Source organism: Panthera uncia, chromosome B1 (assembly GCF_023721935.1).
Source record: "Panthera uncia isolate 11264 chromosome B1, Puncia_PCG_1.0, whole genome shotgun sequence".
NCBI classification, from domain to species: Eukaryota; Metazoa; Chordata; class Mammalia; order Carnivora; family Felidae; genus Panthera; species Panthera uncia.
In genome coordinates this window covers 53,609,155-53,681,243 of record NC_064811.1, presented here as the reverse complement: position 1 = coordinate 53,681,243, position 72,089 = coordinate 53,609,155, and the positions used below count along the sequence as shown (strand labels likewise).

Sequence of the window (72,089 nt, the reverse complement as noted above, 5' to 3'; positions counted from 1 at the left end):
AGCAACTTTATTTTAAGCTGGATTGAGTATCACTAAATCTCCCCAGTTCCTATCAGCTTGAGAATTATAGTTCTTTTCTCTAGGAAATATTATATACTTAAGTTTTTTGAAGTTTAACTTTTGTGTTGTAAAGTAACCATTTTACTCTTAAAACATTAGTCAGAGTGGGGATAGAACTATAATAACTAGGTAATATTTTATAAATATATACCAAGAGGGTTTACTGTTATGGTAGTAAATCCCCAGATTAAAAACTTTTGAGCATCTGTAAGGAGTAAAATATATGTGTTAAACACTCTATTTACATGTAATATGCAACAGACTTTAAGCAACTTCTATTTAATACTCACAAGGGAATCCTTTCCTTATATATGGAAATCCATTGGACTTCAAAGTATCTACCCAAATAGATAATGTGTGATAAATACGTATTTAAAATGTCTAATTTCCTTCTCTGATGTAAGATTGAGATGAATATTCATATTTTCTTTTTTTAGGGATTTTAATACTAGTATTAGTATCTTTTTTTCTTTTTTTAAAGATTGAGATATAATTGACATACGACATTACATTAGTTTCAGGTATATGACATAATGATTTGAGGGCTTGATAAAATAGTTTCTCTTGTGGACAGGCCTCATTGAGATGAACAGAATACTTTGGGCCTATTACTTTTCCCCTCATCTGCCGGAGGTGAAGCACATTTTCTCCAGTTTTCAGTATGAGATTCTGGTGGGGATCCTGGACAAAGGTTTACGGTATTTCATTCAAACTGATGGCTTCCCACCCAGCACTCTGTCACAGCATTTATGGGGAGTGTGTCACTGGTTTTCCAAGTAGGGCCATAGGCACCTCCTTGAGCCCACTAACGAATACACTAGCTGTCTCTGCATAAGCCAGGACTCAAGTCTACAAATACACAAGGCCTTGAATACCTTTTTTATTTTTTTAATTTTTATTTATTTTTTAGAAAGAGAGAGAGAGACACAGTGTGAGTGGGGGAGGGGCAGAGAGAGAGAGGGAGACACAGAATCCGAAGCAGGCTCCAGGCTTCCAGCTGTCAGCACAGAGCGCAATGGGGGCTCAGACTCAGGGACTGTGAGATCATGACCTGAGCCCAAGTTGGCTGCTTAACTGACTGAGCCACCCAGGCGCCCCAAGGCCCTGCGTACCTTACCTGAAATAAGAGCCCAAGACCCTATCCAGTTTATGCTGAGAGCCCCGCCTCCTTGTTTTAAGATAACCTCCTGAATTTTGCTTTTTTCTGATGGTAAGTTTGCACCCCAAAGTGAAAGTAGGATGTATGTTGCATATATGGTTGCTCAATGTGTATGTTCTGTCTTTCCTGTTGAACTCATGAATAGTCATATATTCCTGACCTTTTCATCAATTTGTATGTAATGTCAATCTCTATGATTATAAAAAATCTAGAAGGCAGATTTGGGAATGCTCTCCAGCCTTCTCATTAGGCTTCCCTTCTGATAATAAAACTTTTTGCTTCAAAACCAAACAGAAACCATAATGATTTGATATTTGTATATAATGCAAAATGATTACCACAAAATATGTAGCTAACATTCATCACCATACACAGTTACAGAATTTTTTCTCATAATGAGAACTTTTAAGATCTATTCTCTTAGCAACTTTTAAATATGTAATACTTTGAAATATGCAATACAGTATTATTAATTGTAGTCACCATGCAGTGCATTACATTGCCATGATTTATTTATTTTATAACTGAAAGTTTGTACCTTTTGACTTCCTTTACCCATTTCACCTCCCAGCCCACCCTTCACCTCTGGCTATCACCATTTTGTTTTTTTATGTTCTCTGTGTCTACGAGCTTGGTGTTTTTGTTTTTGTTTTTAGATTCCACATATAAGTGAGATTATATGGTATTTTCTTTTTCTGTCTGACTTATTTCACTTAGCATAATGTCTTCAAAGTGCATTAATGTCACAAATGGCAAGATTCCATTCTTCTTTATGGCTGAATAATATTCTAGTGTGTGTGTGTGTGTGTGTGTGTGTGTGTGTGTGTGTATCTCACATTTTCTTTATTCATCTGTCAGTGGATACTTAGTTTGTTTCCATGTCTTGGCTATTATAATGCTGCAGTGGACATAAGATACATGTATCTTTTCAAGTTAGTGTTTTCTTTGAATAAATACCCAGAATTGAGATTCCTGGATCATATGGTGGTTCTGTTTTCAGGTTTTTTGAGGAAGCTGTTGACTATCTGTATGTTTTTTTGGAAAAATGTCTGTTCAGGTCCTCTGCCCATTTTTTAAATGAGATTGTGGTTTGTTGTTGTTGTTGTTGTTGTTGTTTTTTGCTATTGAGTTGTATGAGTTTCTTTATATAATTTGGATAGTCACCCTTTCTCAGATATATGATTCATAAATATTTTATCTTATTTAGTAGGTTGACTTTTCATTTTGTTGATTGTTTCCTTTGTTGTGCAGATTTATGGATTTATTTATGTATTAATTAATTCATTCATTTATTTTTAGTTTGATGTAATCCCACTTGTTTATTTTTGCTTTTGGAATCAGCTACAAAAACTCATTGCCAAGACCAATATCTTCTGAAAAACAACTTCTGTGATCCAATTGGATGCCAGTGGGTATGCAGAATTGTGCATTCAATGTTGTTTTATAGCATTTTTCCTCTTTGGTGATTTTGTTTATTTGTAGGAGATTCTCATTCATTTTTCTATCATCTAATAAGAGGACTTATCACTCTTTTATGTACTACTTATGCCTGAAGAAGTGTTACTTGATGTTGTTGTTCAAAGAGAGTATCATACAAAAGAATTCTATAGCACATGACTTCACACAAAAGCGCTGTGGTATTTAGTTTGTAAAACATAAATCCCATTTTGTTAATGCAAAGGCTATGTTCAAAGAGGAGCAAGAAGCCAGTGTGGCTTGAATAGAAGTGGGAGAGGTTGAAATATATAAGGCATTTAGGTCATGATTAGGAGTTTGAATTTTCTTTTGCATAAGTTGAGAAGAAGAAAGACGTTGGCAGATTTTAAGCAAAGGAGTGAAACTATCTGATTTTTATTTTAAAATGTTCACTTTGGCTACTGTGTAGGAAATTGCCTGAAGCACAACAAAAGTGGAAGCAAGGAGAAGCAATAAGAGGTTCCTGGAATAGCCTGAGTTATGAAGGTGGCTCTGTGGTGATATGTGCTGTACTTGTGATATTTTTTAAAGGTTGAACTCTCAGGACTTACTGATGGATTAGATGTGGGTGCATAGGCATGAGAACAAACAAGATGACTCCTAGGTTTTGAGCTTGAGGAAATATATGGAGTGTGGTACTAATTATCAATTATAAAACTAGACTAGAAACTTAATTGACTTAAATTTATTAAAACATGCAAAATATCACATTAGTCATTCAGTACCATTACCTTTAAAAGTCAGAAAGGTATATAATGTATGCAACTAATTATCCCGCATTGACATGGAAAAGTATATCGTTAGAAATTTGAAGATAAAATATCTCATGGAGTTCTAAAGGACCGCCATGCTTTCTTATAACACTTCTGTTTGTGACACAGTTGTAGTAGATTCCTGGGTAGATGGGCAATAGGATTGAGTCAAATTACATTACAGACTCTATTTCTATCCTCCACTAGCTTTATTTTCTTCTTTGTGGGATTTTTACATAATAAGGCAGGTAGGTTTCAAATAGGATTCTGTTAGGTTGAATCTTCCAGAAAGAGTCATAAAATGCTAAGTGAAGGCAACTTTCTATTGCATTTCAGTATTTCCTATCTGATATTGAACTTGACCAGAGATGGAAGCAAATTTAGAGGCATTGTCAGGGTCCTTTGCCCCGTATTCTTAGATCGATCTTATATTCAAAGAACTGAAATAGAAGCGTATAGGTCTCTAATGTTTAGTTGCAGAATGAAGTAGAGTTCTGCTCCGCTGAATTGGTAAATTTTTGTTTATGTCTTCCAATTTTACTTTTTATTGGAAGAAAGGTGGCACATAATATGGTTGGCACTATGTGTTCTCTTCTGGGCTTTCCCCAGATAATGAAGAACAACAAATAGTTTATCTGATTTTACATTGTGATAAAGATGATACACATTGCCTTGTAGTCTAAACATTGATGTTCAGAGCTGTAATCACATCTGACTGGTAGGCAGACCAGTTGTCTTTGTCTTCAATCTCTCCTGTTGTATTGCTGTGAAGTGCTGTCACAATGACTGATAGGGGGATTGAAGCTGTAAATTCAGGAGAGTGATTCTGTTATACAAACAGAAATGGTATCTTTCTTGTAGAGCAATCCTTATGCGTAAGTAGAGCGGAAACCACCCACATGTGATTGGTTTCAGCTCTGAGGGGAGACGGCTTCAGTGTATTCCAAAAGCTCTCTCTTATTCCCTTGATGATGCCCAAAATGACAAAGATGAAACTACAGTCTTTAATTCAAGCTTAAGTAGGGATGTGGATAACTTAAATAGGTAACGTGTTAAGATCAAATGGCTGCCATGCGTTTTGAGATCATGGTGAAGAATACAAATTCATCAAACACTTGGAGCTGGGGAAATGGAATTGTTATCAGAGCAAAAGGAAAAAGGCATTGAAGAAGAAAAATTGCCTATATCACAATTTTGTCTTGGATTGACCCTATAATTTTTCTCCAAGTAGTAGGTTGCCCTATGAGTTTAGCTGTCTATATGCATCTGTGATTTTCTGTCATTGCTTTCTTTTAATTGTAACAAGTATCCAATAGAAAAACCATTAGAAATCTTTCCTGTCTCATCAACTTAGTTGATTACTACTAATTTATCTGTTTCTGACATATTCTCTATTAAGGAGGAGTCTTTCTAAACATGTAAACTGTTACACCTTTGACAAAATATTTGATGAAATTGCTACCTGGCTAGTTCTGGCCATGTTTGCAAAGTTCTTGAACATTTCCATGGCAGAGTAAAAACACAGGATCACAGGATTTTAGAAAGTATATGAAATTCATTGAACTCTTTCTCCAGACTTACTCTACCACAGAGGCAGCTTGAACTGTTGAGACCAGTTGGTTGGGGGACATGTATTCTATTTTTTGCTATACAATTTCCATTTCTACATTTAACCTGTTTCATCTTATTTGAAAAATGGGAATAATATCAGCTACTCCTCAACTCAAAGCAAAGTTATAATCAAGTAGATTTTTAAAGTTTATGCAAAGGGGGCAGGGACTTTTAGAATGGCAGAATATGGATCTTGGTAGACTCTCTTCTTAAGAAACAACAATTTATTGATGAAAATGATAAAAAATTATGGCTTTAACTCCCTCTAGCTCCCAGTCTAGGGTTAAAGTTTCACTTCTGGAGGGACAGGTTGCCATTTCTCATCCCTCCCAGACAGAATTGGATGTCCCTTTTTCTACCTAGCCACTGCTCAAAGGGCAAGAGCTCCACTCCAATCTGATTCTAATAATCTTATGGAAATATAAGAGAACCTGAATAGCCAAAAAAATTTTGAAAAGGAGTATGGGAGAATTCACAGTTGATGATTTAAAAGCTTACCACAAGCCTATAGTATTCAAGACAGTGTGGTACTGGTATATGGACAGACATATAGATCAATGGTATAGCATTGAGATTCCAGAAAGAAACTCACATTTACAATCACTTGATTTTTGACCGGGGTGCTAAGACAAGTCAGTCAGGAAAGAATAATGTTTCAGCAAATAGTACTGGGAAAATGAATATCCAAATCAGAAGAATGAAGTTAGATCCCTACCTCATACTATGTCCAAAAATAGTACAAAATGGATTATAAACCTAAACATAAGAATTAATGCTTTAAAACTCTTAGAAGAAAAAAATCTTCATGATTTTGCTTTAGGCAATGTTTTCTTATAAACAACAGCAAGAATATAAGCTACAAAAGAAAAAAAAACAGGTAAATTGGATACATCAAAATTTAAAACTTTTGTGCTGAAATCAATGTATCAAAGAAGTGAAAAGATAATCCACAAAATGAGAGAAAATTTTTGCACGTCATATATCTGATAAGGCACTTGTATTTTATCTATCTATGTATCTATCTATATTATAATTCAATGATAAAAACACTCAATAACTCAATTTAAGAAAAATGACATAGAATTTGAATAGTCATTTCTTCAAAGAAGATTCATAACCAGTAAGCACTTGAAATGATGCTCAGCATCATTGATCATTACAGACCTGCAAATCAAAACTCCAGTGAGGTAATAATTCATATTCAATAGATAGATCTAATAAAAAAAGACAATTGCAAATATTAATAAGAACATGAGAAACTGGAAGTCTTTTATGTTGCTAGTTGGAATTTAAAAAGCTTGGCATTTCCTCAAAATATTAAGCACAGAGTTTTCATATGACCTAGCAGTTCTACTTTTAAGTATCTACCCAAGATAGATAAAAACATATATCTACACACACACACACACACACACCTGTACACAAAAGCTCAGAACAACATTACTCAAAATAGCCAAAAGTAGAAATAAGCCAAATGTGCATTCACTGGTGAATGGCAAAAGAAAATGTGGTAGAACCATGTAATGGAATATTACTCAGTAATAAAAAGAAATGAGGTACTGATACATGCTACAGAATAGATAAAACTTGAAAACATGCTAAGTGAAAAAGCCAGTCACAAAGACCTCATGTTGTATGATCCTATTTATATAAACTGTCCACCACTGGTAAATCTACAGGGACTGAAAATGGGTAAGTGGTTGCCGAAGGCTGGGATGGAGTGGGGAGGAGGGGAATAAGGGCAAAGGCATTTTTTGTTTTGTTTTTGAAGGAGACAAACTTGATCTAAAATTAGATTGTGATGTGGCTGCATAACCCTGTGACTACTGTAGGAAATAAATATCAAATGGTATACTTACAATGGACAAATTGTATGTTAATTATATCTCAAGAAAGCTTTTCAAACAAGTAAAAAGGTGAGCATTTAAAAACATTTATGTAAAAACACTTAAGCTTTTAAAATTGATGTACTTTTTGATAATTATGTTTTTCTTACAAGGAGAAAAGGCAAAGCCTTTGACTCCAAGAAATAATTTAAAGTTATTATACTATTTAACTTAAAGAAGTTAATTAGAACCTAACATGTTTCATCCTTTGGCATATTTCATATTTTAATGAGAAAGTAAGTTCGTGGTAAATGTATGGAAGAAAATAAATCCATTTTTATTGTATAGGAATTTTTATTTATTTAATTAATTTATTATTATTTTTAACAGTTTATTTATTTTGAGAGAGAGACAGAGATAAAGCATGAGTTGGGAGGAGCAGAGACAGAGAGAGAGAGAGAGGGAGAGGGAGAGAGAGAATCCCAAACAGGCTCTGCACTGTTAGATGTGGGGCTTGAACCCATGACCCATAAGATTATGACCTGAGCCAAAGTCAGATGCTTAACTGAGCCACTCAGGCACCCCTGTATAGGAATTTTTAAAGATGCATCTACATCTGTGCAACTTGGTAGAAAACAGATTTTTCTCTTTACCTAAGACATTTCAGTGAAAAGATTTCATAAGAAAAAATTTTTTTGACCAAGCGAGTAACTTTCATCCTATAAACAGCTTTATAATTTTCAGTACCACAGCTATGTTTTTACAAAAGCTCAAATCGACTCAATAGTTAAAAATGAAAATATAAATTATAATTCTTATATAATATGATGCTTGCTATTATTGAAATATGTTGGATTTGTAATTTCTTTAAATCTTACCCATCATTTCCATTCCAAGACCATTTGACCTATGGTTTTGTGTCAGCCACTGCGGCCAGGTAAAAGTGTCTTGAATATGAACTCAAGAGCAGGTTCTTTGCCAAGAAAGACCAAACGAAGACTTGAAAAGAGTGTATGATGTAGTTGAATACACTTTTAATAAAATCAAATAATTAAAGTAGTAGATATTAAAAATAAGAGAAAATATCACTTGAAGAAAGATGATCTGAAATAAACTCTTTAATCTGCAAATGTTTTTTTAAATAAATTTTAAAAAATTTTACTTTAAGTAGGCTCCACACTCAATGTGGGGCTCAAACTCACAACCCTGAGTCAGGCAACTCTACCAACTGAGCCAGCCAGGTGGCCCTCTGTAAATGCTTTTAATAACCACCAATTAACTCATTCTAACTTTGATGTCTTCTCAATCTGATGAGAACTCAGATTGAAATTTTGGCTATTGAAAGAAGAGTTAGTTTTAGGCCTGCTCAGACTTTCTTGTTTCCTAATTCTTTTGTGTTCTGCTGGTCAAAGTAGCCTTCAGAGTAACAGTTGGCAAACTTTTTTCTATAAAGGATCAGGTAGTAAGTTTTTTTTTTTTTCCTCTCTAAATTGCCCTTTGCTAGAAACTTAGGTGTGTCTATTAGGGAGAAAGTTGATTCCTTTGAATATGAGTCAGGAAGTTGGCCTCGTGATGATGTTCATCCAGTCAGGAAAACTACCATCACTATATAAAAACAAACTGTTTTTTGGTGTTCACCAAGAGTAAGGGGAACTCTTATATCAGGGTATTTCCTTTAGAATGTTTGTCACCCTGTTCTTCATTTTAGGTTATTAAGTGAACTTTAAAAACTTTAGCAATTATAATTTCTTACTTTTGCCCAGAATGTTTGTATTTTGTATTTATCTTTCAGGTCTTTAACAATTGATTTATACCTGGGTTGCCATATTTAGCAAATAGCAATATAGGATTATCAGTTAAATTTAAATTTTAGGTAAACAACAAATAATTTTTTGGGGTATTTTAAAGTTATTTATTTTTATTTGTTACATTAGTTTCAGGTGTAAAACTTAGTGATTTGGTGGGTTTATACATTATGCTATGCTCACCACAAGTATAACTATCATCTGTCCCATTACATTGTTATTACAATATCATTGACTGTATTCCTTATGCCCTGATTTTTATTTCTGTGACTTATTCATTTCATAACTGGAGGCCTGTATTTTCCTCTCCCTTTCACCTGTTTTGCCCAACCCCTTACCATCCTCCCCTCTGGCAACCATCACTTCTCTGTTTTATAGTTCTGATTCTGCTTTTTGTTTGTTTATTTTTTTAGATTCCATTTATGAGTGGAATCATATGGTATTTGTCTTTCTCAGTCTGACTTATTTTACTTAGTACAATACCCTCTAGGTCCAATCCATGTTGTCTGAAATGGCATAGTCTCAGCCTTTTTTATGACTGTGTAATATTCCATTGTATATATCTACCACATTTTCCTTATCCATTTGTCTATTGGTGGACACTTAGGTTGCTCCCATATCTTGACTATTGTAAATAATGCTGCAGTAAACATAAGGATACATATATCTTTCAGAGTTAGTGTTTTCATTTGCCCTGGGTAAATATTCAGTAGTAGAATTACTAGATCATGTGGTATTTCCATTTGTAATTTTTTTGAGAAATTTCCATATTGTTTTCCATAGTAGCTGTACTGATTTACATTTCCACCATCAGTGCATGAGGGTTTCTTTTCTCTACTTCCTTGACAACACTTGTTTCTTGTTTTCTTGATTTTAACCATTCTGACGGATGTGAGATGGTCTCATTGTGGTTTTTGACTTGCATTTCCCTGATGGTTAGTGATGTTGAGCATCTTTTCATGTGTCTGTTGGCCATTTGTGTGTCTTCTTTGGAAAAATGTTGACTCAGGTCCTCTGCCCATTTTTTAATCAGATTTCTTTCTTTCTTTTTTTTTTTTTTTTTTGATGTCAAGTTGTATGTATTATCTATTTAGGATATTAACTCCTTATCAGATATATCATTTGCAAGTATCTTCTCCCATTCAGTAGATTGTCTTTTTGTTTTGTTGATGTTTTTGTTTGCTGTGCAAAAGCTTTTTATTTAGATGTAGTCCTAATGGTTTATTTTTGCCTTGGGGCAAAATAGTTTTCCTTGCCTTAGGGGATGTATCTAGAAAAATGTTGCTGTGGCTGATGTCAGAGATTACCATCTGTATTCTCTCCTAGGATTTTTGTGGATTCAGGTGTCAAATTTAGGTCTTCAATCTACTCTCAGTTTATTTTTGTATATGGTGTTAAAAAGCACTTCAGTTTCATTCTTTTTTACATATAATTGTCCAGTTTTTACAGCACCATTTATTAAAAAGACTAATTTTCCCCATTGTATATTATCATCTCCTTTGTCAGAGATTAATTTGACATATATTTGTGGGTATATTTCCATGATCTCTACCCTGTTCTGTTGGTCCATGTGTCTATTTTTGTGCCATCATACCGTTTTGATAACTACAACTATACTACAACTGTATAGTATGTCTTGAAATACGGAATTGTTATACTTCCAGCTTTGTTCTTTTTTCTCAGGGTTTCTTTGACTATTTGGGATCTTCTGTGGTTCCATGCAAATTTTAGTATTTGTTCTAGTTTTGCAAAAAATGCTGTTGGTATATTGATAGCAATTGCATTGAATCTATAGATTGCTTTAGTTAATATGAATATTTTGATAATATTAATTCTTCCAATCTGTAAACATGGGACATCTTTTTATTTGTTTGTGTCATCTTCAATTTATTTCATCAGTGTTTTATAGTTTTCAGAGTAAAAGTCTTTCGCCTCTTTTGTTAAGTTTATTCTTAGGTATTTTATTACTTTTAGTGCAATTGTAAATGGTGTTTTTTAAATTTCTCTTTTTGTGACTTAGTTGTTAGCATGTAGAAACAGTACTGATTTCTGAGTTAATTTTGTATCCTGCCACTTTACTGAATTTGTTTGTTAGTTTTTTTTGTTGAATCTTTAGGATTTTCCTTGCATAGTGTCATGTCATCTACAAATAGTGATGGTTTAACTTTTTTACCAATATTGATACTTCTTGTTTCTTTTTCTTGTCTAATTGCTGTGGCTAACTAAGTTCATGCAGTGTTTGGGACATCAAGATAGAAGTCTGTTGCTCATCTGAAATTAAAATTTAACTGGGCATTCTACATTTTATATTGCAATGGTAGTTTATCTTCCATCCCAACACTTTCAAAACATTCAGAAAATAAGTTTTCAGTTACCATTATAGGGGTTTCATCATCATTATTAAAGTTTGCTCTAAATGTCCTTTCAACTACTTTTCATATATTTTACTAATGTAAAATATATCTCTTTTCATAATATATTTATTTTTCAAAATATATTTGATTTCATATTAGTTTCAGACTACTTACTGTAAACAAAGCAAATTATACATATTATTTACTGTCAAGGAGTTTAGCAACAATTTCCTATGTAGATGTTTATTTTGTTTCTTGTTTCCTAGTTTTCCAAACTACCCAATCAACCAACCAAATGCTCTCTTACTTTATATGCACCAATGTGCTACAATCTCCTTTTTATCAACTTATTTACTTTTTTTCTAGTATTTTATTTTTTCCTACCTAGGCAATGATTTGCCCCTCATACCACCTGTATCTAGACAAAAGCAAGACACATAGTTTTAAAATTTTATTACCACTTAAAAATTTTTATCAAAATAGTACCTGTACATTATTTAACAAGTAAACCTAGTAGGCTAATATTTTTTAAGAAATTTTAACATTTATTTATTTTTGAGAGACAGAGAGACAGAGCACAAGCAGAGGATGGGCAGAGAGAGAGAGAGAGAGGGAGACACAGAATCTGAAGCAGGCTCCAGGCTCCAACTGCTCAGCATAGAGCCTGATGCTGGGCTTGAACTCATGGACTGTGAAATCATGACCTGAGTCAAAGTTGGACACTTAACCGACTAAGCCACCCAGGCACTCCGAGAAGACTAGTATTTATTAATGGTCATGTGCCTTATTCTCTTCTCTCCTGGTTTCTACTACCTTTTGATAGCCATGCTCACATCTGTTTAGTTAATTATTCTGAGAAATGCCCTCTGTTTATATTGATATTTCTTGATTATTCGGTTTTACATATTATTTATTAGCCTTCTATTTCTCTCATTTATTCAATATAGTTACGTTACAATATTTGCTTATATCAACATTCAGTATTTACATTTTTATAATAACATAACCATTATTTACTGATGACTCAAAAAGTATTCTATAATTATATTTCTTGTTAATTTTTTGCTTTTCCTGGAGTTACTTTCTAATGTTGGAATTTATCTCATTTTCTATGTATTCTTTGGTAATTAATCTGCACTTTATTTATAAAGACTTCTTCTAAAGTTCTTTAAACACAGTTCATATTTTACCAGTTTCATTTTCATCTTGGAGACCTTTCCTTCTGCCTCTGTCTTCCCATTTCAGTTGGGTAGGCTGACCTCTGTTTGTTGCACAGATTCATCTTATGCACTTCCTTACCATCAACCTGAAAATTCCTTATGACTTAATGTGCTCTATTTTTTGTTTCTTGGATCATTTTGGTTTATTCCAGAAGTTTAATCTGTTTAGGTTGTATATGATATTCCTATGAGACACCTGCATGGAGCTGTGTAGTAAGCAGTTAGAGGGGGCTTAGGAGTGAGGTCTGTTCTCTAGGTAAGTATTTGTTAACCATTAACATATAATCTATGTAGATAGTAGAGGTCATTAATGTATAATGTGACCACCCAGAAAGAGTGTGTGGATTAAGAAATTTTGCATTCAGAATGAAATCTACATGTATATTGACAATTAAAGAACTGGAAGTAGAAGATGATTTTGTAAACTGGGCTGAGATAACACAGGCAGAAATATTAAAGGAAAATCAAGAAAGTGTGGGACAATTGAAGCCAAGAAAAAAAGTGGTCACCTGTATAAAAATACTGTTGGATGATGAAGTTTGTTGCATTTAACAGCACTCAAGACATGGATGAAAGTAATTTAGGTGGAATTATAAGAGATAACTTTAGTGGTTAGGTAATTATAAAGTAGGAAAGAATTGTGATCATAGTTAAATGCTAAGGAGGAGTTAGAAAAGGGAGAGTTTGGAGATACAAGGAGGAGGAGAGAAAAGCAACAGAGTAAATGACAAAGAAAAGGATGACTGATTATTAATGCTTATACTTTGTAGGTTTTTTGTTTGGGAACACGGGGGGGGGGTTCTCTTCTTATCATTTGTATGATAAAAATAAGAAAGGGTCAAGTTGAGATTTCAGGAGAATGGTGAACTTTTGTGAAGAATGAAAGAGTGAGTTAAAAAGAACATTAATATTTCTAACCAGTAAAGGAGGATCCAGTTGATGTTGGTGAGCACAAATTTATACTTGAATCAGTTTATCCAGTTATAGATATTTTCTAAGGTGAAGATACAGAGAAGACAGACATTTTTGTTAATTCAATGTAAAGTGTTTTGGGGTGGGGGCATAAGGAAGGAAAGGAAAACAAAGAAAGGACACTGAGAATATTTGCAAAATTATAAAAATTAGAATTACTAAGGACAAAAAAAAGCCCATAGGGTCAATAGTCACTATGATAAAAAGATAAAAGATAAAAGATAAAGGTCAGTATCTTAGGAGTGCTGATGAGATTAAAGAATTGGTATCATAGGAAATGATTAAGTGAATGAACTTGGAGGGTAAGAGGCTGTGTTTAGAAAGTGAGATAAATGAATACATTATCAGTGGAAACCCTGATCCAGGTGATGAAAATATGTGTGTACACTTATGGAATGTGAGGATGAAATGGTATTGAGATCACTGAAGTGGGACAGTGAAACAACTCATTGGATAAATTGGTGAATTGATGATACATATGAACACTGAAAGCATCCAGGTTGAATATAGGTCATGTAAGAGATGAAATTCCAGGGCTTGTGTCATCAAATGGCATGATTCTCAAATGAGTATGGTATATGAGGAGGAGGGAGGGGATGGTAGATTTGGGATCTCAATTCTGAGGCATTTATGGATACGTAAATGAACACACTGCTCATGAGAGAACTCAATAAGAGATGTTTTTATTCAAGAGTGTATTAGTCAGGATAGGCTAGGTTATGCTGCTGAAACACACAACATCTAGGTCTTAGGTTTTACATAACAAGAGTTTAGCACAGAAAACTCACTGTCAGGTTGAATGACTCTCTAGGACAGCTGTGCTTCATGGGGTGGCTCAGTATTCCTGCATGTTTTCATGTTATGTAACCTGAACATCAAGATAAGCTTCCACAAATACCACACTAAAGGAAGAGAATAGAGAGAGTCACATACTGGCTTTTAAATGCTCATCCAAAGAAATGCAATGTCTCTTTGATTCACATTTCACTGGACCACAAAAATTACATGGTCTATACCTAACTTCAAGGGGGTGCCCATACATAAACATTCAGGGAGGAGAAGAAAATAGGAAATGTTGATGATCATTAGTAATGTCTACTTCAAGTGGTAAACAAAGGTTTCAGTTAAAACCATGTAATAAAAGGAAAATTCATTCAAGGGGTGAAAGATTTTGGGAAGTTTGTTAATCATGGAATGCAAGTTCCAGGGTACATAGTAGATGGGATTGGAGAGGGGTAGTAAAAGACTGTTACAGAAGATAAGTACCCAGCAGAATCTGGATGAATGTATAGTGAATATAAATGGCTGGATGGGCTTATATTAGGGTATTGACTTAGGAATATAGTAATTATATAAGTAAGGAAGGATCAGCTGGCCATCACTTTGCCAAAGATCAAATGTTATGGCTTCTCAAATTTGTGCACTGAGGTTGGTTTGGGGACTTCAAGGGATGGACAGATCCATTCAAATATAATACACAGGGGTAAGGTGGGAAGTTTTCAATGTGGTTCACAAGAGTGATACAATTCGTAGCTCAGTAGTACTTTGTTCTCAGGATTTCCTCCATGTTTGTATTTCTATTCTGTATTTTCTTTTTTTTTATGTTTATTTTTGAGAGAGAGAGAGAGAGAGAGAGAGACAGAGTGTGAACGGGAAAGGGGTAGAGAGAGAGGGAGACACAGAATCCAAAGCAGGCTCCAGGTTCTGAGCTGTCAGCACAGAGCCTGATGTGGGGCTCAAACTCACAAACTGTGAGATCATGACCTGAGCTGAAGTAGGATGCTCAACTGACTGAGCCACCCAGGCGCCCCTATTCTGTATTTTCTAATTCATTTCTTCATATCTATCTATCTATCTATATCTATCTATATCTATATCTATATATATATCTATATATCTATATCTATATCTATCTATCTATCTATCTATCTATATATATATAAACTGGGGTCCCTGAGTGGCTCAGTTGGTTAAGCATCTGACTCTTGATTTTGGCTCAGATCATGATCCCAGGGTCATGGGATCAAGCCCCATGTAGGGCTCTGCACTGAGTGTGGAGCATGCTTGGGGTTCTCTCTCTCTCTTCCTCTGCCCCTCTCCCCATTTCAGATTAAAAAACATACTAATGTTCACTTATTTTAATTTATTATTTTCAAATTCAATCTTTTTCATCATTCTTATTCCTTAAATTCTATCATTCTCTATTTTAGTCTTTCCTTTATTGAGTTTCCTTGTATCATTTGGTCTTGCTTTCTAGAACTTATTTTCTCCCCTTCTCAGTGACCCTAGGGAAGTTTCATTTCTTGAATTCATGAAGAGTGAAGTATTTTTGAAGTTTCACTTTGAGGAGATAAACAGACATGTAAAAATAAAAACTTGAAACCTATAGGTTGGCTAAACACTAGAGAATTAGAATCTAGTATTTAACTTTCTTTAATCAATGTGGCCTCAATTGTAAGCTTTTGGTTTGAAAATACATTCATAAGAAGTTTACACTTTAAGAAAAACATTTTGAGAAAAGAACAGTTATATGGGTCATGTGATCACTATATTGTCATCAAAGTCCTTGAGAACCAATATTGCCCTGAAATTCCAAAGATAATTGTATGTGGCCTACCCCACACTTAATTTAGTATCTCAGAATTTCTAAAGTGGTTTTCAACTGTGACAATGTGCCATTTTTAGACTGTCACATTGTTAAATGTTAAAATATAGAGTATATGAAAATCAAATGGCTTCTAAACTGCACACATTTTCAATATGCTTTGATAAGAAATAATTTCATTGTTTTAAAATCCATTAGAATAATGGATGCAAATGACTTGTGACACTAATTTTTTTTCTATATCCACTTTAGTTCACTCTGTAACCCAGTTCAGTCACCCTAATGGTTTAACACATTACAAAGACTTGCTGATTGGGGAGAACACTGTGGTTAGCAGTAAACAGCAAAGCTGAAAGGGTCGCAAGACACATCTGTGAAGCACCTCGTGGAAGTAAAGAGCTGTTTCTAACTCAAGAGAACTGAAGTCTGTGAATTCAGAAAGTTTCCCGAATTATAAGGGAAAAATGGTGGAAATTAAAGAGACAGAAATAGTTCAGTTGTTTTTTATATTTGAAACCAACTCAGTATAACTGTCTAATGGAAACAATTAGAATTGATATTTGATGTCTTGCCCTCTGATACCACATCAGATTGGTGGGAGGCTCTTGGAAAGGGTTAGATGGTGTGTAATACATAAACTTTCACCTTAGTGTCTCAAAGCATTTAGGAACTTGGATACTTGGAATTTAGGTCTAGCTCTGCCATTGACCAGTTCGGGGACCTTTTGGATCTTCACATAGCTCATATAATTCACCAGGGAACTATGTGATAATAGCTACAGTTTTCCCACCAATACTCTTTGAGCCATACCCCATGTGAAATGCACACAGAGCTGACCTTTCAGCTGGTCAGACTGATCTGAAAACATTTCTGGTCATTTTTCTTTCCTTTTCCCTTCCCTTTTCTTCTTTCTTACTTTCTGCTTCCTTATCCTTTTATTCCTTTTCTCTTATACAAACACTTACGGAATAGGTACTCTGTGGTAGGCATTGTGCTAGCCTGTAAATACTACATTGTTTCTGAAGAAAGACATACCATTGAACACTTATAACACTAGTTACTTTTACTTGAAAGGACTTTATAAGGTGGATGGAAGCCCAATTTCTCTTTCTCTCTTTTCCTCATATGCATGTGTCAGTGCATACTCACATGCACACACAAAAAGAGAATTAAAGGCCCAGCTATGCTGTTCCTACCATGCAATCCCATGTGATTTATGGGAGTATATGGTAATGAGAGATTATTGCTCTCTCTGCAAGGTAACAGGATTTATGTAGGATTGGCTTCATATTTGGCACTTAAAAAAATGAGAACGGGAGGATCCTGGGAAGATGGTGGCGTAGGAGGACACTGGGTTCACCGCGCGTCCTACTGATCACTTAGATTCCATCTACACCTGCCTAAATAACCCAGAAAACCGCCAGAAGACTAGCAGAACAGAGTCTCCGGAGCCAAGCACAGACTAGAGGCCCACGGAAGAGGATAGGAAGGGCAGCGAGGCAGTAAGCGCTACACGGACTGGCGAGAGGGAGCTGGGGCGGAGGGGCAGCCCGCCAACCAAGCAGAGCCCCCGAGTCTGGCTGGCAAAAGCAGAGGGGCCGGACAGAGTGTGTTCTGACAGCAAGCGGGACTTAGCATCTGGGAGGATCATAAGTTAACAGCTCTGCTCAGAAAGCGGGAAGGCTGGAGGACAAAGGGAGGGAGAGTTGTTGAGCCCCTGAAGACAGAGCTCAGCTTGGCGGGGAACAAAGGCGCTTTCCAGCACCATCTCCCTCTCCCATTCCTCAGCCAAAATCCCAAAGGGAACCAGTTCCTGCCAGGGAACTTGCTTGCACCGCGCAAACACCCAACGCTGTGCTTCTGCGGATCCATCCCTCCGGCGGGTCTGACTCCCTCCCGGTGCCGCAGGGCCCCTCCCGAAGTGGATCTCCGAAGGAAAAGTGAGCTGAGCCTGCCCCTCCCACCCCTGTGCATGCTGCCGATCCACCCCAGCTAATACGCCAGATCCCCGGCACCACAAGCCTGGCAGTGTGCAAGCCACGCCACCCCGCAGTGAATCCCGCCCCTAGGAGAGGGGAAGAGAAGGCATACACCAGTCTGACTGTGGCCCCAGTGGTGGGCTGGGGGCTGACATCAGGTCTGACTGTGGCCCTGCCCACCAACGCAAGTTATTTAAGACAGCACAGGGGAAGTGCCCCACAGTTCCGCACCACTCCAGGGACTATCCAAAATGACGAAACGAAGGAATTCCCCTCAGAAAAACGTCCAGGAAATAACAACAGCTAACGAACTGATCAAAAATGATTTAAACAATATAACAGAAAGTGAATTTAGAATAATAGTCATAAAATGAATTGCTGGGCTTGAAGACAGTATAAAGAACAGCAGAGAATCTCTTGCTACAGAGATCAAGGGACTAAGGAACAGCCAGGAGGAGCTAAAAAAGGCTATCAATGAGCTGCAAAATAAAATGGAGACAACTACGGCTCAGATTGAAGAGGCAGAGGAGAGAATAGGTGAACTAGAAGATAAAATTATGGAAAAAGAAGAAGCTGAGAAAAAGAGAGATAAAAAAATCCAGGAGTATGAGGGGAAAATTAGAGAACTAAGTGATGCACTAAAGAGAAATAATATACGCATAATTGGTATATAAGAGGAGGAAGAGAGAGGGAAAGGTGCTGAAGGTGTACTTGAAGAAATAATAGCTGAGAACTTCCCGGATCTGGGGAAGGAAAAAGGCATTGAAATCCAAGAGGCACAGAGAACTCCCTTCAGACGTAACTTGAATCGATCTTCGGCACGACATATCATAGTGAAACTGGCAAGATACAAGGAAAAAGAGAAAATTCTGAAAGCAGCTAGAGATAAACGTGCTCTAACATATAAAGGGAGACCTATAAGACTCATGACCGATCTCTCTACTGAAACTTGGCAGGCCAGAAAGGAATGGCAAGAGATCGTCAATGTGATGAACAGAAAAAAATATGCAGCCGAGAATCCCTTATCCAGCGTCTGTCGTTTAGAATAGAAGGAGAGATAAAGGTCTTCCCAAACAAACAAAAACTGAAGGAATTAGTCACCACTAAACCAGCCCTACAAAGATCCTAAGGGGGATCCTGTGAGACAAAGTACCAGAGACATCGCTACAAACATGAAACCCACGGACATCACAATGACTCTAAACCCATATCTTTCTATAATAACACTGAATGTAAATGGGCTAAATGCGCCAACCAAAAGACATAGGGTATCAGAATGGATAAAAAAAACAAGACCCATCTATTTGCTCTCTACAGGAGTAGAGCATCCCAAAGCAACAGAATATACTTTCTTCTCGAGTGCACATGGAACATTCTCCAAGATAGATCACATACTGGGTCACAAGACAGCCCTTCATAAGTATACAAGAATTGAAATCATACCATGCATACTTTCAGAGCACAATGCTATGAAGCTTGAAATCAACCATAGGAAAAAGTCTGGAAAACCTCCAAAGCATGGAGGTTAAAGAACACCCTACTAAAGAATGAATGGGTCAACCAGGCAATTAGAGAAGAAATTAAAAAATATATGGAAACAAATGAAAATGAAAATACAACAATCCAAATCCTTTGGGATGCAGCGAAGGCAGTCCTGAGAGGAAAATACATTGCAATCCAGGCCTATCTCCAGAAACAAGAAAAATCCCAAATACAAGATCTAACAGCACACCTAAAGGAAATAGAAGCAGAACAGTAAAGACAACCTAAATCCAGCAGAAGAAGAGAAATAATAAAGATCAGAGCAGATATAAACAATATAGAATCTAAAGAAAAACTGTAGAGCAGATCAACAAAACCAAGAGTTGGTTTTTTGAAAAAATAAACAAAATTGATAAACCTCTAGCCAGGCTTCTCAAAAAGAAAAGGGAGATGACCCAAATAGATAAAATCATGAATGAAAATGGAATTATTACAACCAATCCCTCAGAGATACAAGCAATTATCAGGGAATACTATGAAAAATTATATGGCAACAAACTGGACAACCTGGAAGAAATGGACAAATTCCTAAACACCCACACCCTTCCAAAACTCAATCAGGAGGAAATAGAAAGCTTGAACAGACCCATAACCAGCGAAGAAATTGAATCAGTCATCAAAAATCTCCCAACAAATAAGAGTCCAGGAGCAGATGGCTTCCCAGAGGAGTTCTACCAGACGTTTAAAGCAGAGATAATACCTATCCTTCTCAAGCTATTCCAAGAAATAGAAAGGGAAGGAAAACTTCCAGACTCATTCTATTAAGCCAGTATTACTTTGATTCCTAAACCAGACAGAGACCCAGTAAAAAAAGAGAACTATAGGCCAATATCCCTGGTGAATATGGATGCAAAAATTCTCAATAAGATACTAGCAAATCGAATTCAACAGCATATAAAAAGAATTATTCACCATGATCAAGTGGGATTCATTCCTGGGATGCAGGGCTGGTTCAACATTCGCAAATCAATCAATGTGATACATCACATTAATAAAAAAAAAAAAAAAGAACCATCTGAGCCTGTCAATCGATGCAGAAAAGGCCTTTGACAAAATCCAGCACCCTTTCTTAATAAAAACCCTTGAGAAAGTTGGGATAGAAGGAACATACTTAAACATCATAAAAGCCATTTATGAAAAGCCCACAGCTAACATCATCCTCAATGGGGAAAAACCGAGAGTTTTTTCCCTGACATCAGGAACATGACAGGGATGTCCACTCTCACCGCTGTTGTTTAACATACTGTTGGAAGTTCTAGCATCGACAATCAGACAACAAAAGGAAATAAAAGGCATCAAAATTGGCAAAGATGAAGTTAAGCTTTCACTTTTTGTAGATGACATGATATTATACATGGAAAATCCCATAGACTCCACCAGAAGTCTGCTAGAACTGATACATGAATTCAGCAAAGTTGCAGGATACAAAATCAATGTACAGAAATCAGTTGCATTCTTATACACTAACAATGAAGCAACAGAAAGACAAATAAAGAAACTGATCCCATTCACAATTGCACCAAGAAGCATAAAATACCTAGGAATAAATCTAACCAAAGATGTAAAAGATCTGTATGCTGAAAACTATAGAAAGCTTATGAAGGAAATTGAAGAAGATATAAAGAAATGAAAAAACATTCCATGCTCATGGATTAGAAGAATAAATATTGTCAAACTGTCAATACTACCCAAAGCTATCTACACATTCAATGCAATCCCAATCAAAATTGCACCAGCATTCTTCTCGAAACTAGAACAAGCAATCCTAAAATTCAGATGGAACCACAAAAGGCCCCGAATAGCCAAAGTAATTTTGAAGAAGACCAAAGCAGGAGGCATCACAATCCCAGACTTTAGCCCCTACTACAAAGCTATAATCACCAAGACAGCATGGTATTGGCACAAAAACAGACACATAGACCAATGGAATAGAATAGAAACCCCAGAACTAGACCCACAAACGTATGGCCAACTCATCTTTGACAAAGCAGGAAAGAACATCCAATGGAAAAAAGACAGTCTCTTTAACAAATGGTGCTGGGAGAACTGGACAGCAACATGCAGAAGGTTGAAACTAGACCACTTTCTCACACCATTCACAAAAATAAACTCAAAATGGATAAAGGACCTGAATGTGAGACAGGAAACCATCAAAACCCTAGAGGAGAAAGCAAGAAAAGACCTCTCTGACCTCAGCCGTAGCAATCTCTTACTCGGCACATCCCCAAAGGCAAGGGGATTAAAAGGAAAAATGAACTACGGGGACCTTATGAAGATAAAAAGCTTCTGCACAGCAAAGGAAACAACCAACAAAACTAAAAGGCAACGAACGGAATGGGAAAAGATATTTGCAAATGACATATCGGACAAAGGGCTAGTATCCAAAATCTATAAAGAGCTCACCAAATTTCACACCCGAAAAACAAATAACCCAGTGAAGAAATGGGCAGAAAACATGAATAGACACTTCTCTAAAGAAGACATCCGGATGGCCAACAGGCACATAAAAAGATGCTCAACATCGCTCCTCATCAGGGAAATACAAATCAAAACCACACTCAGATATCACCTCACGCCAGTCAGAGTGGCCAAAATGAAGAAATCAGGAGACTATAGATGCTGGAGAGGATGTGGAGAAACAGGAACCCTCTTGCACTGTTGGTGGGAATGCAAATTGGTGCAGCCACTCTGGAAAACAGTGTGGAGGTTCCTCAGAAAATTAAAAATAGACCTATCCTATGACTGCTAGGAATTTACCCAAGGGATACAGGAGTACTGATGCATAGGAGCACTTGTACCCCAATGTTTATAGCAGCACTCTCAACAATAGCCAAATTATGGAAAGAGCCTAAATGTCCATCAACTGATGAATGGATAAAGAAATTGTGGTTTATATACACAATGGAATACTACGTGGCAATGAGAAAAAATGAAATATGGCCTTTTGTAGCAACATGGATGGAACTGGAGAGTGTGATGCTAAGTGAAATAAGCCATACAGAGAAAGACAGATACCATATGGTTTCACTCTTATGTGGATCCTGAGAAACATAACAGAAACCCATGGGGGAGGGAAAAAAAAAAAAAAAAAAAAAAAGAGGTTAGAGTGGGAGAGAGCCAAAGCATAAGAGACTGTTAAAAACTGAGAACAAACTGAGGGTTGATGGGGGTGGGAGGGAGGGGAGGGTGGGTGATGGGTATTGAGGAGGGCACCTTTTGGGATGAGCACTGGGTGTTGTATGGAAACCAATTTGACAATAAACTTCATATATTGAAAAAAAATGAGAACGTATATCATTAATCATCCTGTCTTCATCTGAACAGTCATTAAAAATGTGATCGGAGATGCCTGCACAATCCCTAGGTGCATAGTGTGCACGGTAACTCTACTTAAACACAATTACTCTGTGGCTTATATCTGTATACCATGCTTCTCTGCCAGCTGCTGCAGCACCCTGCTCAACTACGTGTAGCTTCATCATTAGTTTTGATGCCATGGGGGTTTTGCTATGATGTGTATCACATTTGTCCTGGTAAGCTTGTTAATACTCATAATCTTGTGCTTCTACGTTAGGTTCATTATGATTTGGAGGAGTTCAAGAAGCTTTTTGTGTTATTGATGGTGGATCCGGATCTCCTAAACCGGAAACATTGTCTTGGGTTTAGTTTGGGATATATTGATGTTACCAGATTCACTTTTTAACAAAAGCGTTTACTTAACACAAATTTTTAAATCATGATACCACTGGAAAGTGTTTTGCCCAGAAGCTTAGAATTTAGGGACAGTGTTTTGCATTGGGTTTTAATAAAAATTTTAGCTTCTATGGACAATTCCCTTAATGTGTTATGGTATGAAATACCTAACTGGCAGTTCATACTACTGTATTCAACTGTAATATTGTGCATGATTAATTGCCTGTCATGCACTCTCTTTTGTGCACCTGGCCAAGTTCCTAGGTGAGTGGCTTCATGGTTTTGGATACTGTCCTTTGCCTGCTGACTTAGAAAATGGAGATGAAAAACAGCACAGAGTTTTCTTTTGAGCCCCAGGTGTCTGTCAGGGCCTGTCCCTCTCCAATGTGCTCTGGTCCTGCTGGAAGATCACTTAGGACATACAGATTTGGAAGGATGTAGTGGTGCTTACTGATTTCTCATGGCATGGACAGGAGCCAGGCAGAAGGACTGGCTTTGGTACAAAGCAATCCACAGCCTTGAGAACTTGCTAATAAACTGTGAATAATAATAAAAATGATCCTGATGATATCATTTCTTGAATGTTATTTCTATGTGCTTTACATGCATTAATTTATTTAACACACATATTACCACACATAAACCTTATGACAAACGTAGTATCTTCATGTCCATTTTGCAGATGAGGAAATTGAGGCACTTGGAGTTTAAACAACTTGTCCATGGTCACAGTACTGTGAGTGGCTACATAGGAATTTGAGCTGAGGCAGTCTAGGAAAGCAGCAACAAGATGCAACATTCTTCAGAGACACCCGAGTATCCCTTCTCTGCTCCTTGTCTCCTGCCTTCTCTTGTCCCACTGGCCTGAGTCATTTTGTGAGCTAGTGCCTGATTTGCCTGCTTCGTTTGTCATATGTTTTCCTCTTCCTTCCTTCTTGTGTTGTGTCGTATTTCCAGGTCCGGCCTCAGGGTTAGGACCCCCCACTCACCCATGAACACCTCTGTTTGAATTAGAAGAGATTCGTTTTTTTAAGTCCAACTTCTTTGACAATTTTATTATCCAATCTGCAGAGCCCTATGTGGGAGTAGCTGGTTGTGTGCACACACCCACTCCCTTACCCATTCATGCCCTTCTAACTTCCGTGTGTACCTGCCACTAGCACTGCACACATTCCTGACACCCCTCCTGCCACCTTCTTTGGAGGTCAGGAATTGAGTTCTGTGACCTTTAGGGCAGGTGAGGACTGGCCAGGACTTAGCCGTGTGTGTGTGTGTGTGTGTGTGTGTGTGTGTGTGGTGTGTTTGAGCATGTGTATGAGATCCTATGTGCAAACTTTAAGGGTCAGTGCTTATGTAGGAAGGTTTCTTTTCCTCTTTCCAAGACTCATTTGGAAGCCTCAGGATCTCTATTCCTTCTCTTCCACACTCATGTAAGTTAGCAAAAGTCTAACATGTAGGGAGGTAGTACTTTTGAATAGTGTACTACCTCAATGCCTATATGTCAAGCCCTGTACTGCCCTCCCTTTGAGAACATTCCCTAAGTGTAGCCTAGAAGACAAAGTCTGTGGCCTGGTGGTTAAATAGGCTTAAATTTTAGGTACTCCTTTAATTTTTAACTTATTTTTTATTTTATCCTTTAAAATTTTCTACTTTTGTATCTGTTACATAATAAATACTCATGACAAGTGAGTGTACAAGAGCTTTTTGATTTACTAATTCAATCTCTTTACTAGTTATTTCTCTGTTCAGGTTTTCCATTTCTTCCTGACTCAGTTTTGATAGTTTGTGTGTTTTTAGAAATGTATCCATTTCTTTGAGGATAAATTTTATGTAATTTGTTGGCATATAATTATAGCAGTCTCACCATCTTGTATAAATTGCAATGTTACCTCTTTTATTTATAATTGTATTTATTTGAGTTTTCTTTTTTTTTCTTAGTCTAGCTAAAGGTTTGTCAATTTTTATCTTTCCAAAGGACATCTTAGTTTTGATAATCCTTTCTGTTGTTTGGGCTCTTTCATTTATTTCCACTCTGATCCACAGTATTTCCTTTCTTCTGCTAACTATGGGCTTAGTTTGCTCTTTTCTTGTTCCTTAAAGTGTAAAGTTAGGTTTTTTAATTTGAGAACTTTCTAATTTCTTAATATATGCATTTGTTTTTATAAACTTTTTCCAAGAATTGCTCTTGCTATATGCCACAATATTTGATGCACTCTGATTTTCATTTGTTTTGAGATAATGTTTTTATTTTCCTTTTCATTATGTTTTCTTTGATCCAGTGGTTGCTTAAAAGTGTGTTGTTTAGTTTCCACGTATTTGTAGATCTTCTCATTTTCCTCTTGTTAATTTCTAGTTTCATGCCATTGTGGTCAGAGAAGATAGTTGGTATGATTTCAATCTTCTTAAATTTGCTAAGAATTTTTTTTCTTTTTGCCTATTATATAATCTATCCTGGAGAATGTCCCCTGTACAATTGAGAAGAATGTGTATTCTGCTGCTGTGGATGGAATGTCCTGCATTAGGTCCATTTGTTCCAAAGTGTGGTTCAGTTCCACTGTTTTCTTTTTGATTTTATCTGGATGATCTATCCATTGCTGATAATGGGGATATTGAAGTTCCTACAACTATTTTATTGTTTTCTATTTCTCCCTTAAGATCTATTATTACTTGCTTAATATATTTTGGTGCTTGTGTGTTTGCAGTGTATATACTTATGATTGCTATATCTTCTTGATATAATGACCCCTTTATCATTATAAAATGACCTTCTTTGTGACTTATCACCCTTTTTGGCTTGAAGTCTATTTTGTCTGATATAAGTATGGCTAAGTCTACCTTCTTTTCATTTTTGTTTGCTTGGAAATCATCTTCCATCCTTTCATCTTGAGCCTTTATGTGTATTTAGAGCTGAAATGAGTCTCCTGTAGGCAGCATATAGTTGGGTCTATTTTTTTTTTTAACCTATCTAGCTACCCTGCCTTTTGACTGGTGAGTAAAATCCACTTACATTTTGATTATTGATATGTAATGTTATGTACAATGATATGCACATTGATATGTAATGTACAGAGATAAAATGCACTGCTATTTTATCTTTGCTTTCAGGTTGTTTTGTCTCTCCATTGTTTCTTTTTCCTTCTGTTTCTGTCTATCTTTGTAAGTTGGTGATTGTCCATGGTGATTTGCTAATCCTCCCTCCTTTCTTATGTTTTGTGTGTCTGTTCTATAGTTTTGCATTGTGGTTACCATGGGGTTTGCATAAAACATCTCATAGATAAAATAGTATTTTTCTGTAGATAGCAATTTATCTTAATTGCCTTTAAGGTTTTCATCCTTTTACTTTTCCCCTTTTATATTTTTGAGGTCAGATATTCTTTTTATGCTGTGATTGTGTTAGCAAATTATAGTAGGTAGCTATTTTTAATACTCTTTTCCTTTAATTTTATTCTATAGTTAAGAATTTAATACACTATTCTAAAAAAGAGTCAGAGTATTCTAATTCTATCACCTTTTTTTTTTAATTTTAGAGAGAGAGAGAGAGCACATAAGTTGGGGAGAGAGGCAGAGGGAGAGAGAGAATCCTAAGCAGGCTCCATGATCAGTGTGTAGTCTGACAAGGGGCTCAATCCCATGACTCTGGGATTATGACCCAAGCCGAAATCAAGAGATGGACACTCAACTGACTGAGCCACCCAGGAACCCCCTGACTATTACCTTAATCACAAAATCAGAATTTTGTATACTTTTGTTTTTTTGTTTCAGCATGAAGAAGTGCTTTAAACATTCTTTGTAAGGCAGGTCTAGTGGTGGTGAACTCCTTCAGCTGTTGTTTGTCTGAGAAAGCCTTTATTTACCCTTCATGTCTAATTTTTTTTTAATGTTTAGTTTTGAGAGAGAGAGAGAGAGAGAGAGGGAGAGAGAATGCAAGTAGGGAAGGGGCAGAGAGAAAGAGGGAGACACAGAATCGGTAGCAGGCTACAGGCTCTGACCTGTCAGCATAGAGTCTGATGCAAGGCTTGAACCCATGAACCATGAGCCAAAGTCGAACGCTCAACTGACTGAGCCATCCAGGAGCCCCTACCCTTCATATCTAAAGATTGCTTTTGCTCAATAGAGTATTCATGACTAGCAGTTTTTATCTTTAAATATTCTGAGTATGTCATTCTACTCTCTCCTGTCCTATAGGGTTTCTGATGAGAAATCTGCCAATCTGCCAATAGCCTAATAGTGGCATACTGATTTGTTTGTAGATTGCTTTCTTCTCTTCTTTTTTTAAATCTCCCTGGCTGCCTTTAAGTTTTTTGTTTATAGTTGATTTTTGACAATTTTAATATAATGTGTCTTGGAGAGGTATTTTTGTGTTGGGATAATAAGGTGTTCTATTAGTTTCGTGGACTTGTATATCTGGTTCTTTCCCCAGGTTTGGGAAGTTATCACCTATTCTTTTAAAAAATAACCCTCTCTTCCCTCCTCCCTTGCTTCTCCTTCTGGAATACCCATTATTCTTATGTTGTCTTTTTAAATGAAGTCAGTTCTTGTAGAGTTTCTTCACTTCTTAAAAATCTTGGTTCTGCTCTCCCACCTGAATTACTTCTATATTTCTACCTTCCAGGTCACTCATTCTCTCTTCCATGTTATCTTCCCTATTTCCAATGCATCTGATGCACTCTCCATTTCATTTATTGAGTTATTCAGCTCCAGTATTTGTTTGGTTAAGTTTTAGAATTCCAGTCTGTTTGGTAAAGTACTCCTCCTGTTCACTGATTTTAGATCTATGAGCATTGTATTGACTTTCTGAGTTTCCTTGTAGCTCATTAGATTTATTCATAGCAACTATTTTAAATTATCAGTTGGATTGTAATATTCCATGACTTTGCATCCAGTTACTAGAAAATTTTCATTTTCTTTTTGCGATACCATATTCTGATGTTTCATGGTATTGATGAAAAGTGCCTCTGCCACTACATTTGAAGCAAGAAAGACCTTTATTATTTAGGCAAGATTTTTCTTTACTTTGATTCAGAATCAGTTTACCAGGTTGGTAATTAGAAGCCTTATTTTTGTTTTCCAGAAGGTGGCGATATAGCAGAAGGTTTTAGTTTCCCTGACAATGTGACTCACTGCTAAGATTGGATTAAAACAAACACACATACACACCACAAAGGGGCAAAGAGTGATGGCAGAGTTGGAACAGAGGTGTGCAAGGAGGCATATGCTTAGCACTTGAGGCTTTGGGTGTGCCTACTGCCTGCTACAGGTATCCTGAAGGTGCAGGAAGGGTCCCAGAGGTCTAGAGTTAGCCCTCTTGTCTCTAGAAGGAGACATCTATCTCCAGTAGAAGACTCTTGTTTTCAGCTTTTTTTGCTTTTTTCCTTTCCTTTCTCTCCTGGCATCACTGTGGCCTCTCCTCAGAGATAGCGACTGGTATCTCCAGCTACAGTATGTATGGCAGGGCAGATCCCCACTCATGGCCTTCACCTTCCAACCTCTTTGCAGAAAGATCATGCCTGCTTGCTGCCAGATGGGCTGTAGCCTTCTTTGCCATCACCACCTCTGTCACCACCTCCCTTGCTCTGCTGTTCCTCTGCTGTCCAACCCACCCACTTTTGGTGAACAGATGAATGGATCTTTGAGGTGTCCTGGTTGTACAGAGGGACTTTTCTTTTTTCAGTTATGAACGTTGGATTAGTTGCACATCAAAGGGGAGAGAAAAAGGAATGACTCATGCTGCTTTGATGCTTATGTCACAATATGATACTGTCACCATCATTGTTATTGTCATAAATAGTTCAATTTACATAGCTGTTATCTTACATGTACCACACCATTTAATTTCCAAACTAACCCTGTGGCATAGGAGTTATCTTCATTTTACAGATGAGAAAATTGAGGCCCAGAGAGGTGCCATGAATCTCCCAAAGGTACACAGCTAATGAATAGTGGGGCAATGGCTGGCCCAGGTTCATTCAACACCAAAGCCTATGCTTTAAAATATTATATGCAGCTGCTTCCCAGCAGGGTTATTATAATAATGTACACAAATTGGTTAACTTCCATTTGAATTTTGTTTGCACAAATTTAAGGGAACTTGTTTTTTTGTTTTTTTTTTTTTTTTTGCATTATTTGTCAATCTAAGAGATGGGATCGCTAGTTCTTCCATTTCCCTCAAAAGCAAGTCAATAGAACTATGGGATGAAGGCAGTCACAATGTGTTGAGACATTATCAAGTAATTGTATAAGCTCTCTTACTATGACTAGTAACTCCTTATTTGAAACAACAAAGCAATTTTGCTTTATTAGTAAACAAAAACCTCTTATTAGGAGGAAAAATTTAAACTTACAATGTCTTACTCATGACAGAATATCACTGTACCTGGATAACACATGTTAACTGCAACTGTAACCTCATAACAATCCCCCTTTCAAGTTGTCTTTTGCCCATTGTCTCTTCATAATATCATATCACCCTGCTCATCAACCTTCTTCCACTATAGCTCACATTTTACATATATGTGCTAGCAAAACTTTTAAATTTATTATTATTATATGTATGAGTTATAAATCTTCTCCCAGACTCACTTTAGTATCAGCTTTGTCTTCTCTGAGTGTGTTCCTATCACCTTTTAATTTTACCTCCTATTCAGTTACTGTAGTTTTTCTCTACTAACCTAAGTTTGCTGCTTAATTACTCCATCCACTGATTTCCAAGCCACTCATGTCTGAAACTAAAACCCATTTACAACCCAGAAGTTCACTTATAATACAAAGTTACTGGAACTGTAATAAACAAAAGGATAAATCTAATTTAAAAAATTATTTATTTATTTTGAGAGAGAGAGTACATGAGTGAGGGAGGAGCAGAGAGAGAGATAGGGAGAGAGAGAGAATCCCAAGCAGGCTCCGTGCTGACCCCACGAACTGTGAGATCATGACCTGAGCTGAAACCAAGAGTCAGACGCTTAACTGACTAAGCCACCCAGGTGCCCCTGGATGAATCTCAATTTAATCTGATATTTATTGAGTATCATATGCAAAGTAGTGGGTGCTAAGTACTATCTGAGAAAGAATAAATAAATGAGCAGGGGGCTCAGGTCAGGCAAGGAAGTACTGACTTCAGTGATTAAGTTTTGCAAGAAGACATTAATCTTGAAGGTTGCCAGATGTTCCTAGAAGTGAGAATGTGGCTTGGATAATGTGACTAATAATTGCAAGGGATTCTCTTCTATGTTGCTAGGACTTAGAAAATTAGAACTAAAAGTATATGAAATAATCTCCAAAGGTGAAATTGTAAAGGATTATGACAGTTGGTGGACTCAAAAAGAGAGATGATGTAATGACTATAGCAAACAATAGAGGGAATAGAGGTGGAGAACTCATGGTCCACTATTCCCACCACTTTGTCTGGTGCAGGTGCTGTGTTCGGTAACAGGAGTCACCTGGTATGAAGGATATGGATTTGGGAGAAATGATCTTATCAGACAACTTGACCTGAATAACCAAATGGAGGTATACTGAGAAACTCTCATTTTATATTCCCGAAGTGATGCTTTCATGATTAATTATTTTTCTAGATATCTCTATGAGTCATACAAACAAATGTTTTCAGAACTAGTTAACCTGGGGTAAAAAAAATGACTAATCAATTATAAGTATAAAATTGGGAGTTAGGGGTGAAATGCTGCTTTTACCATTCTTATTAGAGAAGACTTACATTAAAGTATGATCTCTATTTTGATAAAGCTGGTTGACGATTATTGTCCCCTGTGATATTGACATGCTTCACCCATAGTTTCCAGCTAAAGAATATTTGCCAATCTGAGGGTATTTACACTATGGTGTGGTTTCAAAAAAATATTATTATTTTTTAAAATTTTCTACTCCACTTTTACCCTCGTATATTTTCTCCCTTTAAAGAACATGAAAAATGTACCAGTCTAATATTGCATCTTAGTTTTAGTATTGAAATTATAAAGCCAGTAGACTATTAGTTTAACAGTGCTTTGTCCCAAGTATCTTAGAAAATATTGATGTGTAATTTGTAAGAGCTTTCTAAGGCTAGCGGCAGGCTCTCCCCAGAAAAGTTTGAGAACTTGCTACAAAGGAAGAAACATTTCCCCTCATTGATTAACAAATACCAATTCCATTATAAATATACATGCATGTTGACCTTTTAGTTTGTTTTCCAGAATACAAATTCAGTAGAGCCCCCATACTGTTGCACATGCTGTGAAGGTATTTTGGGGGCACTGAAACACAAGTGGGGACATCAATCTACCCACTCCATTTTGGAGCCCCTATATGAAGCCTTATTTCTTACTCCTCTGTGGTACTGGAACAGAGCTCGTGCTAATCAGTAGGCCTGGGGTTTAAAGATTTCTTCATACTGGAGCTCTGTAAGCTTAAATGAAGAGCAGATTAGAGTCTTACACAAATAAGATGAATACTGACTGGCTTATAAAGTCTTCCCCCTTTGATTTGAAAAACAAATATGCTTGCATTGTTAGACTGTATGTACATTGATATAGGCTTATATAATACAGCTGGTAAGCTAAGGAAACAAACAAAAACAAAAATGAAGCCCCAATTATTTTTTCCATAGATAGAAAAGACTAATTCTCATTTGTGTGATTTTGAAGGACTGCCTTAAGTCTGGTACCACCAATCAAAACACAAATTGGGAGATTGAATAACACAGCACTTCCGTTTAGAAAGGTATTTTAAGATTCCTTATACTAAAGTTTACTCTGTATGAATAGTTGTGGTATAATTATTGCTTCCACGTACATACTGACTTGCCAGAGTTAGACACTGTGCTATTGTCTTTATATTTTGTATATGTTATCTATAATTTCCACAAGAAAATTCTTATTTTCCTGATTTTAATAGAGGAATCAGAACCTAGAGAAGTAATGTATACATTCCATGTTCAGATTCTGATTTCCCACATACTCTCAGTATAAGAGTTTCTTAGCCTCTTTGGGCTGTAATTTCTTCAACTCTAAAATATAGACAAAAGTCTTACCTACTTGTAGATTCATGTGGAAATGGAGATGAAATGAGTCAATGACATGAATAGACATACATAAAGCCCTTAATACAGTGCTTGGCACATAATAAGCATTATACAGTGCTTGTTATTATTATTATTATTATTAACAACACTATACTAGACTATGTTATATATTTCCTGAATATCTATGAATTTTTCATGTTTTAATAATTGCTTTGCTTTAGGCACCTGAGATAGCAGAGAATAAAATGAAACTAAAAAATTCTTCTTCTCAAGAAGCTTCATCCTAATAGAGATGGACAGTTAATGAAGAATGTAAGTAAAATAATAGTATGTTATATGGTGAAAATGCAAAAGAAAAAAGCTGTGGAGGAGGACGGAATATGAAAGTTGGGGTTTATAATTTTAAGTATTGTGATCAGGGAAAATCTTTCTGAGAAGACAGTACCTGAAAAAGACTATATATACATAAAGAGGTGAAGGACTGAGTCATGTGGATATCTGGGGGAGGAACATTCCAGGACAGGAGGGCAGCAAGTGTGAACACTCTGATGTGAAAGCACACCTGGCAAGTCTGAGGGGGAGCAAGGTGCCCAGCAGGATGGAACATAGGGAGAGTGAGAGATTACAGGACAAAAGAGTGAGCAGGGAGCAGATCCTATAGGGCTATGGAAGCTATTGTAGAAACACTGGTTGGTTTTTTTTTTTTTTTAAGTTTATGTGTTTATTTTGAGAGAGAGAGAGTGAGTGGGTGAGGGGCAGAGAGAGAGAGAGAGAGAGAGGGAGACAGAATCTCAAGTAGGCTCTGCACTGTCAGTACAGAACACATTGTGGGGCTCGAAGTCACAAACCATGAGATCATGACCTGAGCCAAAATCAAGAGTTGGATGTTTAACCAACTGAGCCTCCCAGAAATCTCAGAAACATTGTTTTTGTTTGTTTGTTTGTTTGTTTGTTTGTTTTTAGCTTTAAAATGTTTTTATTTATTTTAGAGAGAGGGAGGGAGAGAGAGAGAGAGAGAGAGAGAGAAAATGCACATGGATTGGGGAAGGGCAGAGAGAGAGGGAGACACAGAATCCCAAGCAGGCTTGAGTCTCAGAGCTGTCAGCACAGAGACCGACGTGGGGCTCAAACCTGCCAACCGCAAGATCATGGCCTGAGCAGAAGTCGGATGCTTAACTGACTAAGCCACCCAGGCGCCCCCAGAAACACTGGTTCTTAATTTGACTGAGATATCGAAGACTTCCAGCAGAAGAGTGAAATGATCTGTCCAATTTATACATGTTCTCCTGGGATTCCTGTGGCTACAGTGTTGCGAATTCATGGAAAGAAACAGGGAGGGAAGCCAGGAGGCCTTTGCAAAAATGTAGGCAAAATGTAATGATGGCTTGGACCAGAATAATAGCGGTGGAGGTGGTGAAAAGTGGTAATACTCTGGATATATCTTGAAGACAGAGTTAATAAGATTTGGTGTTGGATGGGATAAAATATAAGAGTGTATATGTGTGAGAAGAAGAGTCAAGAGTGACTCCAAGGCGTTGGCCTGAGCAACTGGAAGAAAGGAATTGCTCACCCCTGAGAAAGTGTGTGGTGGAAGGTTTGGGGAAAAGAACCAGTTTGGGAATTCAGTTGAGGTATTTTATGCTGGAGATGCTTATTAGACATGCATGTAGAGGCACGGAGTGGCAGTTTGAAGTGGAAAGGTAAGATGCAGGCTGGAGATTAAATTTGGGAGCCATCAGCATCGAGGGAATAATTAAAGCCTTGGATGGAATCACCAAGGAATAGGTGTAGGGGGAAAATAGGTGAGGTTTAGGGATCACCAAGTCCTGGGTTATTCCATTGTTAAGAGCTTGGTGAGCTGAGGAGAAACTACCTTAGAGAGTGAAAGGAGTGCCTGGTGAGTGATGAGAAAGTCAGGGGAGTGTGGGGTTTTGGAAACCATGACAAGGAGGAGTAAATGATCAAATATGTTAAATGCTTGGTGAAGTACGATGAGGATTGAAAATTGACTCTTGGATTTAGTAATGATGAAAATGTGTTGACAACCATAAGAAAAAGAGGACTTTCCATGGAGTCGTGGAGGCAAAAACATTATTGGAAAGAATTTAAAAGAAAATAGGGAGACAGAAACAGGACACAAGTAGGCACAGGGACTTCTGTATAGGTATTTGCTGTAGCGGGAAGGAGAGAAAGTGGTCTGTGGTTAGCAGGGGAGGTGAAGTCCAGGGACAATTTTTGTGTATTTTAATGGGAGAAATAATACCATGCCTGTGTGTTGATAGAAGAGAGGTACCAGAAAAAGTAGCCTTCAAAATGCAATAGAGAGAAGAAATCAGCCATACCAATATTCTCAAGCAGGCAAGATCTGATGATACTCCTTGCTAAGTAGAACAGTTAAGCTTAGCCAGGGACATTGACGTTAGCTCACTGTAATGAGAGAAGAAAGAGAGATAGGTGGGAGGATATAGTAGTGAAACTTGTGAAACTCATCTGATTGTTTCCTTTTTCTCAGGGGAAAATAAGAAGATAGTTCAGGGAAGAAAAATGACCAAAGAGTACAGGGTTTCCTGTGATGAAGACAAAGAATGTAATGAAAGGCATTTTGAAATTAGTCCCAAGACTAGATTGGACCATCAGTGTTGAGGCAGGACAAAAAAATGGCAGTCTTACCTGGAGTTGTAAAGTTTTGGTGCTTTAACCTGACACTAAGCAGTGAAGGTGTAAAAGATCAGGGGTGTTAGGCTTACTATTAGCACTTGGGGACCCCTCTGGACCCTGTAGATAAAAAGCTTGGGGAGGCCAGAGGGCGACCTTACTTTGAACATGAAGGTCTCTCTGTGCAAGCCTCCCTCTTGACCCCTGTTGGTGGAGGGAGCTCTCCCCCAGCCCATTGCTCCATAGTTCCTCAGCACTTGGTGTTAAAGGCAAAAGCTTTAGATCTGAATAAAACATAAAGGGATTTATGTAGTGAAGTAATGCTACAATAATAATATTGAATAGTCAGTGTCCAAGGACTAATAAAGTATGCAGATCCAGGGAGCTTATGTTTTGGATTAGTTTCTCATTTGTACTTATTTGATCCATAGCATGAGGTCAGTCCTTTTCTGTTTAAATTAAATTGATTTCCATCATTTAAACATTATCTAAGTAGGACAGAGAATTTTGAAAACTTAGGGAAATTATCCATCATTAATGAGGGACTTCAAGGTTTCCATTGAAAGTGGAAAGGTTTGATTTCGTGAGGTAAAGCAGTATTCAAAGATTTAATTACAAGTAACTATAAAATAATCGGACTGATTTTCTTATACTGGGCCAGTGTCACTTTTTTTAATAGGCAGAGATATTATATTGTATATTCATTTTTTAAAACAGCAAAGCTTTTTGTAGTCTCCATTTGAGAGTGGAACTAGCATCATTTGATTTTAAAAATGAAGTTTATCATTAAGTTCCCAAAGAAGAGGTAGTAATAATGATAGTTAGCATTTGTTACATGGGTACTGTGTCCCAGATATATTATCTTTTTTATTCTTTAAAATAATTGTGGGACATAGGCGCTATTAATTCCACTTACAGGAGAAAATTTAAGATCAGATGAGTAAATTGCTCAAAGTCAAACAGCTAGCAAATTGTAGAACAGTGACTTAACTCCACATCTGTCTGCTTTCAAAGTCTGTGCTAATATGGCATTCTTTCAACTCTTCTACCTTGAACTACTCACTCTGGACAAATCAGCCAGGACAGCTTTATGAGTAATCAGGGTAGATGATTGCTTAAGCTCAAAAAAATTAACTCTACTTCCTTTCAGTTCATCATTATAATTTCAATCTTTTGGGTCATAATGTGTTAGTCTTTGAGAGTCCATTTATGTTTAAAATGCTATTACTTGTGGGTCATTCATTCAGCCATTATCAACTCACATCTTTATTACTAGTCAACTATGCAGCATTAATTACCAGAGAGTTTGACTGCTGAAGAGTGAAAATATTCACCCAGGATAAGATCTGGAGGCTGGAGAGAATTCTGGGAGGAATGTGCCAAGAGGAGAGAAATATAAACTGATAGGGAGGTTGTAGGCCAGAAATTGATTGAGTTTCCTCTATCAGGTCACGGTAGAGAAATTTACAGCTTGAATGGTTCTTACAGATCAAGCACTTCAATACTCTTATTTTGTAGATTACAAAGCCTAGCCCCAAGATCACACAGCGGGAATAGAGGTAGAGGTAGGATTACAATCACAGATCAGAGTCCTTCCCATTATAAGGCTGCCATACTATGTTGTTGTCAAGCTATAGCCTTTGAATCTTAATGCATTCACCCTCCTTCCCTATTTTGGAGTCTGAGTCATGTACCTCTCTTTCCTCATTTCCTTCAAGGTTTCTCTGACACATAAAGCACTGAATTGCTCTTTAGTTCCCAATTTCTCCTACTTCTGGGTGTCCCCAAATCCAAGGCCATTAATATATAAATTTTTACCCCAGGACCTGCTCAAAAGAGACTCATTTACTGCCACACAAACAGATCTAAAAAAAGGATGCAAAACTATGTTGCATGATCTTACTTGAAACAGTTCCCACTGTCAGTATTAGGGATCCTGTCAGCAGTAAGAAAATGCATAAGCAGCAATTCCAGAAATGCTCAGAGGCAATTAACTCATAATCAGTCACCTCAAATGATTGTCTTCCAATAAAAATTCAAAATCTTCTTTGTTCTCAATTTCTGGCAAGGTTTTGATTTTAGAGTATGAATGGAAAATGAATAGACAGTAGTAGGTGTTAAATATGCAGAGAATCTGCTTTTGCTTTAGAAGCTATACAGGGAAGCCTATGAAATCTTTTCAACCAGGCAGCTTTAACTGTCCACATCCAAAAGAATCCTCTCAATACTCTAAATTCCTGCACATGATTCTATTAACTTCCAAACTTGATGTGTTGTCCAAATTCTACCAAATAATAGAATTGACTCCTACAACCAACCACCATTTATCTAATCATTTCTAAATCCTTCTGCATCTACTGTGGATACTCAGCAGTACAGAAATGAATAGATTTAATGTCCTTTGAGGTTATGTGGAATTTGAAACTATTGATGGGCATTTACCTAAGAGTTAGTCAATAGGTCATTTGTCTGGGAGAAGTTGTAACCAGACAGATATTGACCTTTGTATCTACCTCTGGTCCTCAACTTTGAGTCCAGCTCAAGTCAGACTGACCAAATTGATGATAGTCTAGCATCTCATTGCCATTTTATATAGGTGGTTGGCCTGTGCACAGAAGGAAAGGGGAAGTCTGGATGTGGACAACAGGGCTTAAAAATATGCTTGTAACTTGATCTGATCTCATTCTTGAAGACATTCTTGAATGTAGAGAAGAGAGAAGAAAGATTTCTTCTTTGTCTCTAGGGAAAAATTCTGTTTATTTACTAATATTGGTGGAAAGGCTATTTCTTTACATGGCTGAAATAGTTATATAAATGTAGTTCTAGTTGTGGTCATAAGCCAGAGTGTTTCTGCTTACAGTGATTTCCTATTTCCTAGAAGAGTATTTATGTACGATGTGGTAGGCAGCTTGTGACACAGCTCTCAATGAACACTTCTCCCCGACTCTGTCTCCATAACTGTTTCAAGTAAGGGGCATGCCCTCATGAAATCCCCTCCCCTTGAGTGTGGTTGGTCCCTCATGACTTGCTTCTAATGAACAGAATGTGACAAAAGTGATGCGTATCACATGTGTGATTAGATTACAACAGGTGATCTTGGTTTGATGAAGTAAACTACCATGTTGACCATGTGCAAAAACAGTAACAACAAAATAACAGTGAAGGAGGTCTCTGGCCAAAAGCTCATTAAAAACTGAGGTCTCAAACAAGCTGAAAGAAATTAGATCTTGCTAACAACCATCTGAGAGAGTGAGTCAGAGACCCTTCTCAGTTGAGCCTTTAGATGGCTGCAGCCTTGTGAGAAACTCAGAGCCAGACAACTCAGCTGTCACCCAGGTTCTTGAATCACAGGATTCTGTGTCTTTTCGAGCCATTAAGTTTTTGGGGTAACATTATCTAGTAATAGGTAAATAATGTGCATTGTGATTAGGACACTCTTATAGTCATAGACTTCTTCCGAAAAATGTGGAAAGTATAGTCTCCATCAAAACACACTTTAATTCTTCCATTCAACAAATATTTATGGAGAACCTATTATGTGCCAGCAGTTTTGGAGGCTGGGCTGAACCTGTGGACACAGACACAAATCCCTGTAGACTAGGCATGATCTATATAATCCCAGCTGATAATACTAGTCATCAGTGTTTTTCTAGATAAATTAAATTTTTCATTATTCATCCACCAAACCTTTATTGGATGCTATTTCTAGGAAATCAATGATAAACTTACTATATCACATGAGAAATAAAAATCAGCACACAAATTACTATAAGACAAATATCATTATAAGCAAGAGGTCCTTAATCTGTTATGGCCCTCTGTTAGGTATTCCTGACTTTTGTGACTAAATAAATGCTATTTCTGCAAACAAAGGAAGGAAGGAAGGAAAGGGAAGGAAGGAAGGAAGGAAGGGAGAGAGGAAGAATGGGTATAATTGTAGATAATTTGTAGGTGGAGGATGAGAAATTGAATGGATTCACTTCTCATTCTCTTAATTTTCTGAGAAATGAGGAAGGCAGGCAGGCGGGAAGGAAGGAAGGAAGGAAGGAAGGAAGGAAGGAAGGAAGGAAGATGTTATTTTTGAAAGATTAAGTAAAAGAGGAAGAGTAGATTTAAGTTTAAAGAGGATGAGTTTACTTTTCAATTTGTTTGAATTTGGGGATATCCAGGTGGACATATCAAGAAGGAATTTACAAGTGAGTTTTGTGTTAGAAGCGTGCCTGGGTGGCTCAGATTAAGTGTCTGACTCCTGATTTTGGCTCAGGTCATGATCTCATGGTTTGTGGGTTCGAGCCCCACGTCAAGCTCTGTACTGACAGTGCGGAGCCTGTTTGGGATTCTCTGTCTTCCTCTCTCTGCCCCTCCCCTGCTCACATACTTTCTCTCTTTCAAAAATAAATAAACATTAAAAAAAAGAGTGAGTTTTGGATTGGGAATAAACATTTGGAAGTCATCAGCTTGTAAGTGGCAATTGAAACCATAGATTTAGGACTTGTCCAGGAAAATGTATAGAATGTAAAGGAGCACACATATTTAAGGAGGGAATTCATGGCTACAAGGAAGTGTTGAATAGGTAGGAAAATGGACAGGAAGGGTGTCTTTATAATATACCAGTGGAGAAGGGGATTTCATGAATGGGAAAATCTAGTGTTGAATCACATCAGAGACTATAAAATAAAGGCTAACAGATGTTCCTTTCGTATAAGAATAAGAAGAGATTGATGGCCTTAACTGAGAGTAGCTTCAATGGGGTGGTGAGGGCAGAAATGAGAATGGAGTGGGTTGAAGCACAGACATGTATGAAAAAGGAATTTGTAAGATGAAGCTCAGAAATGTTGGATGTAATAATTATATGTCTTTTCATTATATCGTGATGGAAGTTTTTCTTTTTATTTTCTGTTTGGATGAAAATATGTTCTTTTTTTAGTTGTAGAACTAAATGGAATATAACATAAATTTTATAATTTCATACAGTAAATCTCATGTCTTTTTGAAGTTTTATCTTTTTTCTGACAGTTGAAATACAATATTTTGGTTGGTGCTTGTGTGGGAACATTACAGTGAAGTTTAGGAATGTTATTTTGGGATACAAAGGATGTATGGGCTCTCATCTATTTCCCTGGTTCAGCGCTTAATGATGAGTGATAGGAAGAAGAAGGGAAGTCAACACTGTTGCCTACTTTTGTCTGTGAAAAGATGGTGATTAATGAAGATGCAACTAGTGGAGATTAGGTCTGAATATGAGATGAATATGTATGTAGAATGAGGATAGAAGTAGATGAAAGTCAAAGTTTGAGAGTTTAGGGAAGAGAGGGACATTTGATTGAAAATCAAACACAATGGGTTAGCATAAGATCTGAAGGACTTAGAGAAAGAGAGACACTTCTAAAACTGAAGGTAGTAGATAAGAATGGGTGTAATTATAGATAGTTTGTAGGTGGAGGATGAAAAATGGAATGGTTTCATTTCTCATTCTCTTAATTTTCTGAGAAATGATGAGCTCTTGGGCAGTCTGAACCCATGCAATTTCTCAATTTTGCAGCTCAAGATTGCCTTTCTTGTTTAAAAAATTTTTTTCCAATTCAAGGAAAAAAGTTGCTAAACTTGGACCAATTTTAGGGGAGTACTTAGCTTGAGCCCATCCCCAAAGTACTTGTTTATAATAAAATAAGTTGAGTATTACACTAAGGAGAAGCTGGGAGATAGATTGCCAGATAAAATATAGGTAACCTACTTAAATTTGAGTTTTAGGTAATAAAAAAAATTTTTTTGTAGTGTATAAAGTATATATGAATACTGCATGGGACCGACATAAAAATATTCATTATTTATCTGAAATCCAAATTTAACTTGTAGTCTTATATTTTTATTTTCTAAATCTGGAAATCCAACTTAGAATAAGAAGGGAAGCTCTTAAATACTATCTTGAGCATCCATATTCTTTCTTTTTCCTGTCTTTCTCAATTAAACACTCATTCACTCACTCATTAGGTTTTAGAAACAAAGTGGTGTAATCTCACCTTTAAAAAATAAATCTGCTTTCCTTTTTGAGTCATGCTTTTCCAGTTCTGTGAAGAGAGGGCACCATATCATGCCTGAGGGAGGAATGTGGTTGGGCAAGAGAAAGTGCAACTTTGGGAAGAAAACTCCTAGAGAAAGAACATGCAAAAAGATTGTGTGATGTGCATTTAAACTGATTTTCCTAATACTGCAATTCAACCCAGATGGTGACAGAGAAAATTCATGCCATTAGACTAAGGTGTGTTTTGTTTTGCCAGTGAATCTAATGGCCAAAGGAATTTAAAAATAATGCAAAATGTATTTAAAAATTATTAGAACAGAAGGAGAGCATGCTCTCAAACAAACAGGTACTGATGTATTTCTCAGAGGCTTAGAAAAATACTACACACGGCAAACAGTCTAGAGACTCTAAAGTCTTCTAGTTTGTTCTAATTTTTAGTATGTATCTTACAGCTGTTTTAAAAGGAGAAAGTGAACCTGACCCTTGAGTAGAGTTTACTGCTCATAGAGAGTGATGTGTCTAAAATAAGCCAATCTGAGTAATAGGAGGTGGTTTAGCTTTATGATGTTGACCTTATTTTTAAATTTTATTTAGTTCTTTGTTATACATCTATATCCATATCCACAATAAAAATAATGACTTTATATTTACAAAATGTTTCCAATTATGCTTGTTATTCTTGTCAACTGGAGAGTAAGAAGCATGAGTACATTAAGTTGAATCATTGAGCTCATTAGTATAGTTACTTGGGAGTTTAGATATATGTTTTTAGTATTAGAGTTGTTTCTTTAAATATTAATTATATTTTAATTACTGTGCTGATATAAAATAAACTTTGCTTTAATTATGGTCCACTTAGCTTCTTCTAAGACTTCTCCCCTCCTCTATAAAATTACCAAGTGTATTTAAGAAACTCACACCAGCTTTTAAATCTCTGGGGTATTCTTCAGGTATGAAACAATGATTAAAAAATGAAAAGAAGGAAGAATAAATTATAAATTATTGGGATAAATTTTAAAAAATAAGTTGACTTTAGTCTTTTTATCCGTCTTTAACAAACCTGAATTCATCTCTCTGGACTGATTGAAATAAACACATCTAGAATAGAAAGTAGACAATTCTTAAGGCTCAAATAGAATTTGTGAAAGATTTCTGTGTTAATTATTGTAGATAGAACGTAATTGATTTAGCAATGGGGGAATGGTGGTAAAGAGAGGAAGTAAACCTATTCAAAATATATTTTTAGAAACAAATTACCATTGAGTGATAAAGAATAACACTTAGGAATAGTATGTATAGGAACCATCTGTACTCATAGACGTATGACTCACTGTTCTACAACCAGTTGACATCTAATACCTAAATACAAAGTGTGGCACAAGAACAGACACTCAGATCAATGAAATAGAATAGAGAACCTGGAAATGGACCCAAAAATGTATGGCCAACTAATCTTTGACAAAGCAGGAAAGAATATCCAATGGAATAAAGACAGTCTCTTCAGCAAGTGGTGCTGGAAAAACTGGACAGCGACATGCAGAAGGATGAACCTGGACCACTTTCTTACACCATACACAAAAATAAACTCAAAGTGGATGAAAGACCTCAATGTAAGACAGGAAGCCTTCAAAATCCTCGAGGAGAAAGCAGGCAAAAACCTCTTTGATCTTGCCCACAGCAATTTCTTACTCAACACGTCTCTGGAGGCAAGGGAAACAAAAGCAAAAATGAACTACTGGGACCTCATCAAAATAAAAAGTTCTGCACAGTGAAGGAAACAATCAGCAAAACTAAAATACAACTGACAGAATGGGAGAAGATATTTCCAAATGACAGATAAAGGGTTAGTATCCAAAATCTACAAAGAACTTCTCAAACTCAACACCCAAAAAACAGAGTCCAGTGAAGAAATGGGCAAAAGACATGAATAGACACTTCTCCAAAGAAGACATCCAGATGGCCAACCAGTACATGAAAAAATGCTCAACATCACTCATCATCAGGGAAATACAAATCAAAACCACACAGAGATATCACTGCACACCTGTCAGAATGGCTAACATTAACAACTCTGGCAACAACAGATGTTGGCGAGGATGCAGAGAAAGAGGATCTCTTTTGCATTGTTGGTGGGAATGCAAGCTGGTGCAGCCACTCTGGAAAACAGTATGGAGGTTTCTCAAAAAACTAAAAATAGAACTACCCTACGACCCAGCAATTACACTACTAGGCATTTATCCACAGGATACAGGTGTGCTGTTTCAAAGGGACACATGCACCCCCATGTTTATAGCAGCACTATCAACAATAGCCAAAGTATGGAAAGAGCCCAAATGTCCATTGATGGATGAATGGATAAAGAAGATGTGGTATATATATACAATGGAGTATTACTCAGCAATCAAAAAGAATGAAATCTTGCCATTTGCAACTATGTGGATGGAACTGGAGGGTATTATGCTAAGTGAAATTAGTCAGTCAGAGAGAGACAAAAATCATATGACTTCCCTCATATGAGGACTTTAAGAGACAAAACAGATGAACATAAGGGAAGGGAAACAAAAATAATATAAAAACAGGGAGGGGGACAAAACAAAAGAGACTCATAAATATGGAGAACAAACTGAGGGTTGCTGGAGGGGTTGTGGGAGGGGGGATGGCTAAATGGGTAAGGGGGATTAAGGAATCTACCGAAATCATTGTTGCACTATATACTAACTAATTTGGATGTAAATTTTAAAAAATAAAAAAATAACGTTAAATCAAAAAAAATAAATACAAAGTGGTAGTTGCATGTTGGGTGTGCTCTTTAGAGCTAACGGGGTGATTCTACATTACTAGAAATTAAGGGGGAATGTTGTCTCTAGAATGAGGTTGTGAAGGTTGCTATCTGGTCTGTCAGCACCATTTACTGGTGGGGTGATACTCCTCACATCAGTGTAGGACAATAAGAGCAGTGAGCAGAGAAACTAGTGAATTAGTATATTTGTTGAAAATACACCTTTTAATTTTTACATGTTTGTGAACAGGAATAGATTTTGTGCTGAGAACTCTCCCACATCGTGCTGGTAGACACAGATTCCATGACTAAATAACAGAGGACTTTTACATTTGTGCAAGGTGAGAAAGAAATCTCTATCATTGTGTCTTACCAAAGAGAAAAGGGAGAGATAGTCATGTTTCTGTAAAAGTACACAGGGAACACTAGTAAATTGTGGTTAATAGTATAATCTTTTAGTACAGAAGGGAAGAAAATAGCAAACATTAAAAGATGGATTTTTGACCATCTGCATTTGCTATAAAGGTACTTACTTTTAATTACACATAGTTTTCTTAAAAAAAGAAAAGAAAACAACAACCACCTCTCCCTTCTTCCCTTCTGTCCCCTCCCCTCTCTGTCTCTTCTCCTCCCACCCCCCCCCCCCCCCGCTCTGTTTTTGTTTTTTGAAAGTGGGGGTGAGAGAGGCATTGAGGCAGTAGTTGTCAAGATAAAACATACGAGAGGGCAGATATAAACTTCTTTTTCTCTATTTTATTTGACAGAAAAAAATAAAAGGTAGTAAAGGAAGGTAATAATTATTGACCCTCAGTATTAACTTTGTTCTCTTGGGTAAGCACATAATTAGGTTGTTCTTTAAAATGCATATTATGTAGTCGGCAGCCAACTCTGGTTTAGATCCGATAACTCCTTATGCAGGCAGCTTTTTAAATGCACATCATGTACCAAAGGAACTTTTCTGGTCTATTGGGTAAATATGTATTAAAGTAATTTTTAAAATACTTATGTACTCAATAGGCTGGAAGTGGTCAATGGTTTAATGAATAGTCATGCATTTTTAAACATGTATTATTATTTATGCACTGACCCAAGTGAGAAAGTCTTTTAAAAATGGCATATTCCTGATGACTGTGTAATTTTGCAGTAAAATCTTAAAAGTATTTCAGGAGAACAGAAGCCAATTTTAAAATTACATTATCTCATCATCCCTTCACCTCATTTTTCCTGGCTGCTCTTCCTCTTATGGGATGTATTATAATAGGCTCATTTATGGCCTCCCTGCTGGCCTAATTTCATTTTCATATTAAAGCTGATTTACATTAGAATTGCAATTTTAGTGCTGAATTTATCCTATGTTGACTCACAGTGTCTGGCACATAGTAGGCACTCCGTCAATATCTGTGGAATGAGTAGTTTTTATATTTTTGTGTCATTCCTGCAAGCAAACATGTCTTATGCCTGCTGTATGCTAGGCACAGTGTTGGGTATCAGTCAGCTTAGCACAAAGATAAGACATCTATGGGTCACAAATGGATTCAAGCCTGACTTCCAGCCTCATCACTTCTCAGCTGCCTCTCCTTTGGCAAAGGAGATACCCTTCTCTGGAACTCAACTACACAAAGGGGAACAACAGCTCCAATCTGGCAGATTTCTTATACAGCTCAGTTGAAACTTCATATGGAAGACACCAAGCATAGTACCAGGTACCTAGTGAGCTCTCAGTCAGCACTTTTTCTCTCTTGACCTGTTTTCCCAGCCAGAAATATGAGAAACATTCATTTCTAGACAGCAGAGGCTTCCAAACTATACAGTGCTCTCATCACATATATCAAGAAGAAAATTTTAATACCCATAACAAGCCTCATCCTCTGGTGTCAGGAACACATTCACTAATTCTTGAAGTTCCCTTTCCAGATGGGGACCTCATGTGGGCACTGACTTCTGTGCACCAAGACTTACCTGGGCATCCTCAAACCCTGCATGCTCATTTTATTCCTGCCTTCTGTGATGGCTCCACCCCAGTATTTGGGTTCTTTCTCTCCCATGTTCACAATCCTGCAGGATCAGAGGAAGGCAGTCCTCAAGGATCTCTTCTGAATTCCAGAAAGTTCCACAAAAAACCCTCCAAAAAGTCAGATTTTCTAAGAGCAAACAGGGGTAATGATATCTCCTGCAGCACAACACGGTAAATAGGGTCTTGAGAATAAGCATTATTAACATGCTCACTGAGCTGCCTCAAATCCTATTTGGAGGGAGTCATGGTATAAATAAATAAACATGCTCCCTGGATCTTTACAGTCTGAGCTTTAGTGAGCCACTTCAATCTCAGAAAGGCATTAAAATCGCTGGTACATAATTGGATTTGTTTTGCTATTAGGTGCAGCTCTCTAACTTTTCCCTTGTATGCCACATTCCCAAACAGGAGAGTCTCATCCTGATGGAAATGCTATCAATGATGTGACTCCTGGGATCACCTGAAGGGTAGAGAAGGAGAATCAGGGGATGCAAACTCTTTTGTTCCCTCTTATTCTCACTGCATACCTGTTTTTTCAGCAGATGCTGGGTAAATGGACAGTGCTCATCACTATTGTGTAGGCACAGGGTCTCTCTTCATTATGAAGTTGTTGATTCTTTATGGTATCCATGGTCTTGGATTAGAAGCCTTTGGCTTGTTAAAAGACTTAATTTGAAATGGAAATCTCATGTTATTTATTTTTTACCTATTGGAAGATTATATTTTAACATGTTTAATCTGAAGAAAATATATATATTTAATCTGGTATGCCGTTCTAAAAATCTGTTGCAAATGGTTATACATGATGGTTTAAATAAATTATAATAAAGTAGTTTTCTTTTCCTAGTAAAAATGGAGAGACAGAGAAGAGTTGGATGTCTTTCCAAATGACTATATGAAGGAAAAATCAGATGTATCTAGGGAAAGTTGATGTTATACTGGAGGGATCCATTTAGAGACAAATTTGGGTTCTGTCAAAACTTTGGGGTGTATACAAATATTGACACAAAGAGCGCAACCAAAATGGATTCAGGGAAGAAAGAATCCAGAGGCCCGAGAGGGAAATTATAGTTTTGAGGTCAGTTCTGAGCAGATTTATAGGGAAAGAGTGATTATAAGTTTGAAAGGAAACCTCTCAAGTTCGAGCTCTGGTTCTCCAAGTGAAGGAGCACAATTTCATTAGTGGAACTATAGTTCAATCTGGGGATAGCCAGGAGAACACAGTCTGACCTGTTTGTTAATAGAATAGCTTATCTCTTTCAGAGGAGCTGAGAGGACAGATATAAGCTAGATTAGGTAAAGAATGTATCACTGCAGCCATGGACACTGATGTACCAGAAACTTTGTCACTGTAACTTCTGAGCCTCTTGCTTCAGGATAAGAAAGGGGCTTTTACAGAGGGAGCATTGAAGAGTATGAGTTGAGGTGGTAAGATGAAGTTAGCATGCATGGCATGAATTGTTTAAAAATGGGGGCATGTAAAAGAGACCTAAGGAAAGTCCAGAAAAGATTGTTTTACAAGGAAGGCAGATGCATGCCAGAGGCAAGGATATTATACGATAAGCAGGTATGACCTAGATGCACTCAAAATCTATAATCTCAGATAAGAAAGGTGGTTCTGGAATCAAGACCAAGAGGTCACAGATGGGCCTAGGAGACCAAGATTCTTATGATAAATATGAACAAAATAGCAAAAATGTGGAGACATGTGTCTTTTAGTGGAATACTGATAGGCATACTTTAACACAACTTGCAGAGTGTTTAGGGAAAAGCAAAGACTAAATGCACAGTTGCTGAAGAATAAAGCATACCTTGAATACCCTGCTTGGACATTGCTGGAATCAGAATCTCTTGTCTCCTTTATATTCATTTAGAGCACCTATTCATTAGGCAGTACCTTCTCTCTTGGTTTCTGCCTGGCTGTGGGAGGGATCCAGTTACAATCTTAGATCTGATTTACTCCTCCCTTCCAATTAATGTAGTATTACCAAACCAAAATTTCTACCACTAACCACTTAAGAGGAGATTACCTTTGTAACCAAGGAAAGAAATTGTACCAATAGGACTATTGTCTTCACATGGGTTGAGCGGACTGCTGTCCGTGTCTGAACCATCCTTCACCTCTCACTGCTGCAGGCCTCAGGCCACAGGGATGCTTGAAGACAGGAAAATAAGGGCCTGGCCTGCTGGGGAAGAGAATTCCAGAATATTTGTCCCTGGGCTGGTCCCTCTAACAGTATTGTTTTTATAGTGTTCATAGTTTCTTAGGACTAAAAGACTGATACCCAAATAGCTTCTGGCTTACTTACTCTTTGGTAAGTCTGAGAATGTAAAACAAAGTTTTCTCTAATCACTAGAAGGCAAGGGGGCTGGTTGGTGAAGTCAACTATTAAATAAACCCTGGGATTGATGGTAGTTCCTGCCATCTTCAATGGCATGCTATTGCTGAAATTGAGAAGGCATAAACCAGCCCAACCCAAGGAAGATGTAGGGCAGTAATCTTTGTTCTTGATCTTTGCTTCTGTCCTTTATTTATTATCATTTAGGGCTGTGCCTCCATAATAGAAGAAAAAGAACAGGGTGAGCATGGTATCCTGTGGATTATAAGAGGTTACAGGTATCTTAGTGAGTGGATTTAGTAAGATCAAAAGTTGTAGAGCATGGGAGTGAGTGGTGAAATGGCAGTAACAGGCCTAGAACTTCCTTTAAAAAGAATGAATGGAATGGAAACAGAGGGAAGGTGTGACAAAGTCTTCTCCCACCTTTTTTTTGTTGTTGTTGTTAATGTGGGATCCTTTGTGTGTTTAAGGACAGAGTAGTCAGTACATAGGGTATGTATGAAGGTGTTAATGTGAAAGGGGAAAAGTAAGTCCTGACTGCTAGTCATTAGCACTGTGATAACAAGAAAGGTACTACTCTTACATAATTTTAGTTTTAATTTTTATAATAAAATTGGTGGTTAGTTTAGGTCAGGGGTTCATCACAGTGGTAAACATCAGAATTCCCAAGGGGCTTTTTCATAATACTCTAAAAATTGAGGTTGGAACATGTATATGATTACAAAGCTTCCTGGATGATTTGGATATACAGTTTCTGTGGCTTAGAAGTCAAGGCACGGCTTAGCAGAGTCACTTCTAAGACTGAAGTCAAGGGGCCAATTGGTGAGATCTCATCTAAGGTTTGATTGGGGAAGGGTTTGCTTCCAAGCTCACATGATATTGGCAGTATTCATTTGTGTGTGTGTGTGTGTGTGTGTGTGTGTATTATTGGCTTGAGAACCTCAATTTCTTGATGACTGTTGATTAGGAGCTGCCCTCAGTTTCTTGCCATGTAGTTCTATCCCAATGATTTCTTCCTCAAAACCATCAATGAAGGGGGAGTCTCCTCACAAGATGGGCATTGCAGTGTTATGTAATATATTTATATGCTTGTAAACAAACATATCCCGACACCTTTGCTGTATTCACTTGGTTAGACATAAGTCACAGGTTCCACTTATATCATGGTGTAAATACCAGATGGTAGGAATCATAGGTGCCACCTTAGTCTAGTCTTTCCACTACACCTGTTATCTAAAATCTTGTTGGGGCACCTGGGTGGCTCAGTCGACTGAGCATCTGACTTCAGCTCAGGTCATGATCTTGCGATTCGTGATTTCAAGCCCTACATTGGGCTAGCTGCCGTCAGCCTGTCAACACAAAGCCTGCTTCAGATCCTCTGTCTCCCTCTCTCTGCCCCTGCCCAGTTGTGCACTCTCCCACCAAATAAATAAATATTAAAAAAATATATAAAATCTTTTCAATGCCTCCATTTTTAATTACTATAAATGACTGAGGGTTTTTCACTTTTTCATTCAACAAATACTTCATATGTCAGGCACGGTCCTTAGATACAGCTCTTGCCTTCAATCACAGATACATGAATAATTATAACATAGTGAGAAGAAACTGTAAGAAACATGGGGAGAGCCTAGGTATGCCTGATGTTGACAGGGGTAGGTTTTTATCATCAAATTTGGGCACGATTCTAGGCGAGATTATTAAACGGATAGTTTGGTGCACCGTGAGTAGAAAAGCAGCATTTGTAAAAGCTGTCAATTGTCAGTGGGCCGAAGTTGAATCCTCATTTGCTTTTTTTACAGTAAGAGTTATAAGGATAGTATGGTAAGCTTAGAATGTTTGGACCAGAATGTTTGGAAAGCTCTTGCTATGCCTGTTTGGAAATCATTTGGAAATATGGACTAGAACCTAATACAACTAAATAAATTAATTGCTATTGAAAGAAACGTACTCAAAGGATACAATCAGGGCTGCTCAACCAATGAACCCATGTCATTGTCTGGAGGACAATTCCTGCTGTCAGTGCCAGAGCTCCATCCGAGTCTTTCTTCTCTTGAGCACTTTTATTAGTGACGTGAATGAATATAGAGAAGGCACAGAAGCAGAGAGGACTAGAAATGATGACAGAAGCAAAATCCAAAATGGTAATGCAAGAACAGTAGATCAACTCTAATTTGATAGATATTTCTAGTAACAAATGCAATGTCCTTTTCTAAGAGCCAAATTTGGCACCAAGTATAAATTTGTGGAAAGCGAGTTGTTCATTTAGGAATTTTAGGTTACCTAGGTTAAACGTGAGCTATTTGTGTGATATAGATGCCGCAAAGAGCAGTACAAATAAAATATTAAAATACAGTCATTTAAGTATAGCATATAAATTGAGTGAAAACTAGTTTTGATCTCCCAGGTTCTGAGATTTCATTTGAAGGATTTCATCTGTTCTGAGGATGCCTTTTAAGAGCAGATACAGACAAACCATAATGTGTTCGGATAGCAAGAACAGAGCTGGTGAGATGGATTGCAAATGTTGTAATATAGGAAAAGCTTAAAGAGATGAAGGTGTTGAGCCTGGAAAAGGGTGTGTTGGAAGTGAATCTAGTTGAAAAATTTGAAAGGCCATCTTGGGTGAAGTGAATTGGACTTATTTTCAATAGCTTCAATGGAAAGGCATCAGACCAATTTCTGAAAGTCGCCATGAGACTGATTTTGGAGGAATTTCCTGGATCCTGAACTATCTAAAGTTGGATAAGGTTGCTTTGGAAAATGTGTTCATTGTCATTGAGGGGGTTCAATAATATGCTGGACAGCTTGATAGGGTGTTATTGATTTGATTTAAGAATTAGATATATATGATATATATATCTAATGGCACATGAGCTCCCATCACAAACCATAATTACAGTTCCATGTCACTATCTGTAGAGTTTTAAAACAGGTATACACATCTGTGTTCCACTCCAGCCACATTGTATAGTCAGAATTATTCTATATCTTATTTCTATAGAATTATTTCTATATGTTGAAGAAATTCCATACGTAAATTTGCAGATCAGTCAGAGTTGGCTGGAGAAGGATACAAAGGAGCATTAAAAAAGTGTTTCACACTTTCTTTACTCTTGCCATAATTCTGAAATACAAACACCATTGACTATTTCATCCCTTTTGCCCCCCTTACTTTGGTGGTAAACATTGTCTAATCACGTGTTGATTCCAGTTCTCCCCTACAGAAGACAATAATGATACAGGCATTTAAACAAAGAGGCTTGGATTGAGAAGAAAAATATCAACTACTGAAATTGTCTAAGAGGAAGGAAAAAGGAATTACTTTTTGAATTGAAAGCTTTCATAAGCTTTCAAAAAGCTTATGGATGAAGAAGGTATCTTGAGGACAGACCACTTTTCCCTATAAAGTGTTTCTCCAGAAAACACCTATTAGAACAACATGCTTAAGTAAAATAAAGTTGTGCTGATTTTCTGGGTTCTTCAATTAATCAACTAATACTACTGTTTGTTTTTAACTGGCTTCCCTGTGCCACTGGGACACAGAAATGATAATGTGCTTTATTTTCTCTAACTTATATCTTCTTTCTTCTTTCCTCTTCTGTAAAGATGACTTATAATCAATGAAAGTATTGATATGTGAAAGACTAGAGGAAAACAAAATTGTTAAAATAATCCATAAAGAATCAAAGCACTTTCAGAAATTTGAAAAATTAATAGAAATAGCTTTTTAATAGAAACAGTTAAAAGGGAATCTAGAAATAATTTCCAATAATTATGTGGATGTTTTTTCTTCTTAGAAGACTTCCTTGATGAAATAAGAACTCTGGTATAGGTATCTCATCTCCCTTTATCAGTGGAATCAAGTCATGACCAGCTATTTTGACTAGCACTGAGATAGTAGTTTTTGCTTTATAAATGAGAAAACTAAATGAAATAGGTCTTAATTTCCTCCAAATAAATCTTTAATCTTTATTCAAGTATCCAGCACCTATGTAAAACCTAATTAGACCATTTTGTCATTATCTAAAAATTTTTGGGGGTAGATGTGGGATATTGTTTCCTATTTCTGCTATTTGAAGAAAAAATTAACATGTTTGTGAATGAGAAAGCTTAACATTGTAAAGATGTTAGTTCTTCCAAAACTAATCTATAAGCATAGTGAAATTCTACTTAAAATTCTAATGTGATAGTTTTGAGAATTAAACAAAGTAACACTAAAATTTATGGAGGAGCAAATGTCAGTTGATAGTTAAGACCCTTCATACCCACCAAAGTAAAGAGAGAGGATTTACCTGATCAAATAATAATATTATTTTGCCAGATAGATAATCAGATTGTGTATATGTATAAATATACACATACACGTACATATACATATATGTATCAAACACTCATATGTATGTATATTGGCACATCCACAGTAGTGATGTAAGTAGAAAAATGATTACTTAACAAATACTATTGGGAAATAGACTTCATCCTTGCGCCTATAAAAAAATTAATGTCAAAATTGATTAAAGACCTGTGCATAAAAGGAAATATTTACAACCATTAGAACAAAATTCAGAATCTCATTATGACCTTGGGCCTGGGAGATATTTTTTAAATAAGAAACAAATGGATTGATCACAAATAGGGGAAAAGTAATAGATTTGATTATAGTAATATTAAAGACTTCTGTTTAACAATGGGAAGCAAATATAAACATTAAAAAACAACTGGAGAATATTTTTTTAAATATGTGAATGAAAGGGGATTAATAGTGTAAAGTGTAAAGAACCTGCAAGTCAAGAAGAAAACTGTCAGGCAACCCAGTATAAAAGTGAACAAAGTGGGGCATCTGGGTGGCTCAGTCGGTTAAGCGTCTGGCTTCGGCTCAGGTCATGATCTCAAGGTCTGTGGGCTTGAGCACTGTGTCGGGCTCTGTGCTGACAGCTCAGAGCCTGGAGCCTGCTTCAGATTCTGTCTCCCTCTCTGTCCCTCCCCCACTCACACTCTAGTCTCTTTCTGTCAAAAAATAAATAAACATAAAAAAGTTTTTTTTAAAAAGTGAACAAAGTGTATGAATGGATAATTCACAGGGAGAAAACTTGAATGGCTAACATTATAATAGATGTGTAGTACAATACCATTTCGGTAAATTTAATTCTCAAGTTCAGGTTCTTGGAGTGGGGAAAGGAATAAGATGGGAAATTGTGGCTGTGGAGATGAAAGAAATGAAAACATAAAAAAAGAACGTTAATTGATTATTGAAAATAACATGACACAAATGATATTTTATAATCCTAAGAGTGCAAAAGTTCTCATAGGGCCTACTCTCTACAAGAATTTTGCAGATTCTAGACCCTCATTTTAAAGAGTTCTTTTTCTTTTTTTAAATTTTTAAAAATGTTTTATTTAATGTTTATTTATTGGAGAGAGAGACAGAGCGTGAGCAGGGGTGGGGGGCAGAGAGAGAGGGAGACACGGAATCCAAAGCAGGCTCCAGGCTCTGAGCTGTCAGCACAGAGCCTGACGCGGGGCTCAAACTCACAGACCATGAGATCATGACCTGAGCCGAAGTTGGACACTCAACTGACTGAGCCCCCAAAAGAGGAGTTCTTTTTCTTTTCCATAGCCTCCATGACCATGCAAGAGTACCCATGGTTTCAAAGCTCACAGCTGTTTTGAATCAAGGAAATAGAAGAATCTTATCCTACAGATGATCTTGGTGGACTTTATCTAGGTGAAAGGATATGTGTATGGAGGGTTTTGAAAAATTCCACATTAGCTCACACAGGAACAAGGAACAAAATTCAAGAACGGATAGTGACAATCAGGCCAATAACTGGCCTAAGAAATATGTTTTAAAACTTTGTAGCCTCTGAACAGAGGGTAGCCTATTATAAGGGTCACTGCCTCCCCTTGACAAAGACTTTTTCCTTGACCAAACATTTGGCATGCTCTTCTGAGCCTTTTTTTTTTTTTTTTTTTTTTACTAGGTCTCATCCTTGGGCCCTCCCTTCAGTCTACTGAGTCCACTTTTAGGGTGAATGCCATTAAGTCAGTTTAGTGAGAACCTGCTCACCCTTGATCCCTGATTACCCTGGCCTGCCGTCAGCAATTATCCTGTTATGTCAGTTTAGTAGGATTCTCCCTACCCTACTTGTCTCCTCTTAGTAATTTTCCATCCATGGACACCCTCACTGGCTATAAATCCCCAGCTTTTTTGCTGTATTCAGAATTGAGCCTGATCTCTCTCCCCTATTTTGAGAGTCTTGACATCTATCACAATAGTCTTGAATAAAGGCTTCCTTGCCATTTTAACAAGTGTCAGAGCAATTTTTTCTTTAACGACCTGAAACAAGAAGATTTAATGGTAAATAGTAATCATGGGAAGGGAGAGTAGGATGTCTTGGGAATGTAGAGGATAAGGTTTTATTGTTTACTGTATGCAAAGGATCTAACAAACTCCAGGCAAATGCCCCTCTTTAAAGGGTGCCAGTATGAAGCCATACATGCTACAGCTATAAGGAAATATAAATCACATCAAACACAGGTGTAGTTCTACCCCCTCTGACCTCTGGAGGAAGACATCTAGGCATGACTGGTGATGGAAAGCACTGTTTCCTCATTCCTTGTGCATCAGAAGCATATGCTGTCAGTAGTCTCTGATCACCATGATTTTGTCTCCATATGTACAATGATAGTAGCCTCTTAAAAGGAAGCAACTTTTGAGGCAGTTGTGAAGCCTGCCATTTCAGTAATCTCCAGAGGCATTCTTTGACTTTTCCTGTAGTGCTGTGGCATGTTGACAGGGAGTCTGAAAACAAAGAGATGACAGGGAAAGATTCTGCTTCTCATCATCCTCATCATCTCTGTGTCAGAATGTTTTGCCTCTCTAGGAGTTCCTTATTTTGAGCTTTACCAGTGGTGCAAAGGACTTTGGCTTTCCACAAAGGCTGTGCATCTTCTGGCCAGATGTATGCTCCTGTCTGTATTGCCCTCCTTCTGGAGGTGAAGAGGAAGGTAAGCACTTCTGCCTACTGAGCCTGTTTATGTGATTGATGCTGGGACTTCCAATTTTGAGGACAAATGATCCATTAGTAGAAATGGGCACACAGGAAACCTCAGTGCCAATAAGTTAAGTGCCCATCACTGTACTCAGTGAACAGTCTGCTGATCTCAATTGTAGGCAATTAACAGTGATTAGCAAGTGCGTGCTTGGTGGGTGGCACAATGAGATTCTTCTTACTGATGAGGCAAACTCACAAACAACCCAGAGAGGTATTGCTATGAAAATGCATCAAAAAAGCTCAATCACTGTGCAAGGGGGTCTGACCAAAGGAGGACTCTTGTGAATGTTTTAATTTCTCCTCTTAAACCTCTCATTAACTCTCAGACAATCCAGTAATATGGGGGGAGGGCTGGATATTCGTTTAGAATCAGATACTCTTTATGCATCCTGAGTTAGAGAAATTAGAACGAGAAGAAAATAAATCCCCACAAAATTGTGCAACCCTGGGGAGCACAGCTATTTCTTACTTCTCTTGTATTTCCTTCCAAACTAGCACAGTGCCGTGCACCTAGGAGAGCTCAGTAAATGTTGGTGAAAGTGAATTGAAATCAGGTCTCCTTGTACTAGCTACTTATAATCATGTTAGCCTTTTCTCGTCTCTTCCATTATTTTACGTGTTGCTTTTTAAATTAGTTTTTTGCTACCCTTTCTTTCTCTTCTCCCCCTTTTTTAATCATTGAAACTATATTTTTAATGTGTTTTTGTGTTACATATATATTTGAGAGGTTCGCAAAGTAGAAATTCAATATAAATTTTTATTTTCCTATTGACTTTTATTATAATTTCATAGTAGTAGTCTCATCAATATATTTGGACTCAAAGACATGGTGAAGAACAACAAATATCTGTTTCAAATAACTTTCTGCTAGTGGCAATTATCAGTGCCCACAATCAGTGGGCAATTATTCTCCCCTATAGCAGGAAAATAATCAAGTAGACAATTAATTTACATTTTCTTTAAACACCCATATATTAAAACACATTATACAATTTCCACTTCCTTGGGAGTTCTCACTGACTTTATGAGACTTGCGTTTCTAACTAACCACATGAGTTATACCAGGTATTCAGAGAAATTCACTAAGTGGAGGAAACTTAACACTGTTTTCAAAAATGTGAACTATATTATTCCGCCATTAAGTGCAGAATGATCTATGAAGGCAAAGACTACTTCTACACATTCACTCTAAAATTCCCAGTGCCTAGCCCTAGCACAGTGCTTGACGAGTAGTAGAGTTGAAAGAATAAATTATTTAATTACTCAATACCAAAGCAAAACAAAGATATTACTTCATGAAAACCAAAATATATCCATTCTTATTATTCCTTCTTAAAACTTAAATAATTACCACTTTAAAGTCTTATTTAAGCCTATATACAGCTACATAGCAGAAAACAATATGTTATGCCACTGAAATCATCGATCATGCTTGAAGATGGAGAACTTTATTGCTTAAAACGTACCTTTGCTCAATGTGTAATTTGAATAAGTGATGATATGACCTGCAAGTAAACTATGCATCTTAATATTTAGGGCCAAGGTAAGAAAATGCCTTAACTAATGTTAACAAGAATCAATGCCTAATGGATGGAACTAATTGTAACCTGACTTTTGTTGCAATGTAGGTCAAATTATCCTTACTTTAATGAAACACAGTCTTGCCTGTATTCTAACTATAGTTTTACCAAGCAGTCCTCTGATTATGAATCCAGTTTTTTTTATTATTTTATTTATTTACTTAATTTTATTTATGTAATTTTATTTTTAACCACTTTAATGAGATATGACTGACATACAAAAATCTGTAGATAAAAACTGAGAATAAACTGAGGGTTGATGGGGGGTAGGAGGGAGGGGAGGGTCGGTGATGGGCACTGAGGAAGGCACCTGTGGGGATGAGCACTGGGTGTTGTATGGAAACCAATTTGACAATAAATTTCATATAAAGAAAAGGAAAAAAAAGGAAAAAAAAACCAAAAGCTGTAGATAGTGAATGTATACTACTCAATATTTTTAGAGATAAGTATATATCCATGAAACTATCATCACTATCAATGCCATAAACCTATCTGTCATGTCCAGTTTCCTCACACACCCCTTGGTTTTTGTTTCCTTTCATGGTAAGAGCACTTAACATAAGATCTACATACCCTCTTGGCAAATTCATAGCTATATAATACAATATTATTAATCATGTGCCCTGTGTTGTCCCATAGAACTCTAGAACTTACTTATTTTGCATAACTGACACTTTATACCCTTGGATCGTCACTTCCCCACATCCCTCTCTTTCCAGCCACTGACAACCACCATTCTACTTTCTGCTTCAATATGTTTGACTATTTTATTTTTGAGAGAGAGAGAGAGAGAGAGAGAGAGAGAGAGAGCGTGCAAGTGAGGGACGGGCAGAGGGAGAGGGAGAGAGAGAGAATCTTAAGCAGGCTCCATGCTCAGCGTGGAGCCCAATGTGGGGCTTGATCTCACAGCTGGAAGATTCTGACCTGAGCTGAAATCAAGAGTCTGACACTTAATTGACTGAGCCACCCAGGTGTCCCATGTGGTTGACTGTTCTAGATTTCACATGTAAGTGGGGTCATGCAGTATTTGGCTTTCTGTGTCTGACTTATTTCACTGGCGCATAATGTCCATGCATGTTGTTGCCAGTGGTAGGATTTCCTCCTTTTTTTAAGGCTGAGAAGTATTTCATTGTATGTACATAGCACTTTTCTTTCTTCATGTGTTCATTCACGGACATTGGGTTGTTTCCATATCTTCCCTATTGTGACTAATTCTCCAATGAACATGGGTGTGCAGGTATTTATTTGAGATTCTGATTTCAATTCAGAATACATACTCAGAAGTGGGATTGCTGGATCAGATGGTGATTCTCTCTTTAACTTTTTGAGGAACCTCCATACTTTTTTCCATAGTAGCTCCACAGATTTACATTCTGATCAACAGTATACAAGTGTTTCTTTTTCTCCATATCCTTGCTAACATTTGCTAATCTGTGTTTTTTAGATAATAGTCATCATAACAGGTGTAATATCTCATTATGACTTTTGATTTGCATTTCTCTGATGATTAGTGACTTTGAGCACATTTTCATATACCTATTGACTGTTTGCAGTCAATTGTCTATTCGGGTCCTTTATCCATTTTTAAATTGGATTATTTGTGAGTGTTTTTTATTTGCAATTGAGTTGTATGAGTTCTTTATATATTTTGAATGTTGACCTCTTATTATATATGTGTGTATGATCTATTTCAATTTTTTTGAAAATCTTCTTAGTGAAAATGTAAATCTTAGCATTATGTTTTATATGTTATCCAATTTTGAACGTGCTTAGCATTAACCGGTTTTCTAGACATCAAATCATCCCTGAGTGAAATGATTACAATACAGGCTTTTGTTTTTGTTTTTGTTTTGTATGTGTGAAATTGAGGAATAAATGTACCAAGACACAACTAATTTATTATTCTGTCCCCAAATTATCCAGAATAGACTATCTTGCCTTTTACAAATTATCCATCTTAACCATACTCAGTAACTCTTGATCATCATTTAATACAAAATCATTCATGCCTAAACTATGTAAAAGTCTAGGTTTTCTCTGACTTCTGCAAAGCCCTGATTTTGAATAATCTGAGGCCAGATTAATGAGGATTAATTGTATGCCTTCCCTGATGTTCTTTTGACCTTTTCATGTGAATGAATCACGTTAGCCTTCAGCCCTTCTGACTGCTATTTATAGAAGTCTGCAAATATCTAGTAATGAGGTGATTGAAATTGAACAAAGAGGTTCCAGAGCTCATCTTATTGGGGACAATTAATATCTCCCATCATTATCACCTTAATAACATTTAAATATTAGATCAAAGATTTCTTTCTATGTGCTTTAGAGATGCCTATTTGATTGGTGGGCTTAATAAAAATGGTCAAGGATAACAAAGTACATTTTTACTTGCTCCAAACAGACTTTATATCAGGAAGCAATAACAAAACTATAACAAAGCAAAACAAATAAAACTTCATTATCATCAAAGATATGTAAGTTTTTTTTTTTGAATTTGAAATTTAAAATGGGCACTTTGGGTAGCTTCTGTTGATGTTCCCTGACGGAGGACCCTTTTGAATCTGTTATTGAGCCAGGGGGTCAACACTTGTCTGAAGAGGTCCAAGAAGTCTAGTTTTATACTAACTCAAACTACAAAAGATCCTAGGGATTGGCCAATCTGGGGGCTTCCTAATAGGTTACTTTTTTAAACTAAGGAAAAGTTTTTTTCAGACCAAACTGTGACCCAGTGAATCTAAGCTGCAGGTGAGTTTTTGGCCTTGCTATGATTTGTTTCTGATGTTTCTGAAGTTGTTGCTGCCTGTAACAGCAACAGTTCTTGCAACATGAATATGAATACCCATTAGGGAAGTAGATTTGTTTGGCCAATGTCTCTTGAATGTCATGGCTGGAAAAAACTAATCAAAACAGTCTCATTGATTTTTGCTTGCCCAAGCAAAAGAAGAATATTGTGAAATTTCATACTTTAATTTAAATGGAGTGCCCATCATATACAAGTTACCATGTACTCTGGAGGACACAGAGCACAAGTCCTTTTCCCCCCAAAACTCACAATCTATTATATATATAAGATATGGACAGATAATTACAATGGGAAGTGTTACCTTACATTTGTGTTCACCAGGAAATAACATAAAAAACAACCCAGTGAATTATGAGTGATTTTGAAAATACTTTCAATGTTTTCCTGGGGTTGAATATTGTAAGTATGGAGACGTTAACACATTAAGCTTTGTTTAAAAAATTGAACAGCTTCTCTTATATCTTAAATATCCATTTTGTTTTATTTTAAAAAACCCAGATATTTAAGTAGGAATTTCATTATGAAACAGAATTTTCACTTATGATGAAATTTAGAGAGGTGGAGAATGGCCAATGAGCACTAATTGTTAAGTTATTATAATGAAATGAAGACAAATTGTTCTGACACTTTAAAATAATTATAAAGCTGACTCATTGTTGTACTGAAAAAGCTGAGCCTACATATTGCTCCGTCTTTTTGTTCTAATTAGATTTTATTTATTTCCAATATCTTTGTGAGAGACTGAGAACAGATCACAAAAAATGGTCCATTATGCACCTACAGCATTTGAACTTGTTAAAGACAAAGTAATTCTTGATATGGCAGAAATCCATATGACGCCCAGGCTTTCCTCAGTAAACTCATAAACAAATGGCAGCAATAACATCTTTAAATCACTTTCTCAAGTGCTTCTCAGCTGCGGCTTCGACGAATACACATTACACCACTGGATGTGTAATAACTGGGAAGAGTATTTCTAGGAGGAAGAACAGGCTCATCAAAATTCAATTCAGAAAAATGCAAAACAAAACAGAAAGAAAAAGAAAGTCCACAAACTCAAAAACAATCTATGAGGAATCAAATAAGAACTTTGGGGAAAGACTTTGTTGATTTTATTGTTGAATATGCTATAAACAAATATGACCAACATTCTGTACACACTCTTTCTGGTCCTTGGTTTAGAATAGTAAATTGGCTTAGTGTCTATTGTTTCCTAGTATATTAACTGAAAGTCTTTAACTAAGACCCTTATTTGAAAGCGCTGGGTATTTACATGCTTAAAAAAAGCCTTGGACTGGAGAATAGTGAGATGGGTGAGTGGCAATATATTCAATAGCCGTATGGAATGGAGAAGGACCAGCCATAATACGAATATGGCGCTCTGGTGCATACCAGCTGGATGTCAGCTCTCATTGTCTGGTGTTTGTTAGATTTTGCCTTGAGGTGGCATTTCCTCAGGAGAATAAGAAAAGATTAGATTAATGGGAAGCAAATCAAACTGTCCTTTTGCACACAGAGGAGCAGTATGTCAGAGGCTCTGGTGATTGCATCGTTGCACGCATATAAAGGAACAGCTTGGAAATCATTTTAGTTGTTTAGCAAACACCTATTAAATAACTATATATTGTTAACCTGGGAGTCTATCTATTAAAGTTTTCCCGTTACATACTCCATTTTATTCAAAAGAAATGATGGAGGTGGAAAGAAATTTGAAGGTCATCTAATAAAGTCCTTTTATTTTACAAATGAAGAAACTGAGGCCCAGATTGATTAAGTAACAAATATTTCTTGAGCATCTACCATGGACTAAGCACTTTCTTAGGTGCTAGGGGTAGAGTGGGGAACTAATGAAACAAGGGAAGAACCCGTCCTCTCACAGAGCCTATATTTAGGAGCAGAGAGAGGAAAAAACAGAAGGCAAGATTTCAGAGAGTGATGAGAGCCAAGAAGGAGAGGAAATAGTGGAAATAAAGTGACTGTAGTTGGGGATTGGCCACTTGAGAGTTAGTGTTTAAGGAATTCTCCCTGAGGAGGTGACAAACTGAGACCCAAAAGAGGAGAAGCCATGCTTCCAAAGATATGAGGCAGAACACTTAAATCAGAGGGACAGCAAGGGTAGAGACTAGAGTTTGCCATGCAGGAGAAACAGAAATAAGGCCTGTGTCTCTGGAGTGTGAAGAAGTTGAAGAGGTGGGAAGGGCCGGATCGCTGAGGCCTTTCAAGTAGTAGTGACTAGTTTGATTTTTAATTGTGGAAATTTGTTTATATTTATGCTCACATTTATTGCATACTATACACAGCATGTGTATGGACACATATGCATGGTGTGAGAATAAAATCTACTGTATATTTCTGAAATACCATTCTGGCAGAGGGAAGATCACCTAGTAGGTTATTATGGTTGACCCTTGAACAACATGGGTTTGAACTGCCTGGGTCCCTTTATAGACAGATTTTTTATTTTCAGATAAATATAGTACAATACTATAAATGTATTTTTTCTTATGATTTTCTTAAGGCTTTCTTTACCTTAGTTTACTGTAAGAGCACATATAACAAACTATGCGCTAATCAACCGTTTATGTTCTCAGTAAGGCTTCCAGTTAAAGGGAGGCTATTAGGAGTGCAGTTTTGGGGGAGTCAAAAGTTATATACATGGACTTTCAACTGTGTGGGGACTGGTGCCCCTAACCCCTGCGTCGGTCAACTGTATGGCTAAGTGAAAGGTGATAATGATAGTGGGAGATGTGGATTTGGGAGAAGAGCATGGTTATCATATATTTTGAATATCAAGGTGAGGCAAAAGAGAGAAATTAGGTTACCTCCTAGTTTTTTGCTTGATTATCTAGGCTGATGGGGATGCTGGTAAGCTGAGATAGGTACACTGGGGAAAGAATAGATGTATTGGGGAAGACACTGAGAATTCTCTTGTGGACACATGAACTATGAGATGCCTGTGAGATATGTCCATAGAGATTTTCAGTAGGCTATTGGGCTATTAGAGTGTAAGTCTGGAGCTGAATGAGGTCAGCACAGCAGAGAGAAATTTGGGAATCATCTGCGTGCTGAGGGTATCGGAAACCCTGGGGCAAGATAGGGTCTCTTAAGGAAGGAGAGCAGATGGAGTAGAAGACTGAAAGCTAAGTCCTGGGCCCCTCCAAAATTCAGATTTTGGAAAGAGGGAATAGACAGGAATAAAGGCTGAGGAACAACAGACACTGAGGTAGAAAGAAAAACAGGTGAGGTAATGTCAAGGAGGTCCACGGGCAGGCATTAAATCCTAGGTTACCTAACTTTTAGACAAGTCGTGTCTATAATGCCATGCTGCCCTTTTCCTAATTCTTATTTATGGCTGATATTTTACTGCAAAATAAAAAGTGAGAAGCTGAGGCAATCAGTGTCTAAATCGAACTTAATCTCTTGCCCGGTGTTAATGCCTGATGTGCTTGTTTTTGCCTGATGAGACCGGGGTGTCTTTGCTCGGGACGCCCGGCAGCCTTGTATCTATCCGTCCCTTGTAAATATGTCCATCCAGGCCCAAGATATCCACCTCATCATGCTTCATGGCGATCTGGATCTCCTCGGTGGGGTACAGGCCCTGTGACAGGTGCTGCAGGCGGTTGCGGCGGTAGGGTAGGTGAGGGTGTGACTTTGGTCATATTTTTGTCACATATTTGAAACTAGATTTCTTGAATTTGGAGTGCCTTCTGGTCTATTTTTGATGTGCCTATTAAGGCCTGGTGATGGTCAATCTGGTGATGTTTGGAACCAGGGTAAGATGCGATTTTTTTCCTTCTTCCTGTCCTTCCCACTGTAATTATCTCCTTAATAGTATTTCACAGGAGGCAGCAGCTTCGAGTTTTAGTCTTTCTGACATCCAAACCCCAAACCTCAGCTATAGCTTTATATATCTTTGCCCTTTACTTGTTGCATTGATTGCCAAATCTCACTGCTTCCCTTTATATTTGCAGCTTTTTTCTCTCCCTCCACTGCTGCCCAGCTCTCTACCTGAATGATTCTCTTCACTGAAACACTTTGCTTGTAAGCAGTCCATCTGTTCCATTCCTGCCTACTGCCAGTGTTCAAATGATTCTTTCTGAGGTTCTGGCATTTCCATTCTTACTCTTAAATCCCACAGCGGCTTCCCATTCCCTAAAGAATTAAGTTCACAGTCTTTGCCCTGTCAGGTGTTGGAGCTCTGAATGATTTCCTTTCTCTCGTCCCATTCAACATGTCTGACTTCTTTCACTTTTTCTAGGTTTTCAGAATTCTTTTGTTCACAATTATTTTGAATTTTCCTTTCATCAGGCCTATTTTTTTTTTTAAAGAGCCACTGGAAATACAAGAAAAACAAGATGATTTTTGTCATCTCTTGCTGAAGTATAATCTGTTACGATATGTGTTTAATGTGTTAAATTTTATCTAATAAAGTTAATGTGCAGCACAGCTAGAATTATCTTACCTCATGGCTCCTCTTAGAACTTACTTAGTTCAAGCCAAAAAGGACCTGACAGAAAATGACCTAATGATGCCTTTCAGGAAAGTACAAATAAAAGCCTTGCACAAATGTGGGGCTCTGAAATGAGCCAATAGGGTGAATGGAAAAATGTTCTCTCTTACAAAGTGCCTATTTTTACTTTATTTACTTTGAACCCGGTTCCTGTTAGGCAGCATTAATATATAGGCAGTAGGGTGCTCAAAACGAAAAGAGGAACTGAGTTAGTAAGCACCGGTTGCCATGGGGGTAGAGACCTGTTTGTGTCACAGATCTTGGCAAAGATCAAGCCGGAGATCAAAGGCTTTGGTAAAATATGACTGAGCTTAGCAGCTTGTCACCTCTTCCCACAGCCATGGGGAGTAGTTTGTGACGGTGACTGTCTGCTGCCTGAGGTGTGCCTCTGACAGGGAGTCGCATGAGAGCTGCTGGCTGGGCCTGAGGTCATCCTGGGTGGTAATGATGATGATCTGGGCTGATAGAAGAGTTGAGGTGCCAGGTTCCAGCAGGAGTTAACAGATACCAGGGTATTAAAGCAGCCGAGCTCACTGTGATCTCAGACAGATGTGACAGCAGCTGGAGAAAGCTATAGGAGCAAAACAAGCAGCAGTGGCTTCAAAGAGAGCTGAAAGATTCCAGCTTTATGTTCCCTTTCCGACAGGAAAGGCGTGGGCCTCCAGTTTTCTATCTCTGCCACTATTTTTAATTTTTTTTTTAACGTTTATTTATTTTTGAGACAGAGAGAGACAGAGCATGAACGGGGGAGGGGCAGAGAGAGAGGGAGACACAGAATCGGAAGCAGGCTCCAGGCTCTGAGCCATCAGCCCAGAGCCCGATGTGGGGCTCGAACTCACGGACCGCGAGATCGTGACCTGAGCCGAAGTCGGACGCCTAACCGACCAAGCCACCCAGGCTGCCACTATTTTTAAAGGGCTTACCGTTTGCTGGCTCTGACTATTCTTTATGCTTATACACACCACCTAAACCCACCCCTGAAAGGTATGTGTTTCCATGGGCCTGGTATAGATAATAAATACTTGGCATTCACCATAAATATCTGCTGAAGGAAGGAAAGAAGGAAAATGGGAGGGAAATTTGGATGGAGGGTAGAACTTATGTGTAAATTTCCAGCTAAGTAGTACTCAGGAGACCAAGACTGGTGTAGTGAGTAGGTTGCAGGCAAAATGGCAACATCTGAGGAAGTAAACTGTTTCTTCATTTTCTCCACAATACCTGCCTGTGAAACTTCCACTGTTACATATTTATTCCCAAATGGCATAAACCTCTTCAGACTTCAAGAGTTTCTTATAAAAAATGTAAATAACTCTTGTGACGGAATGCACTTAACTGTATGTTTGGCTGAGAACTAGTTATGCGCAGGGCCATTTTGGAAAGGGACACAGATGGGATATCTGGGTAGGTATACTTCAGATTTCAAGAGGAGTGTCGATTTCAGTCCAACTCAGAAGAGTTAGGAGCAGCTACTCCCATTTTACAGTCTGGATACAGCTAGCATGGACAAAAAGAATCTGGTCTCACCTGCTGTCACTACAGAAAGAGACCTGTAACCTTATTTCAAATGCTACGTCTGATTCATTCCATAGAAGTATTTTTGTCCTAGAGCAAAGTGCAACCTATACAAGCAAAGGTACATATATATGCAAAGATATACATGAAAACAAGTTTCTGTGTGTGTGTGTAGTTGGGGAAAAAGTTCACCAATAACTCACAGAGCCCAGATACAGAGTTTCAGACACTGCCACATTACCATACTATATTATTTACCCAGGAAGTAAACCTGGAGGGTCAGCACCTCCAATGACATGATGAACCACCAATCTCATTTATCAACCAATCAATATCAACCAATCTCATGTATTAGTCTTACTCTCACTTTTAAATAGCTATAGAAAACAGTTCAGATTTACAAAATGGGTGACAGAATCATATTCCACTTCTAGACACTAATGGGTCTCTAAAGCAGCATCAGGGAATCTGGTTGGATTTCACTGTCACTATTGTTTTCTGAAGGCAATTTGCGAGCCTGGTAAAGTGCAGAAATTAACGTGCAGTGAGTGTAAATTCAAGTTTCAAATAATTAGCCTCCTGTGGAGCAATTCTTCACCTTCAAAAAGTATTCTTGTACTCTCCCTGTTATTTTGACGAAGGCCAATTGGCCAAGACTTTGAATTGCTTGGAAAAATTCCTCCCGGAATGAAATGAAGAAACTGTGAGAAATGAGTAATTTGTATTCATTGTTTTGGTACATGTTTGTGACACAGTGCTTTGGGAAATATTCAAACCTATGCTAATTTGAGATTTTGGTTGCTCTGTGACCCTGCCGGTTATTTCCCACTGTTTTGCCATTATCATACTCGGCTGGCCCAGTCTGGGTTCTGTTTCGGAAACAAATGAGACTGGATTTTGCTCAACTTCTGCTTGAAGTTTTTCATTGTTTGTAATTGGCTAGATGACTTGGACTATGTTAAAAAAATAAATTTTTGAGCATATTTGATCAGTAATTTTGTAATTCAAGGGAGGTAAGTATCCCAATCAATTATTCAATATGGGCTTTGGTGCACGTCCTATCTAAGTATGAATCTCAGCTCTATCACTTGCTAGCTGTGGTTATTGGACAAGTAATTTAATCTTGCTACACCTCAGTTTTGTCATCTGTAAAATAGTGATGGTACCTCAAGAATCTGTGTTGAGCACAAAATGAAATAATGTACATAATATTCTTAGCTATTAACACTTTAAAACATATTAGGTGATGGGCTAGAACAGCTGTGTCTGGTAGAAATATAATACAAGGCACACATTTAAAATTTTCCAGTAACTGCATTAAAAAGTAAAAAAGAAATAGGTAAAATTAATTTTAATTATATATTTTATGGACTCCACTATGTCCAAACATCATTTCAACATGTAATCGATAAGAAAATTATTAAAGAGCTGTTTTACTTTTCCGTCCCTTATTACCAAGTCTTCACAATCCCATATGTGTTGTATACGTACAGCACATCTCAATTTGAATGGTAAATTTTCAACAGAGTAAAAAGTAGTCCTGGCAAAACAGTAAAGTCATATTTAATGAAAAACTATTTTGCCCTGCTTCAGTTTATAAATTAAAATGAATTAAAACTAAATAAGATCAAAAGTTCAGTTTCTAGTTGCACTAGGTGCATTTCAAGTGCCCAATAGCCACATGTGGCTGGTAGGTAATGGTATTGGACATCTCAGGGCTAGAAAGTAGGTGCCCAGAGCCTGTGGACCTCAGCCTTCACCTGTTTAGTTTCATTAAAAGCCTTAGCTGCTCACTTGTCTCTGCTCTACTTTTCCTACTCATGGAGAAAAGAAAAAACAACAAAAAACAGAAAACGAAAAAAGAAAGAAAGAAAAGAATTAAGTGGTTGCTCCTTGACAACCATCTGCGTCGACCAACTATTGGAAAAGATGGCAAGAGAAGTTGAATTTCATGGCAACGTTTGTTGTTTGGGCCAGATCTCCTGCCTTGAGAGTTTCTCCTTGGAAGGTGGAAGCAGGAACATTAGTAACGCAAGCGAGCTCAGTGATCATGGGTAACCCTGTAATATTAACTGTGGTGACAACACAGGTAGGGCCACGAAGAACGAAGTGAGTCCTGGAAGAAGCCCAGGTCAGAATGTTATTGTGATTAATTTCTTTTGCACTTGGGAGGCCAAGCTGAGCTGCAGTGGGTTGTGACCATGAAGCTGAGAGCCTTGCTGCAGAGCAGATTTACAACGGTGTGGTGATCACAGCAGTAGCAGGGAGATCGATTCAGTTGTTTAACAGAGCCTTCTACCACCCAGTGATGAAGGAAATGCAAACACCCCAAAGCCACAGTCCCTGCTATCTTCCATTTATGGATAGTATAGGTGGGGAGATCAGACATAAGTAAGGGAAGATTTTAATTCCATATGGGATAAAAATGCACAACAGCATTAGAAACATGGTTAAAAAACCAAGAATACTATTAATTACTAAATTGATGGTATCAATAGTAAAGGATGTTGGAGTACACATGTAAGGAGATTAAGACTGCGTTCATCTGAGAAGGCAGGCAAAGCCTGAGGATTTTTTTCTCTGAAGTCAGACTGAGCAAAAGCACTGGTGAAAGTACTTTGTATGCTGGTATGGAGAATTCAGAAGTGAATAGTTGGAGCTAAAAATGTGAATAGGTGTGTTCAAGATGCTTTTTTTTTTCTCCAGACAATGGACAATCCTTGAATTTACAAAGCATGAGTGATAGGATCAAAGAAAATTGATTTTAAAGGAACATAACTGTTATATACGTTGGTACAGGATTGCATGTTTTCCGAGTGATTGAATTTATAATTTATCAAAATCCTCATTAATAATTGTGTGATAAAGACAAGCAGGTGTAATTATCTCCATGTTTATATGAAAAAAATACTCAAGATAAAGTGGTTAAGCTAATTGTCCAAAGCCACAAGACTAGTGAGTGGTCACTAAGGACTAGAATTTGGGTATCCTCATATTCAGTCTAGGGCTATCTCCATTATATATCAGTATGTCTTTTAGAGGTAGAATTTCTTAATAAAGGTGACATCCCTGGGTAATTCCTGCACTCTTTGATCTTTTAAAAGCAATTATTTGGACTATCGTCAGACAATATTATCAATATGAAAATTTGGCCATTAGTGTTCTCCTTTCAGTTTTTCAGCCTCCCTCTAACCCTTCACTAAGCCCAAATTCCTAGTGTCTTCATTGTATAACCAGAATGGTTAAGATCTTCTGCTCCTGGGACAAAAACCTTGCTTCTTGACCATCTTGCCCACTTAAAATGTATCCGTCTCTTATTTTTTCTGGAAGTGCCCAACAGTTTGTAGCCAAGTGTAGTTACCGGGCAACGTACATTAACCTCTGATAACATTTTAATCAGCGAATTTGTTGCTTTTCCTTTATAATAATGCTTAGACTTGTTTATGTTTATGATCAGGACTTTATCATTTCAAGTCTTGGGGTGTGAGTCAGTAGAAATACTTTTACCCCTCTCTTCTTTCTCAGGCTGGCCTCCTTTCTTTCTTGCATGTGCCCCATCTTACACTGCTTACTGAATTCTGGCCAAGTGCTAGCCTGTTCAAGCTCCATTCAAGAAGCTTTACACACATTTGTTTCTAACCCTGTAACGACCCGGCAAGTTAGCTGTGATCAGCTGGTATTTATCTGGGTTCAAAGCCCAGGCTTTCCCCCTATGTTAGATTGCTTAATGAAATTTCCAAATGGCAGCTGCTCCGGGATCTTGTCTGCCTGATTGTTTTAACTCAAAAGGCAACAACCCAGCTGTCAATTCCTACTAATTTCTAGGGCAATATTCAAAGCTGCCAAATCCTCATGTGATCTTATCTACTCTGGAAACTTTTTTCCTTCTCATGGGCAATATCCTTTAACGATAGATATGAAAAGTCTTTCAAGTCCAAAAACTCCTGCCCCAGTGTTCACTATGCTCTAACCTCATTGGTGCCGAACTGATATTGTCCATTTTTAAGCTAAGTTCATTGATGTTGATGCTGGTTGACTAGTAATGTTTGCCACCCACTGAGGTCTAATCAGTGGTTTTGCTTTTACTCCAGGTTTAACACTGATGCTTCTTGTCAGTCCTCCTTTCCTTTTGCCTTCATTCCATTGGTGTGCATACAAATAGATGTGCAAAATTCTTGTTCTAGGGTTATAATTCTACCAAGCTAATCAAGAATAGATTGGCACCAGGGCACCCGGTGGCTCAGTTGGTTAAGTGTCAGACTTTGGCTCAGGTCATGATCCAGCGGTTCGTGGATTTGAGCCCCACATCAGGCTCTGTGCTGACAGCTCGGAGACTGGAGCCTGCTTTGGATTGTGTGTGTGTCTCTCTCTGTCCCTCCCCCGCTCATGCTCTGTCTCTCTCTCTCTCTCTCTCTCTCTCTCTCAAAAATAAATAAATAAATAAATAAATAAATAAACATTAAAATTCTTTTTTGATTTTGACAAATTCTTTTGATTCAGAAGTAGATGAAACTTGTTCCAGATATGTTTTGTTTGACTCACAAGGCATTATTTATGCATTTGAAAAATTAATCCAACACTACAGACATTTGACAAATACACAAAATACTAAGGATTTTTTGTTTTTCTTGAAAAAATGGCATGTTTGGCCACATTGAACTCACATTTCCAAACGATAACATTTGAATGGAATTGAATATTAACTATCCCCTTTGTCTGATCTATCTGGGCTTCTATTACTCATCCAATATATTATGCATTACAAATTGTATGCAGTCTCCTTCACTCATTATTATTTCTGTGACTTTCTTAGGTATGTGAGATTGTAACCTTTTCTCTAGACATTTATTTACGTAGCAAAAAGAATATTTTGCAGTTAGATAGATGGATATCCAAATCTAGGTTTTGCTCTTTATTAGCAGGATGCTTAGAAGTTATCATACTTTTTGTAATCCAGCTAGGGTTCCTAACACAATATCTGGCACATAGAAAGTGTTTATTACTTGGTAAGTGGTTTTACTGCCTCTGCTACTATAAGTACTGTTACTATTACTGTTGCCATCATTATTACTATTGGAGTCCCATTTCCTAGATTCTGGACAGAGGAGTCCTACTCTGATAATTCTCAGAGTTCTCTGTTTCCAAGAGACATCACCAGGTTAGTAACTTTTACGGGGTGCAGTAGAGGTGTTAGCCTGGTCGTCCTCGAACTTGTAGTTGATGCCCTGTGCTGATCTTTAAATGTTTGTCCTCAGAGAATAAGGTGGCACCTGTCACTTGCCATCCACACTCTTTCATGTGATATTAGGATATGGTGAGAAGTTGTTTTTTCAACTATTTGAGATCTTTCGTTACCAACCTTATTTTCTATGAAGGAATTGCCTCTTGCTTGAAAAATCAGAACTTTTGTCATCCCAAATAAAAAGTTATCATGGTTTAACAGGGCTTTAGCTTTAGTTCCTTAATAAAAAGAGAGAGTATTAGTTGTAAAAATGTCTTTCTTAATAGGTCATAATGAGCAACGTGGACTTTGTTAGCAAAATTTCATTAGCGTAGTATTATTAGTTTTGTGAGAAGGGAATACTCCACTTACTTGAGTAATACCAGGGTTATATTTCCTGGAAATTTTGGGCTTTATTATAAATGGCATTATTTGAAATAATTATCCATGCAAACAATATTGCAAATGAGAACTTGGTCCCAAGAGAAACTCATTTTTATTGTATCATAAAATAAAATTTTACTTTCTCATCACTGTGATAATTACCTCAAACCTCCAATTCAATCTTTTCTCCCTTTACTCAGAACTACCCCATATTTTCTCCAAGAAATTTCCAAAGTACACCTGCTTATGAACCCACACCCTGGCTTTCTTCATATCAGATTCAATGAATTCTCTTTGTTATTGCCTGTGACCAGCGTCTCTGCTTGGTCATGGGATTTCGTCACTCTTGCCTACTTAAGGCCTCTGCTCTGGTAGTTCTTCTCCCTTTCCATCTCCTCCCTTAATCAGTTTCTCTTCTCCTGAAGAATTCTCATTAGTACACAGACTTGCTATCGTCTTCCATTAAGGAAATCCTTCCTCGATCCATTGTCCTTCCCGTGACTGTCACATGCCTCTGATTTCTTCTAAAGCAAAAATCCTGAAGGAATTGTCTCTACTTACTTTCTTCACTTCCTAATTTCTAGTCATCTCTCTAGCCCATTCCAGTCAGTATTTTGTCTTCACTAAAAGTCCACTGAAACTGGACATAACTATTGACTGCCATCTTGTCAAGTCCAATGACCCATTCGCTGTCCTTTTCCTACATAAGGTCTCAGCAGACTATGACATGGTCAAATAAAGTTCTTCTATAGAAGGTATAGAATCACTCCACATTTTCTCTCTATGGTTCTGCCAGCCTTTTATCAGACTCTTTGGTAATTCTCCTCCTGTTACAGTCTCTAAATGTGCAGTGCCATAATTCAGCTATAGGTCTCTTCTTTTCCTAGACTCTCCTAGGTCATCTCATTCAGTTCTGTAGCTTTAAATTTCATGTCTCTGCTGGTGACTTCTGAACTATATGTCCATCTTTAGCTTTTCATTTGGCTTGCTCTATATTCAACCTCTGCTTGAATGTCTAATAGGCATCTCGAATGTTATGTGTTAAATTGAACTCTTAATTTCCACCTTATCACTTCTCCTTTCCATGTTGAATTACTTTGAGTAAATGGTACCACCATTCATGTATCCCAACATGTATACCTGCA

The 72,089-nt window shown here is 37.3% G+C and overlaps 1 long non-coding RNA gene across 2 annotated transcripts; it reads left to right on the top strand.

Moving 5' to 3' along the window:
- The first annotated feature begins 28,884 nt into the window (after positions 1–28,884).
- Positions 28,885–51,193, top strand: LOC125922770 (uncharacterized). 2 transcript variants are annotated; one of them, XR_007457779.1, is made up of 6 exons: positions 28,885–28,975; positions 30,465–30,560; positions 31,691–31,766; positions 32,289–32,379; positions 43,774–43,864; positions 51,091–51,193. It is a non-coding gene; the product is annotated as an uncharacterized LOC125922770 (long non-coding RNA). The 2 variants fall into 2 exon arrangements; XR_007457778.1 differs by having other exon boundaries at positions 31,654–31,766.
- The last annotated feature ends 20,896 nt before the right edge of the window (positions 51,194–72,089 follow it).